The sequence below is a fragment of the Capra hircus genome, chromosome 27 (assembly GCF_001704415.2).
Source record: "Capra hircus breed San Clemente chromosome 27, ASM170441v1, whole genome shotgun sequence".
In the NCBI taxonomy this organism is placed as follows: domain Eukaryota; kingdom Metazoa; phylum Chordata; class Mammalia; order Artiodactyla; family Bovidae; genus Capra; species Capra hircus.
The window spans coordinates 36,897,474-36,969,562 of NC_030834.1; the positions used below are offsets into that span (position 1 = coordinate 36,897,474).

The 72,089-nt window shown below is 39.3% G+C and overlaps 1 protein-coding gene across 1 annotated transcript; it reads right to left on the reverse strand.

Moving 5' to 3' along the window:
- On the reverse strand, positions 13,028–58,868 carry NEIL3 (nei like DNA glycosylase 3). The gene is made up of 10 exons (XM_018042140.1): positions 58,627–58,868; positions 44,878–45,005; positions 37,656–37,790; positions 37,134–37,347; positions 31,516–31,590; positions 29,607–29,773; positions 23,980–24,149; positions 22,112–22,529; positions 16,059–16,233; positions 13,028–13,384 (listed from the first exon to the last, which is right to left on the reverse strand). Exons 1-10 carry the CDS (start codon positions 58,780–58,782, stop codon positions 13,202–13,204), a joined length of 1,821 nt encoding a protein of 606 aa, XP_017897629.1. The 5' UTR covers positions 58,783–58,868; the 3' UTR covers positions 13,028–13,201.

The window sequence follows — 72,089 nt, forward strand, 5'->3', positions numbered from 1 at the left end:
ACTGACATGATTAAATTTTTTAATAATGCAAATCTGTTGTTTACTCACTGAGTCATGTCCGATTCTTTGCAACCCCATGGACTATAATCCACCAGGCGCCTCTATCCATGGGATTCTCCAGGCAAGAATACTGGAGTGGGTTGCCCTTTCCTTCTGGTGATCTTCCAGGGATTGAACCCACATCTCCTGCATTGGCAGGCAGATTCTTTACCTCTAAGTCACCAGAGAAGCCCAATAATGCAAATAACAAATATTAAAACTCCTTCAGAACCACATTTTAGACTTGGAAAGCGGTTTTAGAAATATTTCTATATAACCTCCTTGTTTTTCTGGCTGAAAAACCCTGAGGTTCAAGATAAGTCCAGAATCTTGGCACAGTTGGACATTACTTGGTGGTGATTATTGTTACCATTTAGTGGCAGGGCTGGAATTAGTAACCAGTTGGCCTGACTCCCAGTCCATTCATTGTTTTTTTTCAATCTTACATCCTCATTCCACCTCAAAAATTAATTTACCTGTTACAACACACTTTAAAAAAAAGTTTTACATGTTTATTCTAATTCATTTAGATTAATAAAATTTATCTGAAACACATGCAGATATTCTGCTCAACAATGGTTCCCAAACTTAACATTATAGACAGATTACCTGGAGCACTGTTCAAGCAGACCTAGCTGGGCCTCCATCTGGGAGCGTTTACTAAGTTCTAAGGTGATGCTGAGGTTGTAGTACATTTTTGTTTTAAATAAAGTTTTAAAAATTATTTATTTATTTGGCTACACTGGGTATCAGCTGCAGCACACATCCACATTTTTATTAGCACTTTTCTGAGCACTGGTCCTAGGAGACAGACAATAGTTATAGCAAATTATTCTGGAAAGTTGGATGAGAACAACTGACAATTTTCAATGAGAGAGCAACAGGAGACTAATTACCAGTTAGTAAAGAATCTGCCAGCAATGTGGGAGACCTGGGTTCGATCCCTGGGTTGAGAAGATCCCCTGGAGAAGGGAACAGCTACCCACTCCAGTATTCTTGCCTGGAGAATCCCATGGACAGAGGAGCCTGGTGGACTATAGGCCATGGGGTCACAAAGAGTTGGACACAAGCGAGCGACTAAGCACAGCACAGCGTAGCAGGTGTTAGCTCTATCACCATTCAGAGGTGTAATCAGTGCCCTCTTTCCAGGCTAAATAGGCCTTTACAAACCCTTCTCTCAGCCCACAGCCTCTTCCTATGCCCTGCCTGGCACACTCCCCATCCCCAGCCTTACTCCTGGTGTCTTTCCGATTGTCATGGGAATTCCTTCCCCATCTTCTCCTTGTATCCTGTATCTCTGTCTCACTGAACTGTAATTGTGAGTGATGCTTTGAAGGCTCACTTCCCTCCAAAGACTTTAAACATCTTGAGGAAATATTCTTCATCTACATTTTCAGCACTTTGAGCCTAGCACAGCAACAGGTACGGCAATAACATCTGTTGAATGAATGATTTTATCAATGAGGATAACTCGAGAGAAAATAAATATAATATCCATATGATAGAACTAATTCTCTGTGAGTGAAATGCATGGTTCTCAGTTGTATGTTTATTATCTATCCATCCAGCCAGCCATCCATTTTATCCTTAGCAGGCCTATAAATAATATGAAAACTTGTGTCAAAAAAAAAGCATGTGAACATGTGTAAATGTAATTTCACATGATACAAAACATTTCATGCAAGTATTCATCAAGTACTACCCAAAAGTTTAGCACCACTGGTGATAATACATTTATTTATTGCTGTACAATCTCCTCTAGAGATGGGATTTTACAATGTACCATCTCCTCTAGTGTCTAGGATTTTACAATGGGAGGAAAAAAACCTTTGATAAAACCTGAGGTCCTTCTAACCATATCCACTCTGGTAGGAATCAGACGCTGAATTTATTTGATGACATTCCTGGCTGGACCTAAGAACCTTACAGTGTACTCACTTCCATTTTAAGAACTCTAATTTTTGAAATTTCATTTTTATTAAACATATGTCTCTTAGTTACGTTTTCTGGACTTGTATGGAATAAATATGAGTCTTTTTCATATCAGTACCTCAAATTCCTAAAGACAGTCATCATGGTCCATTCAGCAGGTTTTAGTCAAAGAAGGGATTAAAATAAAAAGAAAGAAACTGTTTTTTGCTTTTTGTAAGAAAAACTTATCCAGTACATTTACTAATTCAAATGCAACTATATGTTTACATGGTATATATGGTATATATCACCATTTAGATACATATCAGAATATAATCTCATCCAGAAGGGATATATGGGAATGTGCAAATCAACTCTGAACTAAAAATACAAACAAGTACAAATGATATACACTCATTAAGAGAACTTAACAACCTGATTTCTGTGTTGTCCTATTTCAATTTCCAATTTTACAAGAGCTTTTTGGTCACTGGTAGTGTCCCTGCTTCCATACTTACAGACTATATTCACTTGAACATTAGGAGCAGCAGCAGAAGAAAATCTGAAGTGGCCATCTGCCATCCAGCCCTAGAATTGTCCTTAATTTTGTTTCATGGTGACACTCCTGCCTGGTTCAAGACATCATTGACAGACCTCCCTTTCACTTGAAGTCTCCATGTCCGATAAAAAATGGGATACTTGAGTTTACGCAGCTGTTCACCAGCTAATTATCTGCAATCATTTCTGATTACTTAATAGGCCATGGTAGGATGTGTGTTTGCTGCTATGCAGAGTTTACACATTAGGTTTTAATGCGCTGATATAGTTAATTGTTTTGCTCACTGCTGCCTGTTAATAGACCATTCCTGAAAATGAGACCATATCTCAGTGGAATGTGGTCGTTTATTTTAAATAAGTAATAACTACAAACTCAGATCCTAGATTCAGTGTTTACCATTTTAAGAACACACTTTTTAAAAATGCTGTATCACTCCTAATGTGTTCAAATTACTCAAGTTTGGAGAAAACGAGTTATTAAACTAATGAGTCCATAACTGACTCAAATACTTAAATTTAACATTTTTCCTGCTCTGTTCAGTTTCCTAAATTGTTTTCTGCCATTGATAGCAAAATAAATTCTTTTTAAATGGAGCCAAAAACTGAGTGTAATAATATGAGAAAGATATATGCATATTAAAAGCAGATGAATATTTATTAATATGTAAATGAAGATGCCAAGGCTAAGGATTGGAATGAGAGAAATGTGCATGAGGTATGGAACTGTTCTAATGAGACTGCTCCTTTGTTTTTCAGTTTTGCATTTTATGATAGCATTTAGTACAAAAAGCTAGTGCTCAGCTTTAAAAATTTACAAGCCTCTTTTTTTGTTAACCATGTATATATCTGTGTTTCTGAAAGCTAAAAATGGAGGCTTAGTGTCCACATAGATGCTTTGGGCCTTTCTCTTTGTCTTTTCCGTTCTGTTGACAAGATTTTTTTTCCTACCATCATTGTTTCATTTCATCTCTTGTAACTTCCTGTTATTTTTTTCCCTCCTTCAGCCAATAGTATTTGAATAATAAACAGAAAAATTTTCAATCCTAAAACCCTTGGACTCTTGGAGTTTTTCAACCTTAAAACTCTTGGAGGAGGTCATTATTAGCCCCACCATAGAGCCACTATGCAGATGACCCACAAACTGGAAAACAATTAAACCAAAGAAGTTTTCACACTGTTACGAAAATTCTGGGAACAACAACAGATTTCTCAACCTGGGGATCCAGCAAAGGGACTTAAAACACCCAGGGGATTTGACTTTGAAGTCCAGTGGGACTTGATTAGAGAACTTGCACAGGACTGGGGAAACAGACTCTTGGAGGGCACAAACAAAACTTTGAATGCACCTGGACCCAGGAGAAAGGAGCAGTGATCCCACAAGGGACTGAGCCAGACTTGCCTGTGAGTCTCCAGCAGCCTGCCATGGGGTTGGGGCACTGAATACAGCAGTTCTGGGGGCAGTGGAGTGCTGGCATAAGTCCTTTTCAGGGAGGTTGCCATTACCCTTAGGGTTCTTTGGCCTCAGGCCAAACTACAGGGAGGGAACACAGCCCCACCCATCAACAGAAACTTGGATTAAAGATTTACTGAGTAAATTTAAAAATATCTAGAGTAACAGGCAAATTTGGCCTTGGAGTATAGAATGAAGCAGGGCAAAGGCTAACAGAGTTTTGTCAAGAGAATGCACTGGTCATAGAAAACACCCTCTTCCAACAACACAAGAGAAGACTCTACACGTGGACATCACCAGATGGTCAATACTGAAATCAGATTGATTATATTGTTTGTAGCCAAAGATGGAGAAGCTCTATACAGTCAGCAAAAATAAGACTGGTAGCTGATTGTGGCTCAGATCATGAACTTCTTATTGCCAAATTCAAACTTAAATTGAAGAAAAGTAGGGAAAACCATTAGACCATTCAGGTATGACCTAAATCAAATCCCTTATGATTATATAGAGGAAGTAACAAATAGACTCAAGGGGTTAGATCTGATAGACAGAGTGCCTGAAGAACCATGGAGGGAGGATCATAACAGTGCATATATAGGAGGCTGTGATCAAAAATATCCCCAAGGGAAAAAAAAAGGCAAAGTGGTTGTATGAGGAGGTCTTACAAATAGCTGGAAAAAGAAGAGAAGAGAAAGGCAAAGGAGAAAAGGAAAGATATATCCATCTGAATTCAAAGATCTGAAGAATAGCAAGGAGAAATAAGAAAGCCTTCCTCAGTGATCACTGCAAAAAAAAATAGAAGAAATCAATAGAATGGGAAAGACTAGAGATCTCTTCAAGAAAACTAGAGACACCTAGGGAACATTTAATGCAAAGATGGGCACAATAAAGGAAAGAAACTGTATGGACCTAACAGAAGCAGAAGATATTAAGAAGAGGTGGCAAGAATACACAGAAGAACTGTACAAAAGACATCTTAGTGACCCAGATAACCATGACAGTGTGATCACTCACCTAGAGCTAGACATGCTGGAGTATGAAGTCAAGTGGGCCTTAGGAAACATCACTAGGAACAAAGCTATTGGAGATGATGGAATTCCAGTTGAGCTATTTTAAATCCTAAAATATGATGCTGTGAAAGTGCTGCACTCAATATGCCAGCAAATTTGGAAAACTCAGCAGTGGCCACAGGACTGGAAAAGGTCAGTCTTCATTCGAATTCCAAAGAAGGGCAATGTCAAAGAATGTTCAAACTATACACACAACTGCACTCATCTCACACATTAGCAAAGGAATGCTCAAAATTCTCCAAGCCAGGCTTCAGCAATACGGAAACTTCAGATGCTCAGATGAGAACTTCAGATGTTAAAGCCGGATTTAGAAAAGGGAGAGCAACTGGAGATCAAACTGCAAACACCCACTGGATCATAGAAAAAGCAAGAGAATTCCAGAAAAACATCTACTTCTGCTTCATTGACTATGCTAAAGCCTTTGATGGCATGGATCACAACAAACTGTGGAAAATTCTTAAAGAGATTAGAATACCAGATGACCTTACTTGCCTCCTGAGAAATCTGTATGCAGGTCAAGAAGCAACAGTTAGAATGGACATGGAGCAATGGACTGGTTCCAAAACAGGAAAGGAGTACATCAAGGCTGTATATTGTTACACTGCTTATTTAACATCTATGCAGAGTACATCATGAGAAATGCCAGACTGGATGCAGCACCAGGTGAAATCAAGATTGCCAAGGGAAATATCAATAACCTCACATACAAAGATGACACCACCCTTATGGCAGAAAGCAAAGAGGAATTAAAGAACCTCCTGATGAAAGTAAAATAGGAGAGTGAAAAAGTTGGCTTAAAACTCAACATTCAAAAAACCAAAATCATGGAATCTGGTCCCATCCCCTCATGGCAAAGAGATGGGGAAACAATTGAAACATTGAGAGACTTTATTTTCTTGGACCCCAAAATCACTTCAGATGGTGACTGTAGCCATGAAATTAAAAGACACTTGCTCCTTGGAAGAAAAGCTATGACCAGCCTAGACAGCATATTAAAAAGCAGAGACATTACTTTGCCAACACAGGTCTGTCTAGTCAAAGCTATGGTTTTCCAGTAGTCATGTATGGATGTGAGACTTGAACCATAAAGAAAGCTGTGCACTGAAGATTTGATGCTTTTGAACTGTGGTGTTGGAGAAGACTTGAGAATCCCTTGGCGAGCCAGGACTTCAAACAAGTCAACCCTAAAGGAGAGCAGTCCTGAGTGTTCACTGGAAGCACTGATGCTGAAGCTGAAGCTCCAATACTTTGCCCACCTGATGTGAAGAGCTGACTCATTTCAAAAGACCCTGATGCTGGGAAAGATTGAGGGCAGGAGGAGAAGGGACGACAGAGGATAAGATGTTGGATGGCATCACCGACTCAATGAACATGAGTGGACATGAGTAAGCTCCGGGAGTTGGTGGTGGACAGGGAAGCCTGGGGTGCTGCAGTCCGTGGGGTTGCAAAGCATCACACAAGACTGAGTAACTGAAATGCACTGAACTGAAAACCCTTGGCTTTTATTCTGTAACTTCCAAGGACAATAGGGTTCACCCACTTTCTGTGTTTGGAGGCCTTGTTCTGCCATGTGAAGCATTGGATTCACCTGTTTTAAAATGTATTTCTGCAACTGGGACCCTCTGTACTGCTTGGATTCATCACTCTGGTTGACCTGATAACCTGCTTTTCTAGTGTTTCCATTCACTCAGAGCCATTATCTCTTTGCAGTCAAAGAAACAGGGAGAGACAGTGCTACAAACTATTGTAATTGATAAGATTTGGACTCACTGCTAGGATATATGACTTCTGTCTAGAATAAAAGATGCCTGCATTACCGAGAACACTTGGCTGTCTCTGTTCTTCATGATTGATGGCTTTTCATAGTTCTTTCACACATTTTAATCCTAAATTTCTGACATGTCATTGAAAACATAAAACTCAGCCCAGCACCTTCTTCCTGAAACCTTCTTATGAGGTTCTAGACTCCATTTCCGACACAGCACACCTCCTCCTGCTCCCACACTTCCCTCATCCATCTCCCCTCCATCCCAAGTCCTGGTCTGCCAGTGAAACCCACATCCTTCTCTGAGGCTACTACCCCTGCTACATCCTTCCTCTCTGGGACCTCCCTCAATAACAGTTGTGGTGGGAGCAGGATGGGGAAGATTAATGAAGATAATACAATGAACTCTCCTGTTCTGATGGCCAGGGACTGTGCTCAGCCCTTCACAGGGATATAGCACTTTATCCTTAAAACAGTGTTGGAGACAGGACCATCATCACCACCACCACCTAACAGGTGAGGTAAGTTAAGACTCAGTATACAGTATCCCAATCATTATCTTACCAGTTCAGTTCACTTTTTCAGTCATTTCTGACTCTTTGTGACACCATGGACTGCAGCACGCCATGCCTCCCTGTCCATCACCAACTCCCTGAGCTTGCTCAAACACATGTCCATTGAGTCTGTGATGCTATCTAACCATCTCTTCCTCTGTCACCCTCTTCTCCTCCCGCCTTTGATCTTTTCCAGCATCAGGGTCTTTTCCAATGAGTCAGCTCTTTGCATCAGGTGACCAAAGTATTGGAGTTTCAGCTTCAGCCATCAGTCCTCCCAAAGAATATTCTGGACTGATTTCCTTTAAGATTGACTAGTTTGATCTCCTTGCAGTCCACGGCACTTTCAAGAGTCTTCTCCAACACCATAGGTCAAAAGCACGAATTCTTTAGCACTCAGCTTTCTTTATGATCCAGCTCTGACATCGAAAAACCATAACTTTGACCATACAGAACTTTGTTGGCACAGTAACATCTTTGCTTTTTAATATGCTGCTTAGGTTTGTCATAACTCTTCTTCCAAGGAGCAAGGGTCAGGGGTGTGACAGGCCTCAGAACTAGCGGTCTGACTTAAGAACTCAATTGTTTTCTAGCATCTAGCAATTAAACACGGTACCTACCATATTGCACAACACTGGCAGAATAGACTTTTGCTTAGAAGGCCCTCTGATTGGATCCTGGGTCCGCCTGGGTCCTGATGCGCACTGGCTTGCTCCTCTGCCCTGGGCTCCCTAAGGGGAGAGAGTGACATTTAAATCTTTGGAACAAAGACCTGGCCCATCTTAGGAACTCTATTTGTAGCAGCGAAATGGAGTGAATTCATCTTACAGATTTTCCGTTTTTGCCTTCATATTCCCTATAATCTAGCCAAATGGGATTCTTTGCTATTCCCCACACGTTGCCTGTGCTCTGGGCTATATTTACTGAGACGCCTTTGTACATATGCAGATCTGCACTGAAGTGAAATTCCAGCAGCCCTCTGTCCTGAGGCTTATCCACTCATCAGTCAGGGGTGGGCTCCCTGCATGCTCCCGTCTGTCCACACTTTGCTTGAAGAACTACATCCCTCATCATCTCTACTTCACTTAGGTGTTGGCGAGATCTACTTTAAAAATATGTATCATTGAAGTTTTCACATAATGGGTGCTCAGTAGGGATTAACTGAATTAAAAGCTAAGAAATAATTTAAACTGGTTGACTTGGTTTCCTGTAAAAGGAAGAGGTTCAAACTCATGGGCACTGAGGGGTACTCACATTTTTTTTCATCTCTATGTTATGAAACATGGGTTAGCAATAATGCAGCTCCTCCGTCCATGGGATTCTCCAAGCAAGAATACTGGAGTGGGTTGCCATTTCCTTCTCCAGGGGATCTTCCCGATCCAGGGATCGAACCCGGGTTTCCCGCATTGGAGGCAGATGCTTTAACCTCTGAGCCACCAGGGAAGCCCGATGGTTTCTTTACTTTTCAACAAATACATGCTCTTTGATCTGATTAGTTTTTGCCTATCTGTATGTAAGCAAATTTCTATAAAATGCCAATTTTTTTCATTTAAATTACTAGAAAGATTTAACAGCTTTTAGACACTAAGGAATTTCCCTTTTATAATAAACCAGTGACGTTCTTTTCAATGACATTTAAGTGCGTTCATGTTTGAATAGTGGTAACAAGGTTAAAAATGTTCCAACAGAGTGACATGATATTAAACCTTCATCTATTAGGTTCAACAAATGTTTACCAAGTTTCTACTGTGTACAGGCACAATCCTTGGTAAGACTCTGTGAAGAACAAACAGGATTACACACAGTCCTTTAGGTGAACATCAGTAAATGCAGACAGGACAAGTTATACAACACAAGGGAAACCCTAGCATAGGCTCCAGCAGAAATGCAAAGTGCTGAAAAGATATACAAAGAAAAAGGAGGTTAAATTTTTTGAAAACTCATTAGAACACTTGTTCTTTCATTCCACACACCAACTTGCTAATAATGGTAGTCTATAATATGTGATTGTGAGTACAAATAATGGATTAAAAAAGTAATAGAAATTAATTTTTAAAAGTAATGGAAAGTAATAGGCTTAAAATCAATTTATAGAAATTTTTAACATGACAAATTTTAGAGAAAAAAAGACCATAATTTTATCATCCCACAATTATTTTCATTTGTATATGTTAGGTATCTATTCGTATATACCAATGACACACAATTCTGGATACAGCCACTTTAATTCATGAAGAAAGAAGGATATCCACGTGTTTTAGCACTAAGCAAACTTCAAACCACAGCCTGTGTGACACACATTTCTGCGTTAGCCTATAGCAAGCCAGCTTTCTTAAACTGCAAAATTAGAAATAATAGGAAAAGATTTCATGGGGCAGTTAAGAGAATTAGATAAAATAATTTATGGAAAGTGACAATAGCTGTCACCACATAAAAGTTCAGAAACAGCTCTTAAAATCATTTTACCTTGATCTCATTTTTGGCTTTCCCTGAATTATGAAAAGCCTTTGTATTCACAGTATAGTGGTTTGAAATATCAAGAAATAGGCAGATAAACTCCAAAGGGATAACAGTAGCAGACAACACAGCAGCTTCCAAAGGTTCAGCACAATGATATACCGAGGTAGGATCTGAAGGCTGACTGTCTGGTTCTGGCTGGGGTGCTGTGGGAACCCACGCTGTTGATGGGGACAACAAAAACACCAGTTCCCTTTACCCCGTGACATAGGGAGATGCATGGGCAGTGGTCCTGCCCTCCCCCCTCTGAACAAGATGTCCCAGAAACACCAGACAGCCCAGGGATCACCTTCTCTGCCTGCAGACAGCACCAGAGGGCTCGATGAGGACTCACAGCAAGTCCAGAATAAAGCAGGCCAGAACTGGACTGCAAGGGCTCTGAGAGTTAATCTGCCTCTGGGAATAAAGCCCAGAATGTAAGTCAGAAACTACACCCTCAGCTAAACAAAATGACTGCATGTCCTCTTTACAGAGGACCAAGTCTCCTAACATAATAACTGAACATTAAAGTCTCCAAACATTAATAACCAAATACTTTTCATACAACTGAAAAATCATCTATCCTGTTCTGAACTGGAAAACACACATCTGAAGGAGAAAAGATGCTCAGCTGATGGAGATATTACGATAAATCAAGTATTGGGATTATCCGACAAAGATTTTAGAGCGGACACCATAAATGTGCTTCTGGAATAAATTATCTTGAAACCAATGGAAAAAAAAGGGAAAACGTCAATAAAGAAACAGAAATCATAAAAAGAGAACCAGGTAGAAGTACAGGAATTAAAAAAAAAACTGAAATAAAAATTTTAGCTGGATGATCTCAACAATAGAGTGAAGATCAAAAACAAGTCAGTGAACTTGAAGACAGATCAGTAGGATTTACCCAGTTTGAATGAGAGTGGAAGAAATAAACAGAGCCCAGGAGTCTGTGGGATAATAATAATGCAATGATCTAATATTTGAAACATCAGAATCTCAGAAAGAAGAGTGTGAACTAAAAAAGTACTCAGAAACAGTGGTTGAATAGTCCCTAAGTCTGATAATAGATATCACATACACACAAGCATACACTTTTCATAATTAGCGTTAATATGGAACCATTTCACACAACATGTAGAAAACTTGCAACTGAATAGCTCCTTTGATCTTTCTCTTTAGGCTATTGTCATGTCTACATACATTATAAATCTTACAAGATTATATTTTTGCTTTAAAAAATCCCATGTATTATAATGAAACTAAGAGACAAAGTAATACTTTTTTATTTAGATATTTGCCATTTCAGAGTTTCTCTATTGCTTCCTGAAGATCTGAATTTCTACTTGGCATCATATCCATTTAGCATTTATTTACTTCACTGAGCAGAGTTATAATAGCTGCTCTAAGATCCTTGGTGGGTAATTTCAACATCTTGGTCATCTTAGAGTAGGTCTTGGGTGCTAAGCCTTTTCTCCGAATCTGGGTCACATTATTCTGGATCTTCTTATACTGTATAATTCCTGATGGAATAATGAATGTGAAGAAGTGGTGGGCTCTGGATTTGGTATATTCTTTTGGAGAGTGTTGACTCTTTTCTAAGGTGATTGATTTCATTGGATTCAAATTGCAAATTCTCCTGGGTGGTAGATAAAATCTTGGTTCAGTTGGTGTATCTTTAGCTGCCCTATACATGAATGTTGTTCAGGGGTCATTCAAGGTCATGGGGAGTTTAAACACAGAACTTAGGGCTCCTCATCTCAAACTGTCTTCTGAAATTCCCCCTTCTCAGGAGTTGTGGTTGCCCAGACTGCCTGCTGGCTCTTCAAGACAGAAAGATAGTGGGTTGAAACTTTGTCCCACTCTCAGGATAAAAACTGTTTACCTCCAGCTGGTCTCTTCCTCCAAATTCCACAGCCTTCTAGAAGCTGTCTGCATTTGTTCATTCTCCAGATGGTTTTTTCCAGAATCTAGAGCTGGGCTCAGTTGGAGCTTACTCCTCAATGGAAGCAGAAACCTCCCTGAGATTTTGATGGGAAATTTCTTTAAAACCCAAAATTAAGTTTGGAAGACTTTTAAAACATCCATCCTTTTCAATCAAGATGCTGCCTTGTCTAGACACGTTTCTTTGATGTGTCAGTAAAATTTTCTTCATATAAATCTTGCACATTTTTTAGTAGATAATCTCTAAATTTATTATTTTATTTGCCTATATTTCCTTGTAATTAATTTGCTGATTTGGGGGACTAGAATTTATGGAATCCTGGTTTGCAATAGGCCTTTCCACTTGTTGTTGTACAATCAACACGTAGTTACTTTCTGAATGCACACCCTGTGTACTTCACATCAGTCATTAACACCATCAATGGCCCAATTGAGCTCTAAAATTACCCTGTTGAGCAATTAAGATCACTGATCTTAGGTTGGTTCTGTGTCTCTTCAGTGTAAAATTTCAAGCACATGGTGATGAAATATGCTCTTTCCTTGTTGGTAATTTTATATGCTGTTAACTTCCAGAGTGCTGCAGGGACTATTTGGTTTCAGAAGGGGCATGAGGGTCCAGCCATCTTCCATGCTATCCTTTAAAATAGATTGAACCAGTTCTGAATGGAATTTTCCATAAACATGCAGAAATGCATTGAGATCAATATTTTTCTTTTCTTTTGGGAAATAATTATACCTAAACTAAATTTTTTAATAAGAGGGGAGTTGAAACTAGAAATTAAAAAATAATAGCACATTAAGCTTTTGAAATGAACTTAAGCAATTAATTAACAGGCATTAAATCATGAGCAGAAAAGTTTAAACCAACTTCTCTTTTAAAGATATACAGATGACTTCTTTTCTTAAATGTTACTTTTATATTCTGAATCCCCATAGCTTTTCACAAAAATGTGTTTGAAGTAATACATGTGTTCAGCATGTCTCTAGCATCTTGAGGAACTTGATGTTTGTTGAATAGAATAAAAAGAAAGAAAATATTTTCTATAAAGAAGATTCCATTTCTTACATTTCACTTAGGAAAACAAGAAGTTCCTTTAATCATATATTATGAATAGTGGTGATACATGAGAAATTATTCATCAAGACAGAATACCGCATTATTTTACTGAACTGCACACTCCTCTCCTGAAAGAAAAAAAAAAAATTACTGCTTCCCTGAATAAGTTAAAACAGACCAAGAGCATATTAAAAATACTTTATTGTCATAACTAAATAGGTTAAATATACATTATAAATGGAATATATTGTATATTTGATGAAACATATAGCATTCATCAAGCAAAAAAAGAAATATACACAGCCATTGAATGGAAAGATGACACACTTAAATGAATAGCTCTCAAATACTAGAAACTTAGCATCCTGGAATAATGTTTATTCCTGGCCCATTTTGTGCCCACTGGAAAAAATTGCACTGTTTTTCCTTCCCAAGAGGGCACACAAAAAAATTCTTTCCATTATTCGGTCCAATCTTCAACACTGTTCTCATGATGGAGCGTTTGCCATGGTTGTAGAATGGGAAGGACAAATCTGCCCACTGGAGAGAAACAGATGGTAAAGTTTAGACGGAGGTAGACTGACTAGATGTATTTGATTAGTACCTTGTTGTTTCCACTCCTTTTCCTATTAACCTGACATTGTAAGATACATGTAAGTCATTAGTTATCGCCCTTTAAAAGCCTTATATCCTATAAGTAGCTTCTCTAACAAATTTGCCTGAACCACACGAGAAATTGTCATAATTCCAAGTCTCCTTCTTCCAAAGGCTTACTTACAGAAGTTCCTTCACTTTATTGAAAATCTCACTGTAAAGTAAATCAGCAATGTTCCTGCTATAGATCTGTTTCAGTTAAAGCTATTAAGATCAAAGATTTGTTATGACTTTAATACTAAACTTTCTTACTCTCTTAGGAAAAGAATCCCATACAGAATTACCCAGACTAATTACTACCAGATTCCACTGTATTATTCTTATCCTTATTAATTTTGGCCTCAAGAGGCCTTTACCAAGAAGGCTGTGATTAATATTGTTAATAATATTTTCTCCAGTAAGTCTATACAAGCTTCTAGGGGAGATGTGTACGTTGAGTCAGATGGAGTCACATCTTGGACAGGGGCTAGGCTCTGAAATCATGATCACATCTTCCCTGGGGAATTCCTTAGGAAGACACCACATTGAAGACAGATGTCTTCTCTCAGTAAGCCCAACCAGCAAACTTCTGCTCCAGCACCGAAACAGATTCATCTTTTCTTTTTCCAGTCTTTCATCAGATAAAGCAGTTGGGGAGAACATGTATCTTTAAACCTTAAGATGACAGTCAGCAGCGTGAGGCTCACAATGAGGAAGGAAGCAAGACTGACCTGAAGGACCCAGGTTCCTGTCTTCTGTCTCATTGTCATTTGGAGGGACAAACTCAGACTGAAAGACTGGGGAATCACCTACATCTAAACTGTTACTGTGTCATCACTTTTTTTGGCTAAGCCTGTGTAGTAGGATTCGCCAAGCTTATTGTAAATTAGTTTCCCAGGTACCTCTACTCAGTGCAAACCAAAGGTCTGGATGTCACTCTGTGCCGGGAGCCAGCATGGGAGATCCCACCCATGACAAAGTCATGCAGAGAGACCTGACGGGCAAGACGAGTCAGGTCTCAAGGGGTCCTCTGCCTGAGTATCTACCCCGAAACCAAAATCTGTTTACTGTCTGCTATACTATACTCTTCTGACATTACAGGGGGCTATCCCTGACCACCTTTCTCTGGAAAAAGTTAACTTAGAGCTCCAACTGGTCTCCTGCATATGAAAGGAATGTTTCACCTCAAACTCCTTTGATGGCTCTCTAACTTGCCTGATAGGTTTAACTACACTTGTGATTGTTTACAGCCCCCCAACTGAGAGAGGCACGAAGCTTAAAGCATCTTAAAGCTATAGAGCCCTTTACTAAAAAGCTAAAAATTATATTGGTGATGGGTTTCACTGTTGAGTCAATGACTGCTGCCAGACCTCCATCATCTTCATCTTTTAGGCACCTGAAGGATATTAATCAATGTAATTGGGATATAGAAAAAGGAATATAGTAGTTTTGATGTTAGCAACACTAGACTTTTGAGTTAGTAAATTTTCTCTTTGTTATAAATCACTGTACTCCTCTTTCTTTGTTATAAACCATTGTGTCCTTGCTATGTAAGAATGTAACCTTAATTAGTGCTTTCTGAGAGTGGCACCAGACTTTGGGAAGAACAACACTATTAAGGCAAATAAGTTTTCTGGTTGACAGAACCTTATCAGAAAAGGGCCGTAAAATGCTAATAGGCCTTTTGGCCAGCAGTTGATGTAAATCACCTAAGACTTGTGTATACAGCTAGGTATCCAGAGAGAAAGCCTGGTCTCGATAAGAGTCAGGGCTGCTGATGCTGCATAATTTTATAGTATCCATTGATCTCTATGTACAACCAAAAGTATAAAAAGCTTTCCTGAACAATAAAGGATGGACCAGTTTCTCAGACCAGCTTCTTGAACTGGTTTCTTGGAAATCTGGCTCCCCCCGTGTCGACTCTCTCTCCCTCCCTCTTCTTTTCAGGCTGAATTCCCATCTGGAGTGTGAGGCTCACCATGTCTACTTACTTGCCCTAGCTTCTAAGACCCACGCGAGAGGGAGCCCAAGGTGGGGCACCCTCCACTATTCAAGCGGGCGCCGGTGGCCTACATAGATGGTGCAAACCTCTTGTCTCAAAGTTTTATTAGCTCTCCGCGTAAAGCAAGTTATTCAGCTTCTTTTCTCCACTAAATTTTCCTACTACACTACTTTTTCCTAATCTCTCTTTATATTTCTAAATAAATAAGTTTTTCCTCGCCTACTCTGTCTCCCCTTTGAATTACCCTGGATCCACTGGGGCTGGACCCCAGCAACTCTGAAGTCAGGAAAAGCAAATATCTATCTTGGATTATCAGTCCCTGGTAAGCGACTCGGTTACTTTTCTTTCTGTAAACCAAGGGACACTTCTACCTGTACTGATGGCTACGAATACTCTAATAATGGAACAGCTGTCATTGAATTAATTTTTCTTTTGGGGATGAACACCTTCAAATTTTAACAACACCAGTACAGCTTTTATATTTAAAGATAAAACCATAAATGGATAGATATTTGCTACATTTTAGTGGCCTAAGTATTCAATGACACAATCATTAAGCTTGATGAATCATACACGTACTTCAAAAAATCCACACTGTGCTTCTCTTGGTAGAGGACAAGCATAGAAGTGCCTGCCCTTGTTTTCTCCACTCTTCCTCACCACTCGGAGAGCGCAGGGGCGGCCGTGTTTACTGCAGCGGGGACTGCCGGCATTTAACAAACGAGGACCATCTGTCATATTGCTTTGAAGTTCACTGTAATGACAAGTTACAAAATAACTGCAGCACGACAGGGCTAAAAGGGATCATTCACATCACCTCACCTCCACATTAGAATCCTTCCTGTACAGAGAAATGGTGCCAAAAAGGGACTGTGGTCAACTTCACATAATTACGTACACTCCTGCTGCTGCTGCTGCTAAGTCGCTTCAGTCGTGTCTGACTCTGGGTGACCCCATAGACGGCAGCCCGCCAGGCTCCCCCGTCCCTGGGATTCTCCAGGCAAGAACACTGGAGTGGGTTGCCATTTCCTTCTCCAATGCATGAAAGTGAAGTCGCTCAGCCATGTCCGACTCTTAGGTCATTCTAATTCTTGGTTTTCCCAGGTAATTCTAATTTACTTCCAAAGGTACCTATTTATGCAAATTTAACTTAAATTAGACATGTAATTCAAATTTCTCAAGAATAAAAACAGCTGACTTGCACATCCAATCTTCTTAGTTTTCATTTGTGACATTTGGTTATTTTCTTACCCAACATGACTGGGTGGCCACTTTTATTTCCCCTAAAATATTCTCAAGTCCAACAGCTCCCTGACCCTCAAACGAGCAAGAGTCACAATCTTCTCTAATTATTTTCTCATGGGTAGCAGACTGTCATCAATGGCTCTGACAAGGCCAAAGAGATCACTCTTTCTACTGCCCACTCTAAAGATAATTTTCTATGCTTTGCTTTGATCAAGGCTACATAATAGTTGCAATCATATTTCAGCAGGCGGCCGCCAGAGCAGAAAGGTGTATTCTGTAAAGCTAGCAAGGAAGCTTTATTCTTCCTCATGATTAGATCAAGAGCGGCTGGAGGTTATCCCTGTACACAGTGTATAAAGGTCAGAAGCTGGCCTTCCACTGTATGTGGAATTTTCTCTTCAAAAAGGAGCTTCATGATTTAATTTTTATACTTTGCATATTTTTAATAATGCCTTTATAATAGTCTTTTTAATAAACCAATTGAAGAGAAAAAGAGCCCTTATTAAAAACAGAAGCCCTTCCCCTAATAGCCCAATTTTAAATTTTTAAATGATAAAGTTCTTCCTTTCTTTTGTTAATTTCTGAAGAACAAAATACCATTCTCAAGTGATTTTTTAAAGAATACTTATAAATCCTAAACTATATGCTTTACATACTCTTTCCTATAATATCTCAAGGCATCATATCTCATCAAAATGTTCAGAGTGTGAGATATTTTTTCCAGTTTCAATTGAGATATAATTGACATACAAGGGATCTTTTATTTGTGATGAAGTTGGTCTACACTTGTTTATAAAAGACATTTAACTATATTGCTTTAAATGGACTCAAACACCCTGAGGGTAGTTTCTGAAGCTGTTTGTGCAGCCGCATCTATGAGATGAAAGCAGCTGTGGGCATTGTGAAGAAACTGTTATTATTAAATATTCCTCAGCAGGTATTTTGTTGGTAGCACTTTCAGTGTGGGGGATGGTGGCTTATTATTTAGAATCACAGGGGACACTAACCAGAAATAAATAAGGTGAAGGGCAAAACACTTCTCTTTTCCATCTCCTTTGGTTTCATCAGTGCCTCCAAAAGAGTAAATATTAAAATGTTAACTCAAGTGAAGCTAAACATTTAGATAGTTGTAGAAAAGTTGAGTGATTTCAAAATCAAAGCAAGAGGGCAGGAAATAATGCTTACAAAAAATTTAGAGGAGGAGAAAATAAAGTTAAAAATCTTAAGAGAAGGAAATAAACTGATGCTTTCTTTTAAAAAGTACACATATGCAAACATAATTTTATTATTTGGAAGGCTGGGGTTAACAATCAAACATTTTTGAACCCACTTGCTTCAACCTAGAAATCTCCAGCTTCACAAATCCAGGGAGAGGTTTAGATTCCCTTATTAGTAAAGCTATTTTGGAGAGGAGCATGGTGGAAGATAGGATCAAGGTAGGAAGGAAAGACTCCAGTGTCTCTTGTAAGTTCCTCATTTCTGTCTTCCATTCCCTTTCTTCCTTAGTACAATGATAAATTAAAAAACACCATATGCTATCTTATCCTGGCCCTCTGAGTATGGCCCATTGACCAGAAGCTTCAGGATTACCGGGCAGCTCCTCAGAATCATCTGCCTCTACGCCAGATGGCTGGCAGAATCAGAACCCCAGAGACTGAATATGCACACAGTACGTGTCACAGTACCGAGTTACTGTGACCAAGAACACACAGGCTCCAAAGACACAACGCAAATCTTCATTTCATGATAACAAACATTACCCAGAATAATTAAATGTTCTGATTAACTGAGGACATTCTGGTTCCTCTTTGTTTCCATCATTACTTTAAAAACTCTCAATAATGTAGCAAAGTGTTTTCTTGGGTAAACAGCATATGGAATAGTTTTAACTTATTTTGATAACTAGGACTGTTATCTTAAATATTAATATTGGATTACAAATGGTCAGTGGAGGAGGGCATGGCAACCCACTCCAAGGACAGAGGAACCTGGAGAGCTACAGTCCATGTGGTCACAACACAACTCTATGACTAAGCATGGCATAAATGGTCAATATAATAGATCGGGGTTGGTGAATTTTTTCAGAAGGGACATACGTTTAGGCTCATGGTTTTTTTGGTTTCTGTTGCAAAATATTCAAGTCTGCTGTTTTATCATGAAAAGTAGCCAGAGAGAATATGTAAACCAACCAGAAACGGGACTGTCTCCGTAAAACTTTACTTATTAAAACTGGGGGTGGGCTGTCTTTAGCGCTGCTCACTGTAGTTTGCTGAGGTAAAAGTCATTAGAATCAAGAGTAATGCTTATAATGCACAATAGGTTCTCAATAAATACTTAATAATAAACACTGAACATGTTCAATAAGCATTGTTCAAATAATATTAAACAGATCAGACAAAAGCTATTATCAAGAAGGAGGACATTACCAAGCACAGGTTTTTAATTTTAAAGTGGGGATTTTTTTCAATGACCAATTTATCATGATTTAACTTACTATACAGATCAGGTGATTATAATAAAAATATTATCTACTTTTTAAAAATTAATCAGTCTCACTGAATGTATATTTTGTAGTTCAGTAATATTTCAAGGGTCACAGCAAACAAACAAACAGAGGTTAAATGACTCATCCTGGATGGTCCCAGGTGGCTCTGACATTCTCGGGGACTGAAAACCCTAAAAGGTGACCCAGGAGCATGTACAAGGTGTCAGTGCTTCACTGGTGATTAGAGGTAGAATTTGGCAACCCTGATGGTAGCAGACTGATTTTATCTCATTTCTCTGATCTACATGAGCCTTTGTATCAGCTCAGGAAAAACTTCAACCTAAAACACATGTATGATTTCTTTGAAGTGGTATCACTGTGTTTTGCTCTGTATTTATAATAATTGGGTCAAAGACTTAAAACTGTCTAACAGTCATTCTTAACTGCTTAAAAATTGGTTCAATTATCTAATTTATAATCCAGTAGCTGGATTCAATTCAAATCTGTCTAAAGACCAATCTGAAAATATGCCCTGTCAACATAGCATGTATCATGTGGTGATGAGATCAGTAATTAAGAGAACAAAAGGCAAATTAATTACCATATAATTATTAAAGAAAAAATGAACTGGCTATCACTTCTCTGAGTGGCCCACCTGCTTTAATCCTATTATGTTGTGAGCTTCTGCTCAGCATCTTGTCCATGAGATGAACACTATAGCTGTCAGACAAGGAGAAAAATGAAATAAATGACAGTAATTTGCAATTTATTCCTTGTAAAGTAGCTGGGTGCAGAAGGGCTGCTGGGTGAATTTATTTCATCACTTGACATTTATTCTGCTAGTTGATCTTGATTGATTTCAGAGCCGCATTCCTGGGGTTCTTACATTCAACACATTCGCATGCAGCAGTGTTTCTAAGTAATGCTGTGTGCGTGTGATTAATCATATGACCCTATTACTAATGGCTTATGAAGAAATCATTTAAATTTAAGGTTACATTAATGTTTTTTAAATCCCTAATTCATTAGTTAAATTGTCTGAGATTTTCTACAAAGCACTAAGGAAATAAAAATATGCCAAGATACTTCATCTGAGTACAAAAACAGCCACAGTATTTTTAAACAATCACATCTGCTTCTTTCCACTTACGGGACACAACAAAAAAGGCTGTTCAAAAACGATATTCTTTCAGGAAAGCCTCCCAACTCGGGCCCTCTTAACTAGCTCCTTCATGAACTTTTATCATGAAATGCTAATTAGCGTTAAGTGAAGAGAGGGTATACTGATCGAGTAGTTAAAAGTCTCCCCTCCATAACTTAACTCAAATGTCTCTATTTTATGAATATTACAGACAAAAGTCAAACAAGTTATACTAAGTGATTAGGAAGAACAACAAAAAATTAGCCAAGAATAATTAATCAAGATAAACTGATGATAAATTTAGAACTAGTATGGGGAACTTGAGATTAAAGCATCTACTGACCAAAAATCATCTCAGAATTCTGTTATGAAATAAGTTACAAGAATTCCCAGAGGTTACTCTAGGTGTGTGCACAAGTGGTCCTTAGCCTCACTACCCAGAAGAATAATCTTTCCATCAGCAAAGACACAGCTCATCAGAGGAGAGGGTGGAAACCAGAATCCCTCCTGAGATTACTTCAGAGCCCACCCACAGCAGCTCTTCCCCTGCTCATCTCCCACTGGCAAGAAGACCCACCTTCACTTCATTTAAAATATTCTTCACTTCATGTAAAGATGCTGGATACACAATGTCTGCTTTCTGAAGGAAAAGAAAATTGCGGAGAGAAGTCTCTCCCTGATGGAGATATGGTCATCAGGAGCCCCAGACAAAATATTAAATAAGGCTGGAGAAGAACATTAGGAAGAGCTGCCAATAATCATTAAGGAACAAGGATGACACTGTTTACTAAAGTCACTGTATCTCTGGTGACAGCAATTGGTGTCTTCTCCTGAATGTATAGCTGCTGCTGCTGCTAAGTCACTTCAGTGGTGTCCAACTCTGTGTGACCCCAGAGACGGCAGCCCACCAGGCTCCCCCATCCTTGGGATTCTCCAGGCAAGAACACTGGAATTGGTTGCCATTTCCTTCTCCAATGCATGAAAGTGAAAAGTCAAAGTGAAGTCGCTCAGTCGTGTATGACTCTTCGCGACCCCATGGACTGCAGCCTACCAGGCTGCCCATGGGATTTTCCAGGCAAGAGTATTGGAGTGGGGTGCCATTGCCTTCTCCTAGTAGTCTCTTAAAAACATATGTGGTCTGGTAGTATTCATTAACTGAAATTACAACCTTTTAATTTCATATCCAAAAGTAGTACACATGCTCTTCAAGCCTTTTTGGTTGAAACAATGCCTGCCACTCTCCTTGGCTGTTTGAAATACAGTCACTTTCTTTAGCAGAAATGTCACTAAAAATGTCTCAGATCCCTTTCCTTCAGAACAGAGGACATTTACTAAATGAACAGTTTCCCTGTTAGAAGAACTACCTTTCATTGAAAGAAAAGTTAAAAAAAATAAAACAGAACACTGGTAACAGTGGAGACTGATAACCAGTATGACTGGGGGGGGGGGGGGATTTAATTATTTATATTCATAATTTCCAATATTTCCAAACATTCTGTATTAAGCATGTATATAAGTTGTCAGAAAAACCAAAACCAAGTTTTCTACGGATGGAGGAAATTCTGTTTTTCATTCCCTTCCCTTCTGTAGTATTATAAGCTAGAGGAAGAAAGGGATGCAAATTATTGAATACTGTACAAGTCTTTCTGGGTTTGATTTACATTTCCAAGATCAATCAGCCTTCCTTAGCAATGGATGATTCTTCTTCATCCTTAAAACTTAATGCAAATACCTTAAAGACCAAGGTGAGAAGCATCATACCTGTTAGAAAATCCAGGGTTGCAACTTTTAAGATCCGGTGATGAGTAGTAGGTTGTTTTTAATTTTTTATGTGCTGGACTAAATAATTTATACTGAGAGTAGACTATAGGTGATATATTTATTTTGTTAGACGGTTGACTTCTATAGTTTGTTCTCTCCTTGGAGGTGTTCAGTGTATCACTACCACACATGTTAGGAGGAGGGCTTGGAAACTCCCCATCTGGTATATGATTGTGGCTTTCTTCTCTTTCCAAAGCACTGTATTTATTGCTGAAATCTGTCAAAACAAGAGTTGTAGTTCCAAATGCAGTTTTCCTGTTGATCTTCACTTTTGCCTTCGGTTTTCCAAAGCTGTTACAAGGGTATTTCACTAAGTTGTTAAAGACAGCAGGATTTCCTTCATTCCTGAATACTGAATCTGGAAAAAGAGACAAGTAATTCTATAGTATTCCCTTAAATACACTGACTATTTGAAACATCTTTTCATCTGATTAAAACATTCAGTTCATTTATTACAGTGACTTAATATATATAACTAATAATACAAAGTTAGCTTGAGGAATCCAGAATTAGCCACCTTCTGATTAGGAAATAAAGTATTACATGAAGTGCAAAATTTCAACAACTTCCAGGGACTCAGAGGTGGGTTTAATAAAGATTTATATTTATTATGCTTTATATTGTGTTTTAGCATTTAAAGGTTATTGAGCTATCAATTTTGCAATTGTCAGACCAAATATTAATGCAGTGTAGTTAAGAGGGGACATCCCACAAAGCTTTAGATCAGCAGTTAGAGCCTGTATCTAGATCATCAGGAATGTGTCTGTGAATGACAAGACCAAGTAAAAGGCTTATTACAAAAAAGTAAAGATGAATTACAAAGATTTACATTTATTAAATATGTTTCAAGAAAGCATCTTAGAATCTGTACTGTAATTTATTCTAAATTGCTCTTGAGATATATATGCCTTTCATATTCAGAAAAAATAAGAAAATAATTAAGATGTGTAAACGCATTTCAGAATGTCAAAATAAATGTGGAAATCTAAGACTGTGATTTTCTGAGGGCTCTCTGTTGAATGATACTGAAGAAGGGAGGGCCAGAAATAGGAGACACAGTTCCTTCTGCTCCCAGTGAAGCTGTGTAACGGGTGATGCCTGCCTCTCTGGCCCAGAGAACAAAACACAATATGACAGCTCACACAATGTGGGGTCCAGAAGTCAAGAACGGACTTTCTCCTCTCTAATTGAAGAAAGAAAGAACACTCTGAGAACACAATAGAAGCCACATCAATGAGATGGTTCTTAATCACAGGTTTCCTCTGAGGTTTTACATTCTCTGAACGCATGAAATTGTGAGCTATGAAGAGTTATTTTGAAGGATTTGAATGAAATCAGTACAATTGTCTGGGTAAAGATTTTAATAACAAGGGGTAGGAGGGATAAAGAAAGAGGAATAAATTCAGCATTTTTCTATTCCACCTGCAAAGATATTCTTACAGAAATCCTCCCTTTCAAATTATGAACCACTTGGACTGAATAACAAACTCAAAAGTTGCTGAAATCTGCATAAAACAATGCTTTATTGAATAATTCATTAGAAACAGAGAACAGATGTGATCATCTCAGTTTTTTGAGATACAAAGGCACACACCATGTCTTCCCTCCCTGTTTAAAAACAAAAAAAAAGCGCTCAACAGAATATTAGCTTGGTTTACACGCAAAGGCTGGCAATTCTTTTAAACCTTTCAGAAAGAAGGCATTTTAGTTAGTTGTGAAATATCAAAATGGAACAAGATATATACTTGACTTTGTATAATTTATTCTGTTTGAAATGGCAGGAACTCAGAATCAAAATTCAGTCTTACCTGCAGGCCTTGAAGTCAGGCAAGCATCACATGTCTTAGAAGATGGCTTATTTATTAGAGTACAGACCTCACATGTCCACTGCTCTTCAGATTTCTGGGCCACACAGTCTATAAGATGACCCTCTCTGCTAGAAGGCCAACTGACTGTGGTGTTTCTAACTGGCAGCATGCTAGAAGAGAATGTGTCCTGAAGTTAATCATTAACACTTTTATTATGGCCTTGTTCTTATACATTCTGAGTACCCCAGAAACAATTACAGAACCACTAATACCCAAATGCTACACATTTACTATTGGTTAGAAGTTCTATGTCTCAGAATGTTTTCACTTGGGTCCTGAAGATTGCTGTTAAAGACAGAACTAACAAAAGTCTTACAGTCAAAGAGCTGTGTATGTGTGCTTTTAAACCAACTAAAAGCAGTTGACCTAACCACTAGGGAACATTTCTGAACTAATTTTTAAAGTAAGTGGGACTCTTCCTGAAGCAAAATTATCTTTATTCAACCAAATTAGGGAGGAAAAAAGTTATGTAGAAATTAAAGCAATGACCGTTAAGATGAGAAAAGCTTCACATTTACTTTGTGTGCTTCCGGAATTTCTCAACATCTACTCAGCACTGTGGCAATTAGTTGAGCTACAATCTACTATGATGAGAAAGATATCTATACTCAACGTTATTTCCCTTCATGTAAAACTCTCTCATGTTGATATCTAACTAATAGATTAGTAAGCAAACAGCAAAACCAACCCTAATTTTTGGCACAGACGTAAACTATGATTCTCTACCCTGAACTCCTAATTGACTCTGTATTGTTAAAGGAAGTGCCTTTCTAAGCTCTGATATAGTCCTGCTCTGTAGCACATTTCTGAGTCTATAGAGCACATCACATGGCTTAGCAACCAAGGCAGTGTCATGGATTCCTTTCATATGTCCAAACATTAATACTGAAAAAAAACTCTTCCCGTAAAGGCTTTCTACCTTACATTTCAGAACATGACTTCTTTGACTTTCAAAGGTAGTCTTGTCTTCTGTAATGTTTTGCTCCCTACATATAATTATAACAGGCTTTAAATTCAGACTTGTCTGGTAAAATCATAAATAGCATAAGAAAATCTGAAAGTAAGACACATCTCATTACGGTTCTTTTAGCTTTACTTACCTTGACTTTTAATGCTATTCAATATTTCTTATCCCTCTAAATCAACTATAGTTTAATAAATTTTAAAAAATATTTCTTATTCCTATGCAATACCAGATCTTCTAAAGAATTTACTTGACCTAATCCTTGCCCTCTACTGACTTACTATGAGAGGCAGCAGCATCATGCATTTATTCATAATTAAGCACAAAAAATTTAAATAACCTTCAGATTTTTAATGTGCTCTAACTTTTCACCATTTTCATTTTCTATCCTACAAATTTACCATAAGAGGATATTTATTGTTACATACAGAAGCTTTGGAAGCATTTTCTCCTAACTGCTCCATGTCTTAACAATCTAGTAATAAATTATTTTCATTCTCCAGTTGGACAGTTCACCAGAATTTCAACCTTAACATGTCTGCAGTAGGCTGAATAATGACCTACAAAAGATTATCAGAGTGATCTCTTAATCCAAACACAAGTATCCTTAAGAGAGAGAGAGGCAGAGAGAGATTTGATACATGCAGAAGGGAAAGGCAGAGACTGGGATCATGTAGCCACAAGCGAAGGATATTAGAATGACCATAAGCTGGAAAAGGCAAGGAGTGGATTCCCCGCTAGAGTCGCTGGGCTAGGGGTGCACAGCCTGCCCACACTGTGACTCTGGCCCAGTGAGAATAATGCTGAACTGCTAGCATGCAGAACCATGAGAGAATAAACTGCTGCTGCTTTAAGCTATCTGGTTGCTGGTAACCTGTTACAGCAGCCACAGGAAACTTGTCCAGATAAAAGTCCGGACCCCTGCCCCCAATCCGCAGTCCTGCTGGTTTGTCACATCTCGGTAAATGGCATCACCATGCACTCAGCTGATGAGGCAAGAAACCTGGGAGCTGTCTGTAACACTTTTGCCTCATACCCAGTCTGTCAACACATCCTGTAGGCCCTGCTGCAGAGGCAAATCTGCCAGACACTCAGCAAGCTTCCGTGGCTTGCTGTGTGGTCCTCTGTGGAGGGGTAGGGGAGGGTGGAGGATGGAAGCAGTCATTCCAGCAGCACCAGGTGGAGGGCGCTGTCCATGGTGTCAGGCCTGGGGTTCTCTCTGGGCAAGGCCCACATGCTGCCAGCACCACCGTGCACCTGCTCGGTGCCCAGGGACCACATGCCCTGGTGATGTCAGGGAGCAGGTGGACTGTCTCAAATGTCCAATTCAAGAGATGCCACTCCATTCCTAGCTTAGGGGATGTCATGACCAGGGCCCTGAGTCCATTCAAACATGCACCATCCACCAGCAACCCAGGAACAGGCTGGTAGAGGGGAAGCTGAGGGAGACCTAAGAGCTGGTGGTCCTCAGAGAAAGGACTGAGCAGCAGCACCATGTGGGAACGTATTAGTCAGAGAGTCACTATTCTATTTTCTCTGTGCTATCCCAGCACTTGATGTATTGCAGACCCTAATAAAGTCAACAGCAGAAAAAATGAAAAAGTGAGAAAGAAATTATAAAGACTCCAGTAAAGTCAAGGAATAATGCAGTTTCCCTTCATGGAAACAATACTCACACATACAGATTTTGCTAGCTAGCATGCAAGAAGAGCCAACAGTACACAGTGCAGGCATGCAAAGTATGGCGTGACCAATGGGCTAGAAAACCTGGGTGCAAAGTATGGCGTGACCAATGGGCTAGAAAACCTGGGTGCAAAGTATGGCGTGACCAATGGGCTAGAAAACCTGGGTGCAAAGTACGGCGTGACCAATGGGCTAGAAAACCTGGGTGCAAAGTACGGCGTGACCAATGGGCTAGAAAACCTGGGTGCAAAGTACGGCGTGACCAATGGGCTAGAAAACCTGGGTGCAAAGTACGGCGTGACCAATGGGCTAGAAAACCTGGATGCAAAGTACGGCGTGACCAATGGGCTAGAAAACCTGGGTGCAAAGTATGGCGTGACCAATGGGCTAGAAAACCTGGGTGCAAAGTATGGTGTGACCAATGGGCTAGAAAACCTGGATGCAAAGTATGGCGTGACCAATGGGCTAGAAAACCTGGGTAGGACTTCAGGAAGGACTGAAGTAAATTTTTAGTGACTGAAGGAACACAAGAATTTAGATCATTATGATGGGGATTTTTAATATTTCATTTGAATTTGAAATGACTTTAAAATGAAAAATTTTAGTCAATATAAAAAGTGCTCAAATGCTCATCCAGACAATGACTAGAATACACTTACTTGTAGAAATCTCAAAGAGTGGGGCAAATATTACTTGTTTTCAAATGCTTTATTAAGTACACACTTATTCTGCAATAAGTCTTCAGCTGGGTGCAAACATATAAAACAGAACCAGGTTAGGAGGGAGGGACTTGAGGGCCTAGGACATATCCATGCCTCTACAGCTTACAGGTGACTTCCAAGACTCTTTCGAGGAACACCTGAGGCTTTGAATCCTAGTTTCAAAAGACCTTTGCTTATTTGACAATCTGTAAAAGTATGAATTTTTAAAAATTTCAAAAGCTATCAATTCATAGAAAACAAATACATACGGAATATTAATCACTTATTCAGTAGACGAATATATATTGAATGTCTTCTGCCAGAAACTCTTATACATCTTTGATAGAATAAATGTAATATTAAAAATAAGAAACCCCTAAATTTGTGTAATATAACATTATCTAACCATATTTCAGATCTCTGATAGTAAAATGGGGTGAGGAAGCTGAAAAAAACAGGGGATATGGCATGGTTTAGAGAAAAGTAATTGTTAACGAAAGGTGATGAAGAAAATGAAACATAGGAACAAAGAAGGAAGAAAAAACAAGACAGCTGCAGACATACTTACTGATGGAGACGTAATGGGGATCTGGACCACATCACTCCCGTCCCAGGGCCCTGAGCTCCCCAGACAAAACGGTGCCTCCGCCCTCCCAGGCCTCCTCACAGACGTGTATTTCCCTGCTTGCCCTCCTATCTCCAACCACCGAATCCTGTTCCCTTTCTGCCTCTTTCCCTCCTACTGTGTAGTTAGGGATACTCTCCAAAGCTCAGACCTTGCTTCTTTTCTCTATACTTTCCCAGTGAATCAATCCTGTGTTAATACTTCCACCAACAACACAGGTGTAACCATCAACCCTTCATTATCCATCATATATGGATCTGGTCCACATATCCAAAACTTGATTTATCTCTTCCATTCCACCCATCTTTCCCAGTCCTGTAAAGTGAAAATTTCTGTTTTGGGGCTTGGAACTTTTTGCATTAGCCCACATATCAAATCTGTCATAATTCTTGCTGGCTTTAGGTGACTATTCTTTCCTCCATTTCCAGTGTCTTGACCTCAGGCCTAGTAACCATCTCTTGCCCATTATACTACACAAGCTTCATGCGTGTTTCTCTCAAAAAGTCTTTAATCTACTGATTTAGGTGAGACATGAACCATTCCTAGTACTACTGATTCTGACCAGTTAACTCCACCCTAACTGTAAAACTAGCTTTTCCTATTTAACAGCTTGCAGTCTTCACGTGGCTTGGCCAGTGTTACCATCAATGATTTGAGGTTTGTGGCAATGCTTTTCCAATTAAATAATGTCTGCTTGCTCATTTACTTAGCCAAAATTATATCTCTAAAAGAAACATCAAATTTTCCCAAGCTTTTGTGTACCTATAAAGAGCTAATGTCCCTGCACTCTTGTAGCACTTAATATGCTTCATGTCTGTACTGATTATTCTGACTTAAGATCACAAATCCTGCAGCTCCTTTACATGGTTAATATTTCACCCAGCCTTCCCCAAAGAGACCTAAGGCATCTTACCAGGGTAAATGTACACTGGGGAAGGAGAAATCAGCAAACATTTTGCAAACTACAGGACCTTAGTTCTGAACTGATACATACTTCAGGAGGCCCGAAGTACCACTGTGCTCCACCGGTCAGAGCAGGGGCTTGTGCAGGTCAGGAGATCAACACAGTTTTAGCTCGATTCTCACAGTGGAGCCAGTGTGTCCTTGAACCCACCCAGTGGTGAGTTCCCTGCTCTGGAACGCAGAATGGGAACAGACTGACTCAGCCACTGGCTGAATCACTGCGTCTATGTTTAATAAGTAGTTGGATGCTTCACCAGGAAGACAGCAATTCTGTAAAGAGAGTTTGCTAATGCTTTCTACTATTAATTAAGAACTTTGGAAAGTAGTTGCATTTTTCCAATTATTGACAAAACTACACTTCCCGGTAATCATTTTATAAATGAGACAAAAGCCAAAGCCTGGATATTAACATCAAACTTCCAGATTTTCTGCAGAATCAAAAAAGCCTCATAAATCATCTCCAGATCATTCTGGTTTTTGGAGGATATTATTTACTATTTTCTTCCAAGCCCTCAAATGAGTTATGTTCTGTTCTTAATAGCCTGATAGCTCTTCAGCTATGTTTTCTTATTAATAGCCCTTTTGCTAAGAGAATTGGGGCAAACAGTACATTTTAAATTAGATTTCTCACCATATGTCAACATGCTGAGGATTTTCCTTCTGACAGTGAGGACAGAAATATGTCATTCTGTTATTCTCTCCTAAGCGACACACAGTTATTTTGCAGCAACACTGACCACAATTAGGACGCTTGTAAACCTTATAGTGTTGAGAGAGAGCAGATCCCACTTTGCAGCACTAAAAACAAACAAACAAACATTATGTTATATACAAAACAGTGTTGATATATTCTTGAAAGTCATTCCTAAAAATGATTTGTTAAAAATGTACATATGTTTACACATATATCCTCATAATCTTTCTTTCATCTGAGAAAAAGGTATTGACAAGATTCAGCAACATTTGTCAAGTAAGATTTGTGTGAAATAATAAAGCCATTATTTTATAACTTATTAGTATTTAAAATTGCTCTTTGCATAGCTTTTTACCCTTTTATCTAAAAAGGATACAAAAGTACTATAATTTAAAATCTCTTTCATGCTTTTAAGGTTTTTACAATTAAACATAATTATGTGGTTATAAGAAAAAGACTAGATTAGCTTTAAATCTGATTATTTTTAGAACACTGAAGCTGCTCACTTTGTTTCAATAGCCAAAAAATTTATTTCTACAGGGTAAAGCTTAATAAGATCATCTTCTTTGCTGATGTGAAAAGGGACAGTTGTTTTTAATCTTACAGTTTCACTGAAAGAGAAGAAAAATTCAAATGCCATCCTAGCAGCAAACATGTTCCATTTGGCATAAGTTTATTTCAAAAGACATTGATTATTCTCTGTCACAGTTTTATTCTACTCACATACACATAACACTCCTCCAAAGACAATGTTTGGGATTTATATCAGCAGTGTGAAAATTTAAAAGCTCAGAAATACAGCGAATAATAGTACAAGCTGAAAAATTTTTTTAAAAAACCCATAATAATTTAAGCCAAGTATTGAAATACACATCTTAATCTGGGCAGAAAATGGGTGGTTATTTGGAACCATCTTTCCCTAAAAGCACAAGTGGGCATAAATAATATTAAAACAGCCACAGATACTTAGGACAGGTATATAAAGCTAAAGATTCATTAACACTTTAGGCCAACTAATGAAGAATCCTACAAACCTGACTTTCTAACAATAGCAAAAATAAACATTTTGAACACAGAAAATGGAATGTAGAGAAAAAAGGACATATTTATGATAATTTGTTTAAAGATAAAGTATGTTTCTGCTTAGTTGCTCAGTCATGTTTGACTCTTTGCAACCCCATAGACTGTAGCCCACCAGGCTCCTCTCTTCATGGGATTTCCCAGGCACTGGGATTGCCATTGCAAAGGGTTGCCATTTCCTTCTCCAGGGGATTTTCCTGACCCAGGGATTGAATCCATGTCTTCTGCATTGTCAGGCAAATTCTTGACAGGTGAGCTACCAGAGAAGACCATACCTATATACACAACTTTCAAAATCTACAGTTTAGTTAGGACTTATTCTCAAAACAGCCTCTGTGTTATGACAAATATTATTCTATTTTATAGATAAAATAAACCTAAATTAAGTAACCTAAATACTATTAACCACAGAAATGGTAAGTGGCTAAATGTGATTGCACCAAAGTCTATATTTATCCCAAAGTATGACTCTCTCTCTAGACTATCTTTTACTTTTGTATGCCCAAAATTAGAACATGAGTCTAAGTAACATGCCAACATACCTGTCCCCCAACTTACTATAAACATAATTTAACATAATTATGTTAGTTTGGACTGACCTTTGACCTAAAATTTTAAGATGTTAATTATGCCCACAACATGTCACCTCTTCCCACTGTGCCTCTACACTCTCACCCTTAGATGACTACACAGAGCCTTAACATTTTTGGTGCAATTAAAGGGAAATAAGCAACATGTTGCATAGTTGAAAAATGTTTGCTCTTACCCTGTAAAAAAGAATGCTGAAATCACGTATCATTTTCACAAGGTGATGGATCTGTTCATCTGTTAACTGACAAACCTTAAAACAGAAAAATTACTCAGGACAGTTTCATAATTTGTTCATTACTATAGACAGTAGTACCACTTGCCAGTTCTAAGAGTGCTATAAATAGATTTGAAATATATGCATCTCTTCTAAAACTCATATATCTATTTAGTGTTCTTAACAGCGTTGACCATTTCAAGCGCAGATAAATAGATACCATTCTTGAACTTATTTACAAAACAGAAATGAACTCACAGACATAGAAAACAAACCAAAGGGGTATAGCAGCAGGGGTGAAAGTGAAAGTGTTAGTCACTCAGTTGCATCTGACTCTCTGCGATCCCATGGACTGTATCCCACCAGGCTCCTCTGTCCGTGGGATTTCCCAAGCAGGATACTGGAGTGGGTTGCCATTACTTTTTCCAGGGGATCTTCCTGATCCAGGGATCGAACTAGGGTCTCTTGCACTGCAGGCACAAAGGAAACCGCTAGTGGTGGGGTGGGGGAGATAAATTAGGAGTTTAGGATTAACTGATACACACTACTGTATGTGCAATAGACAATAAGGTCCTGCTGTATAGCACACAGAACTATATTCAGTATCCTGTAATAATCTATAATGGAAAAGATGTTGAAGAAGAATATGCACATATATGCGTGTATAACTGGACCTGATCAAGCAGGAGATGGTCAAAATAAACATCGACATCCTAGGAATCAGCAAACTAAAACGGACAGGAATGGGCGAATTTAATTCAAATGACCATTTTATCTACTACTCTGGGCAAAAATCCCATAGAAGAAATGGAGTAACCATCATAATCAACAAAAGAGTCTGAAATACAGTACTTAGGTGCAGCCTCAAAAATGACAGAATGATCTCGGTTCATTTCCAAGGCAAACCATTCAACATCACAGTAATCCAGGTCTATGTAATCCAGTAAGTAATCCAGGCCCCAACCACAGATGCCAAAGAAGCTGAAGCTGATCACTGCTATGAAGACATAGAAGACCTCCAGAACTAAAACCTAAGAAAGATGTTTTATTCATCATCAGGGATTGGAATCCAAAAGTAGGAAGTCAAGATATACCTAGAGTAACAGGCAAATTTGGCCTTGGAAAACAAAATGAAACAGGGCAAAGGCTAACTGAATTCTGCCAAGAGAATGCACTAGTCATAGCAAATACCCTTTTTTAACAACACAAGAGGCAACTTTACACATGGACATCACCAAATGATCAATACCGAAATCGGATTTATTACATTCTTTGCAGTCAAAGATGGAGAAACTGTATACAGTCAGCAAAAACATGACCTGGAGTTGACTGCGGCTCAGATCATCAGCTTCTCATAGCAAAATTCAGGCTTAAACTAAAGAAAACCAGGAAAAACACCAGGTCAGTCAGGTATGACTTAAATCAAATCCCATATGCACTCACAGTAGAGGTAACAAATAGATTTAAGGGGCCAGATCTAGAAGAACTATGGACACAGTTCTGCAACATTGTACAGGAGATGGCAAACAGAACCATCCCAAAGAAAAAGAAAAGCAAGAAGGCAAAGTGGTTATCTGAGGAGACTTTACAAATAGCAGAATGAAGAGACGTGAAAAGCGAGGGAGAGAGGGACAGGTACATCCAATTAAATGCAGAGTTTCAAAGAATAGCTAGAAGAGACAAGAAGGCCTTCTTCAAGGAACAGTGCTCAATAACAGAAAAAAACAACAAAAAGGGAAAGACTAGAGATCTCTTCAGGAAAACTGGAAACATCAAGGGAATATTCAACCCAAAGATGGGCACAATAAAGGATAAAAATGGTAAAGACCTAGTAGATGCTGAAGAGATCAAGAAGAGATGGAAAGAATACATGGAAGAACTGTATAAAAAAATCTTAATGAACCGGATTACTGTCATGATGTATGTGGTTAGTCACCCAAAGTCAGATGTTCTAGAGTGCAAAGCCAAGTGGGCCTTAAGAAGCACTGGTGCAATAAAGCTACTAAATTCAATGACATTCTAGCAGAACTATTCAGATCCCTAAAGGAGGATGCTATCAAGGTTTTGCATTCATTATGTCAGCAAATCTGGAAGACTCAGCAGTGGCCACAGGACTGGAAAAGGTCAATCCTCACCCCAATTCCTAAGAAGGGTAGTAACAAAGAATGTGCCAGCCATCGGACAATTGCACTCATCTCCCATGATAGTAAGGTCATGCTTAAAATCTTGCATGCCAGGCTTCAACATTATGTGAACCAAGAGCTTCCAGATGTCCAAGCTGGGTTTAGAAAAGGAAGAGGAACTAGAGATCAAATTGCAAGCATACGCTGGATTATAGAGAAAGCAAGGGAATTTCAGAAAAACATCTATCTTTGTATCATTGACTATGCTAAAGACTTTGACTGTATGGATCATGACAAACCATGGAAAGCTCTTAAAGAGATGGTAATAGCAGACCATCTTACCTGCCTCCTGAGAAACCTGTATGCAGGTCAAGAAGCAATGGTTAGAACCTGTATGGAACAACTGATTGGTTCAAGATTGAGAAAGGACTATGACAGGGCTGTCTGCTCTCACTTGCTTGTTTAATCTGTATGCTGAGCACATCATGAGACATGCCAGCCTGGATGAGTTACAAGCTGGAATCAAGTTAGGAAGGAGAAACATCAACAACCTCACATGTGCAGATGACACCACTCTAATGGTAGAAAGCAAAGAGGAACTAAAGAGCCTCTTGATGAGGGTAAAGGAAGAGAGTGAAAGAGCTGGCTTAAGACTAAATACTAAAAAACCTAAGATCAGGGCATCCAGCCCCATTACTGCATGGCAAATAGGGAAAAGGTGGAAGTAGCGACAAATTTCCCCTTCTTGGGCTCCAAAATCACTGCAGACAGTGACTGCAGCCAGGAAATCAGAAGATGACTGCTTCTTGGGAGGAAAGTGATGATAAACCTAGACAGGGTGTTGAAAAGCAGAGACATTACTCCGCTGACAAAGGTCCGTATAGTCAAGGCTACGGTCTTCCCAGCGGTCATGTACTGTTGTGAAATCTGAACCGTAAAGAAAGCAGAATGCCAAAGAATTGATGCCTTTATACTGTGGTGTTGAAGACGACTCCTGAAAGTCCCTTGGACAGCAAGGAAACCACAACAGTCAATACTAAAGGAAATCAACCCTGAATATTCACTGGAAGGACTAATGCTGAAGCTGAAGCTTCAGTCTTTTGGTCATCTGATGTGAACTGATGACTCACTGGAAAAATCCCTGATGCTGGGAAAGATCGAGGGTAGAAGGAGAAGAGGGTGTCAGCGGATGAGATGGCTGAACGGCATCACCGATACAACGGATATGAACTTGGGCCAACTCCAGGAGGTGGTGAGGGACAGGGAGATCTGGTGCGCTGCAGTCCACAGGGCTGCAAGGAGTCAGACACGACTGGCGACTGAATAACAACATAACGGAATCACTTGACTGTACACGTGAGACTAACACAGCATTGTAAATTAACTATACCTCAACTTTAGAAAAAGTGAAAATTAAAAGAAAAAGAAAAAATACCATTCTTATTTAAAAACTTTAATCCTAAATTCAAGTATTTACTGAATATCTACTTTGTACTCTGGACATCTTCAAAGCCCCAACATTGCCTTTCACAGCCACCTTGAAAAGTTTTGCAGAGGATAAAGAGGAAAAGAATAAAAAAGACCACAAAGAAAGAGGGGAGGGAAAAACAAGCACAGGAGTAGATGACCACCAAGGTCACTGTCAAGTTTTAAAAAGATATGAATTTATAGACATGCATTAATACTAAAGTACTTGTTAATACATGGAAGAACTCAGAAACAGACTTTACTGAAGATTTTTTTTTTGGACACCGCCTAATATAAATCTCCGGGTTCCCCTTGTAGAATTAGTTATCATTTGGCACATGCAGTTTCAACAGCAATTCCAGAACAAATTCTTCCTGATGACTCACTTTTGTTGTATGTAATGAACACATTTTTACACAATGGAAATAGATTCATCAGTGCCTAAAATCTAAAACTGTTTAAACAACAAAATCCTTCTAAAACTAAATATTATCTATTTTTTCATTTATTTAAAGTTTAAAACATATGTATTATACTTCTCAAACTCATTTATTTTTTACCACATCTTACGTACTATGTTCAGTCATATCTTAAAATGCTATGCTATACTTTTTCAATCATTATACATATGCTTTTAGGGGGCTAATAGCTTACCATTAATTTTTAACCTGCAGGCATTATGGGCAAATGATCTCCTATCAGATGAATGGCTGGCTGGATACAGTGATAAAAAGTAAGTTGCCAGTTTATCAAAGATAATAACAATGCTCTGGGTAACAATACTCAGTTCTTTTTTCAAAAATATTTTCCATAGAGGTCAAGGTGATTTTAAAAAGCTCATAAACTCATTCCTGTTATAATTCTGTTTTGTTATTCTGAATTACGAAATTTGACTAGCTTGTTCCAAGGGTCAAAAAACAAACTGAATCTATAACAATTATTAACTAGTTTCTCTGAAAACTTATTTCCTACTGATTTAGATTGCATAAAACCTACCTGGGAAGAAATCACATAAAATAAATAGTTATCTTTGGAGATATGTAAAAGATGGTTTAGTTAATAGACACTACTTGGGTCTGGATAAAAGCCCTAATGTAACTTTCTTCCCTAGAAACTAAAATGATGTATCCTTAGTTCTAACCTCTGTGACCTCCTTACAACTTGGCCCTATTAATCACCATTTTCTTTTTTTTTTAACCTCTCCCGCTCTGCCAGTTCCACCCCCTCGCCAACATATAAATAAGTTCACATCACTTCAGTTGAAGAACAAGAAAAAAAAAAACAAAACACCTAAAGATCCAGTTCTTATCCCAACTTCTCCCTCTGGCAGTCGAATATTTTCCCTTTGCTCCAATCTAAGCTACCTTAACAATTACTCTAAATTTTGCTTCCATTTCCTCACCAATCACTTAGTCTTTGCATCTTGACTTCCAGTCTTACCATTCCATCAAAACAGCATTTTCTAATGTCACAAATAGCTATAGTGAGTGAGTGCAGAGTATGAATTTAATATGCCAGATACTAAGAGAAATTGGTGACCTTAGTCCCTTTATACATTCACCAGATATTTCTTTAATGCCTTCCATGTGCCAAACACTACATTTAGACATTCAGATATGTCACTGAACCAAACAGACACTTTCCTCCTAAGAGACTGTATTCTAGCAGAGAACAGATCTTACATACTATGTATGTAACAAGTAAACATCAGGCTGTATTTGAAAGTGATCAGTCGTACGGAGAAACAAAAAAGCAGAGCAAGTTATAGAAGACTGGGGGGATGAAGTGGGCACACCCAACTTTAAAAAGAGTGGCCAGGGTTGGCCTCATAGAGAAAATGACATGGGCAAACACCCCCTGAAGTCTGTTAGGGAGAGTGTGCTACTGACATTCTCTCCAAACATGTCAGGCCAAATTTAAGTGTTCCTCGTTGAGCCCTTCACAATATTTAAAAATATAGAAATCATTTTAAAAATATTTAAAACCTACTTTGACAGAGGGATGGAGACCACTGTCAAAGAGAGCTTCATTTTTGATGATGTTTCCCACCCCAGGCAACACTTTCTGATCCATTAACACGTCACATAGCATCCGTCCTTTCTGCTTTTTCACTTCACTTTCTGCTCTGGAGAAACTAAATCTAGGTGAACATACATCTAATTCTTCCATCACTCTTATTCTCTGCTGGCTTTCTGTTGAGTTTCTAAAGAAAGGAATAGACAATACATTAATCATGGACCTGGTTACAATCCACAGAGTGTCATTTTAAATGAGCTTTGATATAAACCCTTTATGTTAACCAGCATATAAAAGCTATATAGCCAAACAATGAAGATCCTATCAAACTATGTTATTTGAAGACTCTTTTAAATAACTGTTTTTTATCAATTATAAACCACTTTTAAAAATTTTGTGTTTATTTTTTCATTTCCACATGTGACATCCCAAACCCAACTGCAGAGCCAACTTTGCAGTTTTGCAGCAGAAGCATTTTCTAACTTAATTTTTTACCTGATTTCTACTGATGAGTCAAAGAAACAAATCAGATCTTTGGTGAGCTGTACTTCAAAATCAGGAGAAACTCCATTCTTATTTTTAGACTCAACTGGATTAATTATGAGGGAGCCTTTCATTCCAAAATGAATCCTGGAACAAAATCAAACCCATCTTTGAGCAACAGAAAGTATATTGTGTGTTAAATTTTTGTTTCTTCATTTATTGAAATATAAGCAAACAAATACCAGTCACAATAAACACTCAAGGGCACAAAATGATAGCTAATATCACATTTTTTTTTGGTTAATGGCTTTGCATCCTTATAAAACAAGATATGGCAATCATTTTTCAACCCACAAATAAAATAAGTTCCTAGAGAAATAATAAGGCCCTGACAATAATCCCAAGAAAACATCTCCCTGTTCTTGTCAGATGAAGTATCTTTTATTCACACAACAGTCTACTGTCTTCTCAGCCTTTTCTGAGATTCAAAGGCTTGGGGTGAGATAAGGCTAAATTTAAATTGCCTACAGTTGGTGTTTTTATGAATTCTACAAAGCCACGAACACTCACATTTCTTACTTCTAGCCACAGTGGACTGGAAATGTACCCATTCCAAAATGAGATCTATAGCTTAAGACACTTATTCTTTTTTACCCCCTCCCCTGCTTTGGGATAACACAATGAAACAATTTTTTACAAAATCTTTCAGATCAAAAGAAAAGAGAACAAGTCAAAATACCATTGTCTTCAATTCTTTTAGTTTCCTTCTACCTTCATATGTATTGGGAAGAGGGGATTTATAAATATTTACAGTTAACTTGAAAGCCACAGTGCAGTGATGAAAAATTCATAGCCTTTCAGTTTTTATAGGATTGATTAGCATGTCCAGTTAAAAAATAAAGAAAAAAAGTGGTTCTATGAGACTTCTGATGATGAAGATCAGAAATGATTCTCAAGATGAAATATTGTGTTCTGCCTTTCAAATCCTTCTCCTTATAGCTTTGTTGAGTTAATAAATATGGCTTTTTTGGCAGCAAATGTTACTGCTCTATGCTTCTAATTCCAAAGCACCATGTTATAGTTTTGTACAAGGTTAACCAGTCTAACTTTAAAAATGTGGGTTTTAAACTCTGTGTGCCCTACTATCAATCATATATGCATTTTACATGCCCCATAGTTCTTGACAGGAAAAATGTGTGCCTGTAAGTACTCTGTAATTTAGCTTATGGAGGTTCAACCCCAGTGAAAGGTGTACAACTGTCATGCCCAGAAGCCATCATACCTAAAATCTTTTCAGCTGCATGGCTCATAAAGTGGATTCTAAATCATTTTCTATAATGAAACTGCATCCACATATAAAATCTCAAAGGTTAAGACCCAACTCAAAGGCAGGAGTAGTCTCAGTAAGAACCCTGGATCAAATACACATACATATACCTTTTTTTGGTCTTACGAATCTATTTAGGGAGAAATGTGCATAAAAATAACCTCTTATAATTAACAAAGTTTAGTTAATTTTTATGAAATAGCAAACTGTTGTGATAACCACACCCCAACAAAACAAATTTTGTTTATCGTTACATACTCTTTGTCTAAAACTATGAAAAACTTAACAGTATCATGAAAATTTTCAAGGCATAGTAAAGACCTGTACTGTTACTACAATCGTCATACTGATGTCTTATAAACTAGGACATATACCCTTATTGTATTTGCATTCAAGAGTCAGATTTGTTTTCAAGATTCCTCATTGTTATCAACCCAGATCAGGAAAATTTGATTAGATCCTTATTTCTTGACATCTCATGTTCCCTCCACCCCAATCCAACTGGTTTCTTGGGCTCATTCACTGTGCATAACATGACTGCCTGCCCACAGTGGGCTCCAAGCCGCACCCGGGGCGGTTTCTGTCCCTTCCTCTGATCCCACACTTTTGACACAGTTGATTCAGGAATGGACACCTGAGTCAAGCTGCATTCATCAGAGTTCTCCTGACAAACTTATTTGGGACAGAGAGAGATCAGTTTCTTGTTAAGACTGGGAGACCTGGGAGCTGGGAGCAGTCTATGATATTACCGACAGGGCACTGGGCACCAGAAAAGCCAAAGGAGGCCTGTCTGCAGAGACACAGATTGTAGAGAATTTCAGAGGAAGAGAATCAAGGAATGCAGAGTCTTCATAGCATTTAGTCTTTGCTTCCAGTTGTACCTGAAGGCTGATTCCATTATCTTTAGGTATTAAAAGACACTCATATTCTTATAACAGATAATTATTAAAATTGTTTAAGTTGAGCTTCTGCAACTTACAACCAAAATTTTAATATGAAAATTCTGTCCAAACTAAAAGCTGAAGTGATAGTAAGAAAATTGTATATTTTTCCAGTTACACATAAACCATTATGGTAACCAAAATAGAAAATAAGTTACTGCTTCAAAACCTAATTTTTCATGAATTAAGAACTTGCAGATGTACAAGCTGGATTTAGAAAAGGCAGAAGAGCTAGAGATCAAATTGCCAACATTCGTTGGATTATAGAAAAAGAAAGATAATTTCAGAAAAACATCTATTTCTGCTTCATTGACTATGCTAAAGCCTCTGACTGTGTGGATCACAACAAACTATGGAAAATTCTTAAAGAGATAAGAATACCAGACCACCTGATCTGCCTCCTGAGAAACCTGTATGCACGTCAAGAAGCAACAGCTAGAATTGGACATGGAACAACTGACTGGTTCAAAATGGAGAAAGGGGTACATCAAGGCTGTATACTGTCATCCTGCTTATTTAACTTACATTCAGAATACATCATGTGAAATGCTGGGCTGTTATGACTCACAAGCTGGAATCAAGATTGCTGGGAGAAATATCAACAACTTCAAATATGCAGATGATACCACCCTAATGGCAGAAAGTGAAAAGGAATTAAGAAGCTCCTGAAGGTTAAAGAGGAGAGTGAAAAGGCTGGGTTAAAACTCAACAATCAAAAAACTAAGATCATGGAATCTGGTTCTATCACTTCATGGCAAATAGAAAGGGGAATAATGGAAATAGTGGAAAATTTTATTTGGGGGGTTCTTAAATCACTGCAGACAGTGATTGCACCATGAAATCAAAAGATGCTTAAACCTACGCAGCATATTAAAAAGCAGAGACATCACTTTGCCATCAAAGATCCATACAGTCAAAGCGATGGTTTTTCCAATAATCATGTGTATGGATGTAAGAGCTGGACCATAAAGAAGGCTGAGTGCCAAAGAATTAATGCTTTCAAACTGCAGTGTTGGAGAAGACTCTTGAGAGTGCCTTGGACTGCAAGGAGATCAAACCAGTCCATCCTAAAGGAAATCAACCCTGAATATTCACTGGAAGGACTGATCCTGAAGCTGAAACTCCAATACTTTGACCACCTGATGGGAATAGCTGACTCACTGGAAATGACCTTGATGCTGGGGAATACTGAGGGCAGGAGGAGAAGGGGATTAACAGAGGATGAGATGGTTGGATGGCATCACTGACTCAATGCACATGAGTTTGAGCAAACTTTGGGAGATAGTGAAGGATAGGGAAGCTTGGCTTGCTGTAAGTCAATGGGATTGCAGAGCCGGACACAACTTGGCAACTGAACAACAGCCCACAGACACTTTACTGATCAGGTTTCTTAGATTGCAAGTGACAGAGACTCAACTCAAAAAGTTTAGGCATTAAGGGATATTTGGTAGCTCATGGGTCTTCCCAGGTGGTTCAGACAGTAAAGCGTCTGCCTACAATGTGGGAGACCTGGGTTCAATCCCTGGGTTGGGAAGATATCCTGGAGAAGAAAATGGCTACCCACTCCAGTACTCTTGCCTGGAAAATCCAATGGATGGAGGAGCCTGGTAGGCTACAGTCCATGGGGTTGCAGAGTCGGATATGACTGAGCAACTTTCTTTCACTTTTTTACTTTCATGGCTCTTAGGAAGGCTGAAGAATCAAAGTGCAGGAAAGCTGGATCTCAGGGACAGAGGGAATAAGGAACGAAGATGCCTTGGGGACGCTCTCTGTTTCACGGAGACTGGCTGTATCTTCCATCACCTTGTCTTTTTGGACAAGCTAGTGGCCACATACAAGGTCTAAGACCTCACATCCCAGCTTCCTTCCATCACAGAGAGACTAACTCTCTTCAGCTCCAGCTGAGAAAGTTCACAAAAGAACTCAGACTGACCCAATAGGTTGTGTTAGGAAAGAAATGCTAAATTCAACTTGAACTCTCCAGTTCCTGTGATCAGATAACCAGTTTCCAGAAGAAATGCTGTCCCCAGAAGTTAAGGGGGCAGACTGGACAAACAGTAGGCATTTACTACTTTGGAGTGTAAAAGTTGGAGTACTGATCACATTCCAACTTTTCCTAACATGTTATGTGACAGATTACAAAGCTACGTTTAAGCTGTAAAACCCTCTTATATGCAGCATATCATGGATTCCTTAAAGATTTTCCAGCAAGCTAAACAAACTGTCACATTATCTTTTGCATTTCTCCAATAAATAACTAAATTACAAAACTGATAATGCGTAATGCTTCACTAAAATGGCAAAACCCAAAATATTTCAGATACAGCTTTTGGCCTCTGAGTATGTATGTAACTATTATTGTATGTATGTAACTATTATTGTATGGATGTATGTAATAATTATTCATGTAAACCACAAGTTAAAAATAGCAAATTCTTTTTGGAAAAGATAACTTATTAAAAAATATATTTACATACTGGTTAATCCACAACATAAGCTGTGTCATTTTGATCGAAAATAGTGGCTTGAAGGGTGGGTGAACAGATTTACGGATATACACACACATAACATCGGCAATATATGCACCCACAGTTAGTAGATATTCTATTCAGTAGTGGGAGAAGGCAGTGGCACCCCACTCCAGTACTCTTGCCTGGAAAATCCCATGGACAGAAGAGCCTGGTAGGCTGCAGTCCATGCTAAGGGTTGGACACGACTGAGTGACTTCCCTTTCACTTTTCACTTTCACGCATTGGAGAAGGAAATGGCAACCCACTCCCGTGTTCTTGCCTGGAGAATCCCAGGGATGGGGGAGCCTGGTGGGCCGCCGTCTATGGGGTCGCACAGAGTCGGACAAGACTGAAGTGACTTAGCAGCAGCAGCAGCAGCAGTTTGCTTTAATGAGTATTTGATACATATTTAACAAAAAGTTAAACATGACTTTTTTTGTTACATATTAAAAGCTTCTAAAAAGTGTTTAGAAACAATATAGGTATTAAAAACACATAACACCACAACTGTGCTCCTAAAATAAATATATGTTAAATCATTTTTATTATTTTCTGGTACTGTTCCAAGTGCTTGAGCACTTAGATACATCTTTTAGCAACAGAAATAGTCAGTATCTAATTTGTACCTTTCTGAAGCTTGGATTTTACATGGCAGGTTCTCCTCCAGAGGGCTAGGCCTGTATTTAACTTTGATAACAAATGACTCCCAGGAAGACTCACAGCCTGACTTATAAAATGGACCAAAATCCAAGGGCAGTTTTAATTGTGAGATGCTGCCTATGGAGGGAATACTGTGAGTGATCATTAAGCATGTTTCTGGCTATGGGCTTTCGAAAGAGACCAGCCTGGTGAAGAGAAAACAGGTCAGAAGTGAAGACAACATTCCTATCTCACACTCACAGACCTGCAGCCTCACACAGGATCCCATTTCTCTGACACAGTCATCCATCCTCCTGAGCAGCTTAGGTCAGGAAAGCATTTCTGTATTTTGTGTTAAACTGTGAAAGGGAATACAGTTGATTTTAGGTTGCTTACTTCATATTCAAACAGCTGATCTGCCAATGACCTTGAAATGTCATATCAAATAGTATTTGCGGCTGCAGAAACTGGAAAGAAATAGGGACCACGCTGCTCCTCATCCATAAGCTGAGATGCATACCTGCCAGGGATGGTACTATGTCGCTGAGTTTGAGGAAACAACTGCGCTGGTTGAGAACTTCAGTGGACACCTACAGACAGCCTTTCACTGAGAAATGATTCCCCTTATCAGTCTGGGGGAGAAGACATGATAAAAACGTCCCTCTCATTCTACAGAAATAAATCTGCACCTCACACCAGAGAATCAATAATATATCAATGTTTTCAACTATCTCACATGGATCCCATTGTGTTCTTCTCTGTTCACAACAAAGAATTTTCAATCACATCAATCAATCTACTACCACAACAATGCAGCCTGCTCCTACATGAACTGGGAGGTTATGTGATGTAATCAATTCCAGACAAAGAAAAACCATGAAGGGACAGTGCGCTCCAAGGACAGCAGCTGCTGACAATGAGAGAACAACACGTCAAAGGAAAAGCAGCTAGGTAAACTCTGAAGTACTCAAAACAAGCAAAAGCTAAGATGCAATAAATAACAATTACGTAGTCATATTATCTATGACACTATTCATCTTCACGGGGTCCAACAGCAGAACTTTCAAGAAGATGAAAACTGTTTAACATCTAAAAGAAAAATTTAAAAAATTTTAAAGTTTACAGTTTGTGATAGCTTAGGCTAAACTCCAAGAAAACAAAATTGACAGACATATTATTTCATAGGACTTTTTCTTATTGTTTGCAAAAAATCAGATAGGTGACTACATACATTTCAACACCTTCATCACTAAGTCAACCTGTAAGTTAGCAACTGATTTCCATAAGCACTGTAAAACAGCAGAGAACCAGTTACTTCTGTGGAAAGTTTTTGAAACGTACAGGTAAGCTTCCACTTCTGTACAAGGCTTTGGAGAAAGAAGGAAGAGAGAAAAATATACAAATCTGGAGAGACATTCAAATCAAACTAGGAGGTGTCATAAGGAAAATGAAGTCACTAATGCAATAAACATTTGGTAAAAACAAGAAAGGGAAAGGGCACCAGGGGAGTTTGCAGATGAGTGAAACAGAGATGCATTGTTCTAACAACCTTTGGGAAACCTTGCCAGACTATCTTTTCTTCTTTTTTTAAGAAATAAATTGACTAGCTCTCCAAGTAATGATGACATCATACTTTTATTCTTCTACTTGCTGCTTTCCACAATAATTTCAAAAATTTCAACCTCTTGTAGTAGAGCTCTCTTAAAAATGGAGTACGTTCTCTGTGATTAAATGTGACATGTAGCAAACTGCAAGAAAAGCCTTCTGCAGATCTTTAAAGATAGACAGGTCAGATGTATTGTACAGGTTTATCTTACCGTAAAGCTTTTGGCCCAAAGTACATGAAGAGCTCCTTCCCCAAAGTTTCCACACCACTGTAAACATGTCCATTAAACAGTCTCAAGAAATCCTGACTGGAATTTTGATTATTAGTCAGTGCAGCAGCCTAGGAGAAAATACACATGTGTAAACACACAAACTTGAAACAAAAATCATAATTTAAATCTTAACATTTTTATATTACTCCATGCTCAGGTGCATCCCAATGAGAAGAATCATCTCCAATAAGTGGAATAATGTAAACAGCTGTTTACATATATTTTGTTAAATTACTAGGCAGTTATTTAAAGAGAGAGGCCAAAAAAAAAAAAAATTAAGTGGAAAAAAAAGTCACTGGCACAGAATCAAAATGAATTTCTCCCAGGACTATACTGTTCTGTGCATGTGAAAATAAGGCACAGGGAAATGACATGACTGTTTTAAAGTTAAAAACTAGGGCACAGAGTCTTTCGTTTCCAAAGTACAGCCAAGGTCCCTGGAAGAGCATTCAGATAAAAACATCTAACTGTGGTAAAGAATAAAATAGGTAAAGAATATAGGTAAATAGTATATTTTGGTAAAGAATAAATTTTGACCTTTGATGAACTCACAAACCAGTAAGAAAGAAAAAGAGGGCAAAAGCCAAGTGAAATGAGAGAACCCCAAAGGTAAGGAGCCAGATTTTATCAGAAAGGCATTTACTGGACATTAAGACATGAGACCTCCAGTTTTCATGGCTCTGTGGGATACAGAGGGTCAGAGGCGGAGCCCGGGTCCCTCTGGGGAGGGGATTCTGACTGCAAGGCTGCTCCTCTCCCACTCCCCAACTGTAATGTTCAGAATAAAGGAAAAAGAAACCCAGTACACCTTCCCCCATCAGCATGGACACCAAACAACATATACAACATATATACTGAACATTATAAAAAGGACCAAGGTAATTACAGACATAAAATATCAGGACTCCTGCGGGTGAAGGGAAGGAATGCATTGAGTTTACAAATACCTGAGAAGCCATGCCAAGTAGCCATTTTCTTTTTTAAAGAAATAAACTGACTAGCCTTCAAAGTAAAAATGCATAATGACAGAGAAAATGATGACAGAAATAAAGCTTTTTTCAGAAGCCAAGCAGTATGTATGCTGTGATTATAAAACTATAAAACAGTTTAGATACTGTCTACGAACAAACAACCCACTCCAGTATTCTTGCCTGGAAAATCCCATGGATGGAAGAGCCTGGTAGGCTGCAGTCTATGGGGTTGCAAAGAGTTGGACATGACTGAGCGACTTCACTTTCACGAACAAAAGGAGACAGTATGCCACTAGAGAAGAGTGGAGAAATAACTCCAGAAACAATGGAGACAGAGACAAAACAAAAATCACGCCCAGTTGTGGATGTGACTGGTGATGGAAGTAAAGTCCGATGTTGTAAAGAACAATGTTGCACAGGAATCTGGAATGTTAGGTCCATGAATCAAGGTAAATGGAAGTGATCTAACAGAAGACGGCAAGCACGAACCTGGACATTTTAGGAATCAGTGAAATAAAATGGACTTGAATGGGTGAATTTAATTCAGATGGCCAGTATATCTACTATGGTAGGCAAGAATCCCTCAGAAGAAATAGAGTAGCCCTCATAGTCAACAAGAGTCCAAAATGCAGTACTTAGGTGCACTCTCAAAAAACAACAAAATGATCTCTTTGTTTTCCAAGGCAAACCATTCAATAACACAGTAATCCAAGGCTATGCCCCAACCAATAATGCTGAAGAAGCTGAAGTTGAACGGTTCTATGATGATCGACAAGGCCTTCTAGAATTAACACCAAAAGAAGATGACCTTTTCATTATAGGGGATTGGAATGCAAAAGTAGGAAGTCAAGAGATACCTGGAGTAACAGATAAGTTTGGCCATGGAGTACAAAATGAAGCAGAGGAAAGGCTACTAGAGTTTTGCCAAGAGAACACACTGGTCATAGCAAACATCCTCTTCCAACAAAACAAAAGACAACTCTACACGTAGACATCATGACCAGATGGTCAATACCAAAATCAGATTGATTATATTCTTTGCAGCCAAAGATGAAGAAGCTCTATACAGTCAGTAAAAATAAGACTGGGAGCTGACTGTGGCTCAGATCATGAACTCCTTATTGTCAAATTCAGACTTAAATTGAAGAAAGTAGGGGAAATCACTAGACCATTCAGGTATTACCTAAATCAAAACCCTTACGATTATACAGTGCAGGTGACAAATAGATTCAAGAGATTAGATCTGATAGACAGAGTGCCTGAAGAACTATGGCCAGAGGTTCATGACCTTGTACAGAAGGCAGGGATCAAGACCATCCCCAAGAAAAAGAAATGAAAAAAGGCAAAATGGTTGACTGAGGAGGCCTTACAAATATCTGAGAAAAGAAGAGAAGCTAAAGACAAAGAAGCAAAGGAAAGATACACCCATCCGAATGCAGAGTTCCAAAGAACAGCAAGGAGAGATAAGAAAGCCTTCCTCAGTGATCAATGCAAAGAAATAGAGGAAAACAACCGAATGGGAAAGACTAGAGATCTTTTCAAGAAAATTAACAGATACCAAGGGAACACTTCATGCAAAGATGGGCACAATAAAGAACAGAAGCAGTATGGACCTATCAGAAGCAGAAGATATTAAGGAAAGGTAGCAAGAATACACAGAAGAACTATACAAAAAAGATCTTAATGACCTATATAACCACAATGGTGTGATCACTCACCTAGAGCCAGATATCCTGGAGTCTCACGTCAAGTGGCACTTAGGAAGCATCACTATGAACAAAGCTAGTAGAGGTGATGGAATTCCAGCTGAGCTATTTCAAATCCTAAAAGATGATGCTGTCAAAGTGCTACATTCAATATGCCAGCAAACTTGGAAAACTCACCAGTGGCCCCAGGACTGGAAAAGCTCAGTTTCATTCCAATCACAAAGAAAGGCAATGCCAAAGAATGCTCATACACAATTGCACTCATCTCACATACTAGCAAAGTAATGCTCAAAGTTCTCCAAGCCAGGCTTCAGCAACACGTGAACCGAGAACTTCCAGATGTTCAAACTTCCTTAGAAAAGCAAGAGGAACAAGAGATCAAATTGCCTGCCAACATCCTTTGGATCATAGAAAAAGCAAGAGAGTTCCAGAAAAACATCTACTTCTGCTTTATTGACTATGCCAAAGCCTCTGATTGTGTGGATCACGACAAATTGTGGACATTCTTAAAGAGATGGCGATACCAGACCACTTTACCTGACTCCTGATAAATCTGTAGTAGGTTAAGAAACAACAGTTAGAACCAGACATGGAACAACGGACTGGTTCCAAATTGGGAAAGGAGTATGTCAAGGCTGTATATTGTCACCCTGCTTATTCAATTTCTATGCAGAGTACATCATGTGAAATGCTGGGCTGGATGAAGTATAAGCTGGAATCAAGACTGTGGGAGAAATATCAATAACCTCAGATATGCAGACAATACCACTCTAGTGGCAGAAAGAGAAGAGGAACTGAAGAGCCTCTTGATGAATTTGAAAGAGGAGAGTGAAAAAGCTGGCTTAAAACTCAACATTCACAGAACTAACATCATGGCATCCAGTTCCATCACTTCATGGCAAACAGATTGGGAAACAATGGCAACAGTGACAGACTATTTTCTTGGGCTCCAAAATCACTGCAGATGGTGACTGCAGCAATAAAATTAAAAGACACCTGCTTCTTGGAAGAAAAGTTATGAGCAACCTAGACAGCATATTAAAAAGCAGAGACATTACTTTGTAACAAAGTTCATCTAGTCAAATCTATGGTATTTCCAGTAATCATGTATGCATGTGAGACCCGGACCAAAAAGAAAGCTGAGTGCTGAAGAACTGATGCTTTTGAACTGTGGTGTTGGAGAAGACTCTTGAGAGTCCCTTGGACAGCAAGGAGATCCAACCACTCCATCCTAAAAGAAATCAATCCTGAATATTCATTGGCAAGACTGATGTTGAAGCTGAAACTCCAATACTTTGGCCACCTGACTCATTTGAAAAGACCCTGATGCTGGGAAAGATTGAAGGCAGGAGAAGGGGATGACAGGATGAGACGTTTGGATGTCATCACTAACTCAACAGACATGAGTCTGAACAAGTTCCAGGAGTTGGTGACGGACAGGGAAGCCTGGGGTGCTGCATTCCATGGGATCACAAAGAGTTGGATGAACTCTAGCACCAATCAGTGGTTATCAAGTACTGGCACAACAAACCTGAGTACTCAGTGAGGGAAAAACATTCTTTCATATTTGCCTTATTTTTATAAATGAATCAATTAGAGCCCTAAACTGAGAAGCACCAAGAATTTGATATTTTTCTGAACAAGACTTTTTGCTGTCTCTTGCATATACTTCAAACCAATTGCAGATTAAGATAGCAGTTTTGAGGTGGGTTTCCATGACAACCAATTAGTAGTTGAAAATTCTCATATATTAGCCCAGAGACTTTGAAGATGATGATTAATAGAGCAGATATAGACCAGTTTTGAATAACCTTTGCTTCAACATAGACTAGGTTTTATATTTTTCAGCATTTTGGCCATAATGTCTTATGACCTTTTAAACCTTCCTTTTCTAAATCAATGGTTTGGGGGCCTGTGTCTCTGTCACTCTAGAGCCAACAGCCTCTTATCCCTCCCAGTATCCTTTACTAGCAACTGGTTTTAACCATGTCCTCTGAAGTCCTCTGAATTTTATTAGGGTTCCCGGTGAAGGCCGGGTGGGAATCTGGCCCTGGTTCACACACACAGCCCTGGACACCACAGCAGCATCCCCCACTTTTTGGTTAGGAGAAAATGTGCTGACTGTCACCCCAACGTTTGCATCTTCCTTTAAGCTTTACAAGTTAAATCTAAAACCCATCATCTATCCAATATGCAGGAAAAGGTCACCATGCCAGTCCACACACCCTTTGCCCTGCCTTGAACCTAGGATACTTCCTTTCTGGGACATACAGAACCCTCACAGCCTGTGCTTGATTCCCTTGTGAGGGAGTCTCTCCCTGTTCCAGGTTGAGTGCACATCCCTACGTTTCCCTAAGCACCTGTGTGCACCGTGACCCCAGTGTCCAGATCTCCTTTTCTTTCCTTGATCTGGCTTTACCAAGTTCTGTGATGGCTCATGGCAGAGACAGAGACGATAACCTTGAAATAGACAGCGGTGTCACCATATCTAATAAAATAGTAAATGGGTCCCTAATGTCTCCCTGGAAGTCTGCTCACAGCACTAAATTAACCATTTTGCAAGAACTTAACACCATTTAGTTTAAAATTCTCAGCCAACAGCTACCACAGTTCATGCCACTCACTTGGCTGTGTCCACGACTTTGACATCCTCTAAAGATAAAGATAGCAGGTGACATCTGGACACATACCCTCCACATAAAAAATGTATCATTCAGGGCTGTTCAACTGGATTTAATCATTTTAGAAAAGCTTGTTGACTTTCTACTACATGTGAGACATTGCGAGGCCTTATTCTAGATATCTGAAAGCCAGATCATTTTCTGGGGAAGTTTCCCACTCTGTAAGGATAACTGCTCACTGTTCAATGACTAGACTGGGCCATCTAAAACTGCCCCATTATCAAAACACCCAGACGTAAATCAACAGTAACACATCATTGAGTTTTGTTATAATTAGCTAAACAAAATCTCTGAGTACAATTCATATCGAAAATTTTTGTGCCACTTATTCTTAAACCACTGTAACATCCATTTCAGAAGGTATAAATTAAAAGAAACCATAAAACCCTGGGGAGGGGGGAAGTATGGGTTCTTAATGAAAGGCTCTACTTTTTCTTGGTCAAAGTTAAATGCCAGGGTTCCTAATAATCTGTATGTCTAGGAAGAAATCCAAATCTAGCTTATCCTGATTTTTATCCTAGATTTTCCCTGGGAAATTTCTAACTCTGTGCTAAATATTCCTATTAGTTCCTACAGTCCTGAGGGAGTTTGGTTCCACATGTAGCTAACGGAGAGCACAGCTGAAATGCCCACTAGATGAAGATTGAGGGGCAGGTTAAAAAAAGAGCTTTTCCATACAGCATTAATCTGTTAAGACACCACAGGCTGTCCTGGAGTATGCATCTACATGCTGTCCAATTACTGCCAACCATCAGAGGTTTTAGGAAGTCTAATGGATCTGACCATGGGAAATGTCTCTCCAGCCAAAGGAGGATTCAGCAGAAGGCCCTCCCAAATGTTAGGGTTCCCGGACCACTTATTAACAAGACAAAAAGGAGCATGTGCCCTTAAACATAAATTGCTTGTACATAGGAGGATGAGTCAAAAAACACAAATGCCAACATACTTGAAATGCATGACACCAGTAAGTCTCTTCAAACAACTGTCCACGAGAAGTGAACCATGGTATCCTGATGGACAGAGGCTCAAGGAACCAGAAGCCAAATCTTCACAGGTGTCCTGGTTTTGTACTCAAGTCTCTATAATCAAAAATAACACAGAACAGGACACCAAAAACAGAATGTGGAAAGGGATGATATTAAAGTCTCTACAAATACTGAAAAAAGATGTTTTGGGCCTGATGAAGGTGAAGGTGACTATGACAATACAGACATCAGCAGAGGGCAGGTGGGGAACGATCACACATGGAGAGGCCGGAGCTGCGGAAACACACAGACCTGACACCATCGGATGACTTCTGTGGCACAGCCTGCTCCAGCTACAGATGCCGCGAGCCCTTGGCTCAACTGTGTGTCAGAATTAGTTTTTTAATACTTGATGAGGTGCTTGGGAATTAAAAAGACATGTTAGCATAACCTCTTCCCTGCTCACATACACAGTTTGTCACTCGCTATACACTCCAGTACACTCGCTGGGACTAGAATTTCCCTGCCTGGGAAGAAGAATCATCTTGAGGCTTTCTACCTGCCAAACCCAGCACAGGGCTTTCTACAACCGCTGTGCTGGCACTTACCAACTGAACAAGTGTCTGTGGCTCGTGTTTCTCCCTTAGTTGTCTGTGAGCTCCCTGTGGACAGCAACTATGGTGTTTCCTTATCCCTGGGCACTTCACACAATGCCTGGAGCTCAGGAAACATCTGTGGGATGAACCAGATCCCTTCCTCCTTCCCTCTTGGTATTCCCCACCCATCATGCCCATCTTGCTATACCTTTCCCAAGGTTTCTTGGCAAACACTTCTGTTCCACCAACTGTTTCAGCTGCTTTGAGAATTATTAACATCCTAGTCTCTTATTTTCTAATTGTCTTCAAAGAAATGAGGCTTAAATATAGGAGTACCAAGTTACTACCAAAAGCTAGATGTATGTAAAATATTATAGTTAATCAGAATTTCCCATTAAGTAAAAAGAACTTTACGGGAAGGTTTAGGATTTCAGCAACCAGTCCCAGCCTGCCCTGGTTTTTACTTAAGATGTTTACTTAGCATTTAAATGACTGCTTTAAAAACACCTATTCTAATACCTTATTTGGGTTTTGAGGGAGATGATACAAATTGTTTATCATGTGGGCACTTGACCTAAATCACCTGATCCCTAGCACACTATCATTTCTAAAATAATCTGCTCTAGAGAATATACTCCAGGCAAAATAAAAATTTCAACTTATAACTGATCATCTCAAGCACCTGCATACATTTTTAACTGTTTTTTTTTTCTTTTAAAACACCATTTGAGGGAGAAATTCTTATGTACCAGTGATGGTTTGTTCCATTTATTTTGAGAGCTCTTATGTACAAACAAGGCAAGGCTTTTGCAATAAACCTAAGAACTACAAGAGATTCATTTGTCCTACTGTAGAACCCGGGGTTATCACCTCTTCATACAAGATTCAGCAGCCCATGCAAATTCAAAAATTAATTTCTACAAGCCTATTTATTATCTTTGCTGTAACTATATACAATTGTCCAATATATACCTGACTTTCTCATTTTGACCCTTATAAACTTGTTACTGTATTATCTGAACTTTTCATTCTTTTTTCTTTCCCCTGAAATAAGAGAAGAAAATATCCTTTGCCACAATTTTAAGTATGATTCAGAAGGGTTCACCTTCCCATTTTCAAGTGGCTTAATAATAGGAAATCATCAAAACAACATATATCTTTGGAGACAGCACATGATTTATTGTGCTGATTACCATTTATCCTGCCTATCCATGGGTGAACAAGGAAGATGAACTTTTAAGAACAGAGTAAGGCTTTTCCACAGATAAATGGTTCACCTCTAGTTCAGTTACATATTTCCCCTAGAGAGGAAAAATATACCATATTTACAATCACAGTCTCTTTTTGTCCCCCACATGCTTTTTAACCCCAATACAACAATACTTTTAGTAATCACAAGCCACTTATCTATCCATTTAAACTATCAAAAAAACCTAACTTTAAAATGGTCTCTAAGCCCCCTACAAGAGGTCTTACAATTTTGTAAGAGCAGAGGCTATAAGCACTTACTCAGAGGCTAAATGTTTTATACACAATATGATTACACCAGAAGATTACACCCCTTCATAAAGTCATCATCAGATAGGTGGGTCTGGTGAGAAAGCCCTGATCTGGGAGAAAAAGGAACAATTACCAGGACTTTTACTGCAGCTCAGACAGTAAAGAGTCTGCCTGCAATGTAGGAGACCCAGGTTCGATCCCTGGGTTGGGAAGATCCCTGGAGAAGGGAATGGCAGTGCACTCCAGTATTCTTGCCTGGAGAATCCCATGGATGGAGGAGCCTGGCAGGCAGGCTACAGCCCACGGAGTCACAGAGTCGGACACAACTGAGTGACTAACACTACTACTGTGGCACTAAGCTAAGAGTTTTATGTGTCCTATAATCTGATTCTAACCAAATAGGCAAAGATGTGAATATAAGCAACAAAGGAGCTGGAATTCAAAAATCAAGATGATCAGATGTTCTCTCTACGTCATCCCCAACACTTTAGGGTTCACTAAAAGCTCCAATGGCTGTGGAGAATCATCTCCCTGAGTTTCCTTAACCGTTCTCTGTTCACTCTTGCTCCATGACTCCATGTAATGCTGAATGCTGGTAGTAATGATCCTGAGTCATTAAGATGAAACCATTACCCAGATCCATGGAATAATGTAATACTATTATGCATGTTCTATACAAGTTAAAAAACCTCTTTTTAGATTTAAATGAATAAGCTTCATTTAGCTAGAAAATTAATCTCTGTGGATTAGCTCATTCCTTCATATAACGGCAATCAAATGAATTATGATTTCCACTTCCTCCACCATAAAGAGAAAGGAGGGAGGAAAACTTTTATTATGTGGCTTCATTATTTTCTTGTAATAGAAATTTCCATTTAACATGCATAACAAAATACACACTCATGGAGAAAGATTCCAAATTGAATTTATTTTTAAATCTTTCATCAAAACTATTTTTGCACTATTTAAAACTTTGCTCTTCTCGATCCATTCAAATGTTTACTAAATAACTCTGAGACACTGTGAAGGGCATATCAAGATGAGGAAGAATAGCTAGCATATTACATACATATATCAAATCTTAAGGAGAGAGAGAGTAGCCAGAGGATCATGTTTCAAATGAAATGAATGCTTATAAACTGTTTCATATTCTGTTTTGTGAAAGGAAACTGAAAACATATGCAGATTACACACCGATTTCACCAAAATATTGTATCCACCCAACAATTAAAATCGAAGGATTGACTCTTCACAGCTCATTAAGCAGACATGTTCATTTATATTCCAGTGCTGTTTCTTACCATAAGGTTCCAAAAGCTCCAGCAGAGTTTTATGCGATGTGCTTACAGAATTGCATAATTTTATGCTGACAAGACAGTGGATCAAAACTCAGAAGTAATATAGTGCATGCACGACTAGCAAATGCTGGGCTTCTATGGCTAGGCTTTCTTCTTCAAAATGGGGGTCACTTGTCACAAGGAGACATGCCTTAGAACATGTTCTCCATGAACTTCAAACTTGAGCCAAGAGGACGATTACAGGCCACAGTAGCTGATTCATTACAACAGTAGCTACACAGGTGGGGTTCTTCTTTTTGGTACAATGATTATCTGGAGTTTAACTCATTTATTTTATATGCCCAATCAGTATTTATTTAACTCTCCCTTGTACTTTTTCATGTTTATTGCAATATAAAGAAGATCACATGCAGTTATTATTTTTCAGCTGCTGCCTTGTGAAAACTAATGATTTCAAGTCAGTAGCAGAAACCTTTGAATAGCTTTAATGCTCAGGCATAAAGGTCTAGGAAGCATGGGATCACCTATTTAAGTAGTGATCATGCCAGAGATCTGTGACAACCTACCACATTTTGATGAAATTTACTATAGGGCTTCCCTGGTGGTTCAATCGGTAAAGAACCTGCCCACAGTGTGGGGGACCCGGGTTCAGACCCTGGGTTGGGAAGATCCCCTGGAAAAGGGAATGGCTACCCATTCTAGTATTCTTGCCTGGAGAATTCCATGGACAGAGGAGCCTGGCAGGACCTCAAAAAAGTCAGACACGATTGAGTAACTAACACTATGGATTCAATGCTCCTCTAAAATGCAAAGACCCTTCATGTTTACAAAGATTATTATTTCTTTAGATCAAGGGCCCATAAAGTGAAGCTATGGCAAAATATTTAGAATATTCCCAATGATAAAGGGATTATTAATTCCATATTGATTTTTCACAAAGGGGTTATTCATTTCATATTGATTTTCAAAGCCAGTTCCCATAGAACAAGATTCTTGATTCCAAATCATAAAGACCTATTCCAACTTTTAATACCTCTTTATGTCAAAGTATTAAATATAATAATGTTCAGTGATTGCTTTCCAAGTGATATTATTAATTTCCTAACCACTGATGAAGCATCTACATTATATTATCAGGCTGCACTGTGAATATGGGAATGGAAGCCATTAGCATTACCAAAGTAGGTAAGCCAACTGGCTAAACTGAACAAAAGTAAAAATGGTGGCAGACACAGCCAAAAACTTAACATCTTACTTCTCTGATTAATAAGTAGTCACCACTATATGCTGAGCAGTATGGTATTCTTGCCAAAATGAATCAGTCATTTTCCTACTGAACCTTTTATAACTGAGGGGAACTATGGTTAAAAGTGTAGGCTTTGGAGTTTGAAAGAAGAAAGATTACACCTGGTTCAGCCCTTCCTAGGCATGTGATACCGGGCAACTTAATTATTTAAACTCACTTCAAGCTTCACATTCCTTATCTGTAGAATCAGGTTAATCCTTTATCATGGGGTTATTATTTTTTATAATGAAATGATATATAACAGTTCTTCAAAAGCACTTTATGCCTTGGAACTGAAGATAATCGTAAATGGAAAGGAAATGTTCATGCTGGTCTGGCCTGAAGACCAATGAGGTAATGTCTATTTAAAACATTAAATGGGATTCTCAAGGAAGTAAGTTTATCTGACTCGTATCCTCGGGAGCTAGTAATAGCTTAAAACTTAATACAGAATATATTATTGTTTAATGATGTAAATTATGATATCCGTAACATATTCATGCCATGTCCATTACCACACCCTACTCCCTTACTTCCAAAATAGCAATTCTGTTCCCTTCTCTTCATTTGTCACCAGCCCCCTCCTCTGTGCTCCAGGTAGCCTTCTCAGATTCCTGTAATCTCACCTGAGAAGGCAGCATGTACCCTGGCTTTCTGCCAGTCTTATAATTTTCCTTTGCAAGGAGAATGATCTTTCAAAGTGTCACTGGATCTTAACACCCTTCAAAGACCCCCATTATTCCAGAATGAGTCGAGTCCCTACAAAGTTCTGCAAAGATTCTCAGGATCTGACTTCGACCAGCAATCTCAATTTTGTCTTATTTCAAACCACGTTCCCTGTATCTCATCATCCCCTTTCCAGCCACACCAGATTTCTTTCAATTGCTCTTCCTTTGCTATTGCCTGCAGTGTTCCACCTTCAGTTCAGATCTAGGTATCTCCTCACCCTTCACACCTCAGCTTAATTGTTACTTTCTCAGCAAAGCCATCCCTGAACTTCCTGTAAGTTCTCATGGAACCATGTATCTTTACTTTAGAGAATTTAATCAACTTATATTTCTTTCTGTTTTCACCTAATGAATGTCTATGTACCTTCCCAACTAAAGAATAGCCTCCACAAGGGGAAGTGTTAGATTGTTACTGAGGTTCCTTGAGTATTCAAAATTCTGTTGAATGAGTGATTTTTCTATAAACATTAATACTCTTAAGAGACTACTCAGGATTCACCTCTGTGGTATCCTGAAATGATTTTGAGAGAAATACTATAATAAAAGAACAGGTACAGAGTACTAACTGACATATAGTCAAAATAAATAAAACACAAGGGCAATTGGAAGGAGATGCAAAAATTACTCTTTGTCCAAGTTTGAAAATGTATTTACTCAGACTTAGAACTTCATTTGTTTCAACTTGTAAGCATATGCTAATTTCATAGCAAGCAACTTTTTCTTCCAAGACCAAAGGCTATGATGAAGCTTTGCAGGAGAAATTGAAGTACAGCGCAATAATGCATGCATTCATGAAATACAATCATCCGTACATCTGAAGGGCTTTTAAGGCACGAGGTTTAATCAGAATATTTTCAGTACAAGTTCTAAGTTCTTACCAAATGAAAATCACACCACCTGCAATGCATGCCTGAGTGGCAAGAAGCTGTGCTACAACTTCCTTTAAAAAGAAATAAATTCACTTAAGGGATCCAAAATGGTTCTGCCCCTTCATTAGATGGCAATATTGAGTTGAGTGGACAGGGTGGTGCCAAACCTTCTGTGGGAAATTTTAGGATTATATATTAGTTATAATACACTTTCAGTTGGAGAATATTAGGCAGGCGAGAAGCTAGAATTTTATTCTACAAGCTTACTGTTTTTAAAACGTGAAAAACAGAAAAAAAAAAAAAAAACAAACAGAGGTTTCAGGCATCTGATAATATCAACAGCAGCTGCTGCTGCTGCTGCTAAGTCGCTTCAGTCGTGTCCAACTCTGTGCGACCCCAGAGACGGCAGTCCACCAGGCTCCCCCGTCCCTGGGATTCTCCAGGCAAGAACACTGGAGTGGGTTGCCATTTCCTTCTCCAATGCATGAAAGTGAAAAGTGGAAGTGAAGTCACTGAGTCGTGTCCAACTCTCAGCGACCCCATGGACTGCAGCCTACCAGGCTCCTCCGTCCATGGGATTTTCCAGGCAAGAGTACTGGAGTACTGAAAATATTAACGGCAGAAAATGCGGCTATGGATAGAAGGAAACCATCTTTTGCTGGGTTGTAAAGAAGCTAAGCAAGGTGGCATGGAATAAAACACCTTCCATCACTTCCCACCTGGGCATCTCCAATGTGGCCTTAACTCGGCGGTCCAGCAACCAACCCTCAACCGCGCAGGCGCACCAGTAGGGCATTCTCCCTCAGGTGAGGTCAAGGTACGTGTTAGGCAAGGCGAGGCCCCAGGAAGCCTTGTGGAGAAGGAAGTGACAACCCACTTCAGTATTCTTGCCTGGGCACTCCAGTGGACCGAGGAGCCTGGTGGGCTGCTGTCCACGGGGTCGCACAGAGTCGGACACGCCTGAAGTGACTTAGCAGCAGCAGCAGGAAGCCTTGACCAGAGCTAAGGCACTTTGGACCCTGGAAACCCGATGAGCTTTCTGTTCTATCTCCCACTGCTGATCCCCTAGCGAGACACGGAAGCTGCTCACCTGTGAGGGGCCCGCAGGCCTGGAGGCGGCGGGCGGCGAGCCGGGCCCCCCCAGGCCCTGCAGCGCGCGGCCCCGCACGTCAGTCACCGCCTGGCCCGGGCGCACACGCGCCCGGATCTTCTCTCCATTTCGAGTACAACCCGGGCCTTCCACCATCGCCCGGGCCCGCGCTGCGCCCCACTAAGTTGCAAAGCCAGCTGAGAAAACTGCCGCGTAACTTCACCTCAGCGGAGATACTTAGCTCCTCCTAGAAGTTCAAATCTCGCGCGCTCCTGGCCCCGCCCCGGCCCCGCCTCTCCAGCCGCACCCTCCCCACCTCCCCGGGCCGGCTTCTCGGCGCAGGCGCAGTGGCCCAGCCTTCGGGCACAGACGCGGGGGTGCAATAGAAAGGAGAGAATTGTTGCTTCTCACTCACCACCTTCCTCTGGGGGCCGATCTGTATATCCTCAGAAACTCTAATTTTGTTTCCTTTGCTTTGAAGTTCTGCCCTTGTCGTTGAGCTGAACGGTACACGCACGTTTTGTGACCTGATTCTCTTACTCTTCCCAAAGTCCGAGGTGGCCTGGCAGGCCTCAGGTTTCTGCAGGCCCTCCTCAGGCTTGGGTGGGCGCAGAGGGACTCCGGAAGGTTTTTACAACAAGCAGCTTTTACTTTTCTCCTATAGGTTTCAGACGGTAAAGCGTCTTTCTACAATGTGGGAGACCTGGGTTCGATCCCTGGGTCGGGAAGATCCCCTGGAGAAGGAAATGGCAATCCACTCCAGTACTATTGCCTGGAAAATCCCATGGACAGAGGAGCCTGGTTAGGCTACAGTCCATGGGGTGGCAAATAGTCCGACACGACTGAGCGACTTCACTTCACCTATAGGTTTAGCATGTCTTAGAAAACGTGGCCTAATATGCCAAGTATATCTTAGTGTCTATGTTAAAATCCACTTCATTTTTTGATACCTGAGCTAAGCAAGATTCTACAAAAATTCATACAAATATTCTGTTTTGGGATGTCCGAGATGAGTACCATTTGAAATTGTTTTGCAAAAAGGCAGGGCTCTATATAAATTTGAGGCAATACATAGTTTTTCGAATTTACATAATGTTGCACATATGAAAATATATAATGACTCCATACATCTTTTTAAATAATGAAAAATCTAATCCTTTTTGAAAATTAAAATATAGCACATTAAAACACAATGTCAATTTATCAAAAATTTAGTAAGCATATCACGGCCATCATTAAACCAGAAGAATATATATACTAATGATTTAAATTTAAAAATTGGGAAAATAATGTCTTTCTCTCTGTAGGGAGAGATTAGTCATAAAAAGTTAGCTGGATCAGGCTCAGGATTCTTTGTACTTCCTAGTTTAATTACTGTTTACGCTTCTAGGTCAGGTTACAAAATAGTCAAGGAAGAATCCTATTCCCTAACAACCCAAATTCAGTCATGATTTCTGCCCTTTGATGGAAGACAGTCTTCATATGCCCAAGCTCAGGGGCCATGGCTGAGAGGAGCTATCCCACATCCAAGGTAAGGAGCACCAGCTGTGCTTTGCTGGAGCAGCCACGAAGAGATACCCCATGTCAAAGGTAACAGAAACCCAGGGAAGACGGTAGGTGCTGAGAGAGGGCATCAGAGGGCAGACAGTCTGAAACCAAAATCACAGACAACTAGCCAATCTGATCACATGGACCACAGCCTTGTCTAACTCAATGAAACTAAGCCATGCCCTGTGGGGCCACCCAAGATGGATGGGTCATGGTGGAGAGGTCTGAAGAAGTGGTCCACTGGAGAAGGGAATGGCAAACCACTTCAGTATTCTTGCCTTGAGAACCCCATGAACTGTATAAAAAGGCAAACGATAGGACACTGAAAGATGAACTCCCCAGGTTGGTAGGTGCCCAATATGCTACTGGAGATCAGTGGAAAAATAATTCCAGAAAGAATGAAGGGATAGGGCCAAAACAAAACAACACCCAGTTGTAGATGGGACTGGTGATAGAAGCAAGGACAGATGCTGTAAAGAGCAATATTGCATAGGAACCTGGAATGTTATATCCACGAATCAAGGCAAATTGGAAGTGGTCAAACAGGAGATGGCAAGAGTGAATGTTGACATTCTAGGAATCAGAGAACTAAGATGGACTGGAATGGGTAAATTTAACTCAGATGACCATTATATCTACTACTGTGGGCAGTTCAGTTCAGTTCAGTTCAGTCGCTCAGTCATGTCTGACTCTTTGCGACCCTGTGAATTGCAGCACGCCAGGCCTCCCTGTCCATCACCAACTCCCGGAGTTCACTCAGACTCACGTCCATCGAGTCAGTGATGCCATCCAGCCATCTCATCCTCTGTCGTCCCCTTCTCCTCCTGCCCCCAATCCCTCCCAGCGTCAGAGTCTTTTCCAGTGAGTCAACTCTTTGCATGAGGTGGCCAAAGTACTGGAGTTTCAGCTTTAGCATCATTCCTTCCAAAAAAATCCCAGGGCTGATCTCCTTTAGAATGGACTGGTTGGATCTCCTTGTAGTCCAAGGGACTCTCAAGAGTCTTCTCCAACACCACAGTTCAAAGCATCAATTCTTCAGCGCTCAGCCTTCTTCACAGTCCAACTCTCACATCCATACATGACCCCTGGAAAAACCATAGCCTTGACTGGACGGATCTTAGTTGGCAAAGTAATGTCTCTGCTTTTGAATATGCTATCTAGGTTGGTCATAACTTTTCTTCCAAGGAGGAAGCGTCTTTTAATTTCATGGCTGCAGTCACCATCTGCAGTGATTTTGGAGCCCCCCAAAATAAAGTCTGACACTGTTTCCACTGTTTCCCCATCTATTTCCCATGAAGTGATGGGACCGGATGCCATGATCTTCGTTTTCTGAATGTTGAGCTTTAAACCAACTTTTTCACTCTCCTCTTTCACTTTCATCAAGAGGCTTTTTAGTTCCTCTTCACTTTCTGCCATAAGAGAGGTGTCATCTGCATATCTGAGGTTATTGATATTTCTCCCGGCAATCTTGATTCCAGTTTGTGTTTCTTCCAGTCCAGCATTTCTCTGCATATGTACTCTGCATAGAAGTTAAATAAGCAGGGTGGCAATACACAGACTGGATGTACTCCTTTTCCTATCTGAAACCAGTCTGTTGTTCCATGTCCAGTTCTAACTGTTGCTTCCTGACCTGCATATAGGTTTCTTAAGAGGCAGGTCAGGTGGTCTGGTATGCCCGTCTCTCTCAGAATTTTCCTCAGTTTATTGTGATCCACACAGTCAAAGGCTTTGGCATAGTCAATAAAGCAGAAATCGATATTTTTCTGAATCCCTTAGAAGAAATGGAGTAGCCATCATAGTCAACAAAAGAGTCTGAAATGCAGTACTTGGATGCAATCTCAAAAACAACAGAGTGATCTCTGTTCATTTCCAAGGTAAACCATTCAATATCACAGTAATCCAATTCTATACCCTGACCAGTAACACTAAAGAAGCTGAAGTTGAATGGTTCTATGAAGACTCCAAGACCTTTTAGAACTAACACCCCCCAAAAAATGTCCTTTTCATTAAAGGGGACTGGAGTGCAAAAGTAGGAAGCCAAGAAATACCAGGAGTAACAGGCAAATTTGGCCTTGCAATACAGAATGAAGCAGGTCAAAGGCTAATAGAGTTTTGCCAAGAGAACCCACTGGTCATAGAAAACACCTTCTTCCATCAACACATGAGAAGATTCTACACATGGACATCACCAGATGGTCAACACCGAAATCAGATTGATTATATTCTTTGCAGCCAAAGATGGAGAAGCTCTATACAGTCAACAAAAACAAGCCTGGGAGCTGAGTGTGGCTCAGACCATGAACTCTTTATTGCCAAATTCAGACTGAAATTGAAGAAAGAGGAGAAAACCACTAGACCATTCAGGTAAGACCTAAATCAAATCCCTTATGATTATACAGTGGAAGTGAGAAATAGATTTAAGGGATTAGTTCTGCTAGACAGAGTGCCTGATGAACTATGGACAGAGGTTCGTGATATTGTACAAGAGACAGGGATCAAGACAATCCCCAAGAAAAAGAAATGCAAAAAAGCAAAATGGCTGTCTGAGGAGGCCTTACAAAAAGCTGTGAAAAGAAGAGAAGCAAAAAGCAAAGGAGAAAAGGAAGGATATACCCATCGGAATGCAGAGTTCCAAAGAATAGCAAGGAAGATAACAAAGCCTTCCTCAGCAATCAATACAAATAAATAGAGGAAAACAATAGAATGGGAAAGATTAGAGATCTCTTCAAGAATATTAGAGACACCAAGGGAACATTTCATTCAAAGATGGGCTTGATAAAGGACAGAAATGGTCTGGACCTAACAGAAGCAGAAGATATTAAGAAGAGGTGGCAAGAATACACAGAAGAACTGTACAAAACAGATCTTCACGACCAAGATAATCACGATGGTGTGATCATTCACTTAGAACCAGACATCCTGGAATGTGAAGTCAAGTGGGCCTTAGGAAGCATCACTACTAACAAAGCTAGTGGAGGTGATGGAATTCCAGTGGAGCTATTTCAAATCCTGAAAGATGATGCTGTGAAAGTGCTGCACTCAACATGCTAGCAAATTTGGAAAACTCAACAGTGGCCACAGGACTGGAAAAGGTCAGTTTTCCTTCCAATCCCAAAGAAACACAATGCCAAAGAATGCTCAAACTACTGCAAAATTGCACTCATCTCACATGATAGCAAAGTAATGCTCAAAATTCTCCAGGCCAGACTTCAGCAAAATGTGAACTGTGAACTTCCAGATGTTCAAGCTGGGTTTAGAAAAGGAAGAGGAACCAGAGATCAAATTGCCAACATCCTCTGGATCATCAAAAAAGCAACAGAGTTCCAGAAAAACATCTCTTTCTGCTTTATTGACTATGCCAGAGCCTTTGACTGTGTGGATCACAATAAACTGTGGAAAATTCTGAAAGAGATGGGAATACCAGACCACCTGACCTGCCTCTTGAGAAACCTGTATGCAGGTCAGGAAGCAACAGTTAGAACTGGACATGGAACAACAGACTGGTTCCAGATAGGAAAAGGAGTATGTCAAGGCTGTATATTGTCACCCTACTTATTTAACTTCTATGCAGAGTACATCATGAGAAACGGTGGACTGGAAGAAACACAAACTGGAATCAAGATTGCCGGGAGAAATATCAATAACCTCAGATATGCAGATGACACCACCCTTATGGCAGAAAGTGAAGAACTAAAGAGCCTCTTGATAAAAGTGAAAGAGGACAGGTAAAAAGTTGGATTAAAGCTCAACATTCAGAAAACAAGACCATGGCACCTGGTCCCATCACTTCATCGCAGATGGATGGAGAAACAGTGGAAACAGTGGCTAACTTTATTTTGTTGGGCTCCAAAATCAGTACAGATGGTGATTGCAGCCATGAAATTAAAAGATGCTTACTCCTTGGAAGAAAAGTTATGACCAACCTAGATAGCATATTGAAAAACAGAGATATTACTTTGTCCACAAAGGTCCATCTAGTCAAGGCTATGGTTTTTCCAGTGGTCATGTATGGTTGTGTGGGTTGGACCTTAAAGAAAGCTGAGCACAGAATTGATGCTTTTAACTGTGGTGTTGGAGGAGACTCTTGAGAGTCCCTTGGACTGCAAGGAGATCCATCCAGTCCATCCTAAAGGAAGTCAGTCCTGGGTGTTGTTTGGAAGGACTGATGTTAAAGCTGAAACTCCAATATTTTGGCCACCTGATAAGAAGAGCTGACTCTTTTGAAAGACCCTTATGTTGGGAAAGATTGAAGGCAGGAGAAGAAGGGGACGACGGAGGATGAGATGGTTAGACAGCATCACCGACTCAATGGACATGCGTTTGGGTAAACTCCGGGAGTTGGTGATAGACAGGGAGGCCTGGCCTACTGTGCTTCATGGGGTCGCAGAGAGTCGGACATGACTGAGCTACTTAACTGATACTGAGTCTTCATACAGTTTATTCAGGTTTACCTTTTTATTTATTTATTTACTTTTTGCTACCTAACCAATTACTTCATTTCATATTTCAAAGTTTCTGCAGGTCAAGAATTTGTAGGGGTTGGGCTGAGTGGTTCTAGATCAGTGCTTGTCAAGCAGTTTCAGTCTAAATGCTTGATTGTAGCTAGAATACCCATATAAGAGAAGGCTCTCTTGCACAGCTATTGGCAGGAGGCCTTGGCTTCTCCATTATGGGTCTCAGCAGAGGGGTGCTCAGCTGTTTTCCTGATGTGGCAGGTGACATCCCAGAGTGTGTGATCCAAGCGACAAGGCAAGGAGAAAGCTGTAATGGTCTTTACTCCTTGTCTCCGCAGCGTCACACCCATACCCTCACTTCTGTTCATTAGAATCCAGTCATTCTGAACAGCCCCCAGAGGGGAAGCGAGGGGAATTTAGCTTTATCCCTAGAAGCGAGAAGAATCAAATAATTTGTGAACATATTTTATAACCATCACAGTTTTCAGTCATCTGACTGATTTGTCATGGACTTATTCTCTTTAGCTGTTGTGTACTGGTGCACATTTGGATCAAATAAAATCTTTAATTAGAATTACGTTTACCATCCTCCAGAGAGCTGAGTTAAGAGCTGGGGAGTAACACTGAAGACATTGCGAGATGTCACTAATGTGCCCCTCGAGGCCAAGACAGATTTTGTTTCACTGTGACTAGCCTTTGAGTCTTTGCATATTTCTCTGTTATCCCTCCTTACATGCAATGAGGAGCAAACTTGTATGCAACTGTGCATCTTCAGTGTTTATAAAGAGTCATGTCACCATTGCAAGTAAACCTACTCTGCTTTAGACTCTATTTCTTCTTAAGCATTATTTATTATTTGATGACTTTATAAAAGCCATTCATTTTCTCTAGAACGCACTTTTTTCTTATGTAAAATAAAACATACTTTTCTTATAAACCTCCACATGATGTTTTTTGCTTCGATTCACAATTAAGATAAGATATAGGAAAGCACTTCAAAAACTGTAAAACACTACAAATTCAAGGAATTAGGATAAATCCTATTTGCTGTTCTCTGTACTTTCTGTTTCTTGGCTCATGCTATAATTCTCACGTTTTCTTATTTCTTTTTTTTTTTTTTCACTTTGTGAGGCTTTACTTTCACAATTATACATACCCTTGGCACAGGAAGACCCCCTATCAAAATTCTATTAATTGACTTAAGGTAAATAGGTTGATTTTATGAGACTTTCAGACAATTAAGTTTGAGAAAGTTTATGATTATCAGGATTTGTTAACTTTGTCTTCATCCCAGTTTCCTGAAATTCTCCCAATCTTAAATCCTGCTGCTACTGCTAGGTCACTTCAGTCATGTCCGACTCTGTGCAACCCCAGAGACGGCAGCCCACGAGGCTCCCCCACCCCTGGGGTTCTCCAGGCAAGAACACTGGAGTGGTTTGCCATTTCCTTCTCCAATGCATGAAAGTGCAAAGTGAAAGTGAAGTAGCTCAGTCATGTCTGACCCTCAGCGACCCCATGGACTGCAGCCTACCAGGCTCCTCCGTCCATAGGATTTTCCAGGCAAGAGTACTGGAGTGGGATGCCATTAAATCCTAGCTGAATGCATATCCTCTAAGAAACTTTACAGATACATTTTACAAATGTAAGAACTAGGGCTCAGAGAGGTTATGTAACATGTTCAAGGTAACAGACTTGGGATTCAACCAGGCCAGCCAAGGTCTTAGGCAAATGTTTTCAGCAACATCACTTATATGACACTATCCACAATCAAATATATTTAGCAACAACTTATGAAATGGTTGTTTAGAGGAAACATACATCTTAGTCAGCCTCATGTGGGAATTAAAGACAATCTCAAAAGCTTCCTTTAGCTTATCTGCTGTTCTTGTTTAGTCATTAAGTGGTGTCCAACTCTTTCATGACCCCATGGACTGTAACTCGCTAGTCTCCTCTGTCCACGGGATTTCCCAGGCAAGAACACTGGAGTGGGTTGCCATTCCCTCCTCCGGGGGACCTTCCCGACCCAGGATTGAAGCCAGATCTCCTATGGCTCCTGCGCTGGCAGGTGGACTGTCTACCGCTGAGCCACCTTTAGCATATTAAGCATTGACACATTTTGTGTAATGAAACTTTGCTTTTACTCTTCTCTTTACAATGTCTGTGGACAGATTTTTAGCTTGAATGATAAAAATGTAGTATGGGGGAAATTTCTTTTAATTTCTGTTTTACATAAATTACCTGAATATATTTACCAAGTAGAGATAGAACACCCATCCTCTCTGAACACCCTCTTAATTTGAGCTCTGAATAGAGGAAATAGTCATTAGTGAACATCACATGCAGGTGTTTTCAGTGATATTTACTAAAGAGTCTCCAGTTTCTGCCCATTAAGAGAAACTTTTAATGTTAGGCTATAAGAAGAAGCATAAAATGCATAGCAACAGAAACCATTTTTGACACATCTATTATCTGGAGCAAATACCAAATGCTGAGGCTTTGCAAAGCAGCGGATTTTGTTTCATTGTGAAGGCTGGAAGTGCCAGCTCACAGTTTTCTTCTTACAAAGTCAAAATCGAAATTGCAGAGCCAACTGTGGGCTCCGAGGTGGCCCACAGAACTGCTCTGACACATCTGACCTTTTCACAATGATGTGAAGTCTAGGACAGGGCACTTCAATTTTGCCAGATCCTCCATGAGAAGGATTTTTCTGATTTATTTCTTAATTTAAGCATATTTAGTAAGCCAAGATAGTTTCTGAGCATGAACTTAATTTGGGACAAACAATAAGCAGTTCATAAACACAAAACAGCACAGATACTCTCTTTGTGGGGGGTTGTTTCTATGAGAAAGGGTAGGACAATGAATTTATTTTCTGTTCTGGAATAGAAAAGTGTATTATTTTTGTAAATACCTTGAAGCAACATTCCTCTCTGTTTCAGCTACTGGAGAGCACTCTCAAGTTGAGGCATGAACTTGAGGCCATTTCCTCATTTATTTGAATGAGGCCATTTCCTCATTCATTTGAAAAGCAGTGAAATTATTGGGCCCTGAGTTTGTTGCAGGAAGATGGCTAGATCCATGGAAATGGATAAAAGTCAGAGATCTAGACAGCTCACCAACCAGTGCAGAGAGAATAAGAAATAAACACCAGCATGCAAACAGAGGTAACCTCAGGTGCTCCCAGCAGACACAGGGAGGAGACCTTGGTCCCAGGCATCTCAGCTAAATTCTGAGGACATATAAGTACGAGTTCATTGCATAAAGAAAAAGGAAACGGGGAATTTTAGGCAGATGGGGGAAGCATATTTACAATGCCAGGAGGTATGAGAGAATCTCATAATCTCATATCTGGGGAACTACAAGAATATCTGAAGGACAAGAGGACGGGGAGTAGGGGCAGATGGGGCCGGGAGAAATCAGAGAAGCCAGGTTACGGAAAATTGAATGGTATGCTAAGTGTGAGGGGTTCTTTCTATTAGAGAGGGTAGGAGATTCTGTTGAAAGGAATAGGGGGACAAACAGGATTCTGTGCAGCAGATTAACATGTTTAGATATGCTTTATTAAGTGATCCCCAGAAGGGCATGAAGCAGTGGGTCTTGATCCATAACATTTGGTCACATCCAGGGGGAAGAGACAGTTCTAGGATCTAATGGATCCAGGGAAAAGATGCTACTAAATATTCTATATGGTTCAGGACAAGCCACCAGAACAAATAATTAATTATCCATTCAAAAGCGCTAATTGTGCCAAGGTTGAGAAAGCCTGGGGTGCAGGGAGAGAGCTGAATAATGCTCCCCCCACCAATACGTTCATGATCTGATCCATGGAATTTGTGAACAAGTTTCCTTAAGTGGCAAAAGGGATTTGACAGCTGTGATTAAAGAGTGTGAAATAAGATGATCCTGAATTATCTGAGTGTGCTCAACGTAATCATGAGGGTCTGATAAGAAGAGGCATGAGGGTCAAAAACAAAAAAGGTAGTGTGAGTACAGATGCAGTCAGTGAAGGAGACGTGATGACACCTTTGAAAATGGAGGAGGGAGACAGGCACCAAAGGAACGCAGGCGAACCTGCAGAAGGAGCTAGCCCTGCTGACCTCCTGGCCAGGGAGACTGATTCTGAACTCTAACCTTCAGAACAGTTAGAGAATAAATGTGTGTCATTTTAAGCCCCTAAACATGTACTACTTACAGCAGCAACAGGAAATTTATATGTCTGTCTTGGAGACTAGGACAGATGGGACGTGAATCTTGAGGCAGATTAAACGCTAGGAGGAGGGGTCAGTATTGCCAGGCGCTCATCTGAGCTCTGGGGATACAACAGCGATCAGGGCAGAGAAAAATTTCTGTTCTCTTGAAACATATAGTGTTTTCCTTTCTTTTATGTATGCATGAGTTCTTATTGTATTCCAGGAAGTAATGCCCACATCATGCTAACTGCCTTTCCCAATTCATCATACATAGACTAACTTTTCTATCTTCAGTCTTAGTTTTTATTTATTTGAACTTATCAGTATTTTACATTATAATTTGTATCCCCAAGTCCAAGGTATTTTAATGTCATAAAAATACCTCCCCACATTTTTTCTATTAATGTTGTTTATAGTTTTATTATGATGATTGGTGGTTATTCACAGTTACCCATTCACTCCTTCACATCACTGTTATTAACCCATTCCTGCCATGTGTCCCTGCAAAGGAATAGACTTCACAACATCATTGACAGGCCCAACCATTGGACACCTTTGGCTGACTGAATGCACCTTCTCTTATCTGATCATAAACTTGCAAGTAAGAAATAAAAAGTCTATTGTCAGAAGCCAGTGAGACTTTAGGTTGGCTTGTCATGCAGCATACCCTGGATAAATTTATGTTTACATTTAGGCCTCTTACCTATGATGCCATTGGGCTTTCCCCATGTCTTATCAGTAAAGAATCCCCCTGCACTGCAGGAGCCACAGGAGATGAGGGTTTGATCCCTGGTTTGGAAAGACCCCTGGAGAATGGCATGGCAACCCACTCCAGTATCCTTGCCTAGAGAATCCCATGGGCAGAGGAGTCTGGTGGGCTACAGTCCACAGGGTGGCAAACAGTTGCATGTGACTGAAGTGACTTAGCACACGCACATCTGTGACGCCATCATTGTTATATGCAGTTAGCCTTCAGATATAATTCTGCTCAGTCTCTTTATTCTGTTTTGTTGGTCTATCTGTTCCTATACCAATTCTATACTGTTTCTTAGTATCGTGTTATTATATGTCTTAATAGTGCATGAGTTCCTACTTAAGTCTTCCTTCTCAAAATTATATTAGCTTTGTATGAATGTGTAAACCTTATTATATTTAAAATCAGTTTCATGTTCTCCTGCAAATTCTACTGAGCTATTGATTATATTGAGATAGATATAGATATAGATAGATAGATAGATACTCACACACACTGAGTTTTAGATAAACTTGGGAAACTATCAATAGCTTTAAAAATGTCAACATGCCTTATTTTATTAAGGTCTCATTTGATTAATTTTAGAAATCTTGTATTGGTCTAATTCCTAGGATTTCATATTTTGGGTTGATATTTTAAGTGGAATATTATCTTCTATTTTTAGTTAGTTTTTACTGTTAAAGTGATAGACTCCAATGTAAATTATGTACACTCAATTGAGGAAAAGAAGAAAATATTAGAACATCTGTAAATATTTATTTTTATTTTAACATTTTAATTTTTAGGTTAATAGTAACTAATGTATTAATATATTAGTTCTAGAATAATAATAGCTGACTTTTATATGACACCAACTTTGTGCTATACAAATGCTTTCTACGTATTAACTCACTTAATCCTCACAATACCCTAAGTGGAAGTTTTTTTCTTCTCATTTTATAGGCAAGACAAATGAGGCAGAATGATCATATAACTTGCTTAAGTTCACACAGGTGTGACCCCAAGGCAGTCTTGCTTTTAGTCTCTACACTATGTTGTTTGTAAAGTACATAACTGCAGTTTATAAATAAATATTGGGGTTATATTAGGCTCATAAAATGAGTTGGTTTGCTTTACAAAGATAAGAATCATATGTTTTAAAAAAGTTTTATTTATCAACTTTTAGAGAACCAATATTTTGACACTAGAAGTATAGAAAAATGCTATTAATCTTTAACGTTAACCTTATACCTGGCAATTTCACTTAACTCTTTTATTAGATACATTAATTTGTTCATTCTGTTGGGTTTTCTATGTAATCTTATCAGTGACAAATAATGACAGTTTTATCTCTTCCTTTCAAATTCTTATCATTGTTAATTATTTTCCTTGTCTTATTGTGTTGGTTAGGGCCTTCAGTACTATACTGAATGGTAGTGGTGATAAAAGATATCCTTGCTTTATTGTGTTCAAATTTTTGTCAATAAACACTGTCTAACTGAACCTTTTAAATGAATACTTTTATTAAGTTAAAGACATCATATTTGCTCTCAGTTTTCTTAGTTTCTTTTGTTTTACCGTTAAATAAATATAAAATTTATTAAATATCTTTCTTTATCTACCGAGGTGATAATATTTTTTTTAGTCCACTCTACGATGAATTACACTGACAAGAGTTTTGATCAGTAAACTGCTATACCATTCCTGAGATTATTCCTACAAATTCACACTACATTGTCCTTAATAGACAGTATTTGGCTAACATTTTATTTAGTATTTTCTTATCTGTGTTCAGAAGTAGACTGTATCCTGTTTGTTTTGTATTATCCTTATATAATTTTAATATCAAGATATTAAGCTCATAAAATGACTTGTGCAGTCATTTTTTTCTGGAAATGATTTTATATGATAAAATTATCTGTTTTTTAAAGTTTCATTTAACCTCTAAAGGACCATGTTTCAACTAACTTCAAAGTATTTAGTTACCTAAGAAGAAAAAAGGATACCAAAACTGTACTATGGCATTTTCTAGAGAAATTTTATTTAGTCAGGTAAATATTTCCTGCAATTCATCATAAGTGAGCTTTAAAGTTTCATAGTACAATTTTGAAATATGTGGTATTTGGCAATTTTGGAAAAGATTAAGAGCTTATAGCTCAGTTGGTAAAAAATCCACCTGCAGCTCAGGAGACCCTGGTATGGGGGGTGTCTGGAAGACTCCCCTGGAGAAGGGATAGGCTACACACTCCAGTATTCTTGGGCTTCCCTTGTGGCTCAGCTGGTAAAGAATCCACCTGCAATGTGGGAGACCTGGGTTCAATCCCTGGTTTGGGAAGATTCCCTGGAGAAGGGAAAGGCTACCCACTCCAGTATTCTGGCCTAGAGAAGTCCATGGACTATACAGTTGCAAAGAGTCGGACACAAATGAGCGATTAACTTTCACTTTCCACTTTTCAAGAACAGTAGTACTTTTGTATATTTGCTTCATGGCATTGTCATTCAGTTACCAACCATTTTCCAAGATAGTTTCCCCACAAT

Excerpts from the sequence above, each read along its gene's own strand:
- NEIL3 (XM_018042140.1), bottom strand. The coding sequence starts at position 58,782 with ATGGTGGAAGGCCCGGGTTGTACTCGAAATGGAGAGAAGATCCGGGCG. Across the intron at positions 37,791-44,877 it reads TTTGGGCCAAAAGCTTTACG|GATTCATTTTGGAATGAAAG; the intron begins GTAAGATAAACC and ends ATTTTGTTCCAG. Across the intron at positions 22,530-23,979 it reads CCTGACTTCAAGGCCTGCAG|ATTCAGTATTCAGGAATGAA; the intron begins GTAAGACTGAAT and ends CTCTTTTTCCAG.